Genomic DNA, 71,926 nt, shown 5'->3' with positions numbered 1-71,926 from the left:
ATTATGGTTATGTCTCACTAGTGTATGTTCCTCAGTTCTTTGTCTCGTCACAACAAAGATTTGGAGTGACAGACATTAAAGCCCTCAGGGCGTCGCAGCTCTTGAGTCTAGGACAAACCGTGCTACAGCTCTTAGGCAAATCAGTGTTCAGTTCAGTTCAGTTCAGTTGCTCAGTCATGTCCGACTCTTTGCGACCCCATGAATCGCAGCACGCCAGGCCTCCCTGTCCATCACCAACTCCTGGAGTTCACCCAGACTCACGTCCATCGAGTCAGTGATGCCATCCAGCCATCTCATCCTCTGTCTTCCTCTTCTCCTCCTGCCCCCAATCCCTCCCAGCATCAGAGTCTTTTCCAATGAATCAACTCTTCGCATGAGGTGGCCAAAGTACTGGAGTTTCAGCTTTGGCATCATTCCTTCCAAAGAAATCCCAGGGCTGATCTCCTTAAGAATGGACTGGTTGGATCTCCTTGCAGTCCAAGGGACTCTCAAGAGTCTTCTCCAACACCACAGTTCAAAAGCATCAATTCTTCACTGCTCAGCTTTCTTCACAGTCCAACGCTCGCATCCATACATGACTACTGGAAAAACCATAGCCTTGACTAGACGGACCTTTGTTGGCAAAGTAATGTCTCTGCTTTTGAATGTGCTATCTAGGTTGGACATAACTTTCCTTCCAAGGAGTAAGCATCTTTTAATTTCATGGCTGCAGTCACCATCTGCAGTGATTACAGCTCTATTTTATTTAGAAGATAGCAGGAGAATCCATCCTCGAAGCGTGAGGGCACGTCAACCCAAAGACTCGAAGAGAAGGAGAGAGAGAGCGCGTGCTTTGACTCCTCCTTTTGTATGTTTTTTCCTCCACCTGGGCCTGCCCTATGCAAATTGGGCTTAGCCAGGAGTGCTGTTTGTTCTGCCTGAAGTCTTCACTCTGGTCCTCGGACCTTCCTCTGACCTTCTTTGTCTTTTAGCCACCACCATTTTGGACTCCTTTTCCCTAGTCTACCTACCTAACAGTTATATAAATCATCAGACCAAAATTAGTGAGAACAGACCTATTTTGCAAACAAACTAGCCTTAATTTGGTTATATTTGATAAAAATGAGGGTAATTTTAGGGAGAAAAATATGTTTCAATAAATGTTAAATCCCAATTTTTTAATGGAGGTCTGCATGTAGTAAGACTCATTTCATCAGGAGAAAACTACACTACACCAGGATGAGAAGATGACATCCGAGGTAGACAGCTTGCCCAAGATGCTGGACCTGATTCGTATGATCATTTATAATGTTTTCTTGACTTCTTAGACCTTTGCATATAAATCAAATGCTTTTCTATCATAGGCCTGATCCTATGCTAGTTTTAGAAATCAATCCAATTGTTGGGTTTGTGGCCAATTACCTGTGTCTAGTTCTGGGTTACGTTGGTAAATTTCTCTACTACAAGACTCTAACTGGTTGGCCCTGAAAAAATTTACTTAAAAAACAAATTATAGTCATATTCAGATCACTGTGATATTACTAGATGAGATCCCCTCACCAGGCCAATTAATAATGCCTGCTCTGACTCTGGCCATAAATTTGAGCTTTTTTCTATTACTCAAGCTCAATCAGAGCAACAAGAAAAGTTTCAACAAAGGAAAAATAAAATCTCCCACAATTATGAGATGGATTTATATAGATAACACCAGGCTATGGTAATTTAGGTTAAAGTCTCCTCTGTGTTGGAAACAATTAAATCATACTGAAGGAGGAAACAGACAGAGCTGGACGCCAGCTTAGGCCAGGCTGCGAACATTAGGTTACACGCATGGTCACCCTCCCAATGGACTCCGAACTTTGTGCCCGGTGTCTATAGAAATGGCATACCAATGGAAAACCAGACCCCCAGATAAAAGAGCCTCAGGACTTGTTCTTGGATTCTCTGTTGCCTAAAAGAATACGCTAATTATTTCTGTAACAGAACAAAGTGGTAAATTCCATTATGGTTATCGGGATACAACCACAGGCCTATTGATAAATATCCACTGTTTATCTAGTCTTGCGACACATGAATCATGGGTTAACTTTGATCATATCTTTCTTTTACCTTGTCCAGACTAATTTCAAGGAATTTGGGGAGGTGGGTTTGAGCAAGTGCACTTAGGGTATGTAAGGTTTTCACAAAAACTGGTCGGGGTCCTTGGCTAAGAGGAGGCTCTGCCTTGGGCCCGCCGGTGTAATAAACTTCACTCCACTATCTGCACTGTCCTTCTGAATGAGTTTGTTTCCGGGAACGCGTGGCTACAACAATACTAAAGATATTCAGTTCAGTTCAGTTCAGTCGCTCAGTCGTGTCCGACTCTTTGCGACCCCATGAATCGCAGCACGCCAGGCCTCCCTGTCCATCACCAACTCCTGGAGTTCACCCAGACTCACGTCCATCGAGTCAGTGATGCCATCCAGTCATCTCATCCTCTGTCGTCCCCTTCTCCTCCTGCCCCCAATCCCTCCCAGCATCAGCGTCTTTTCCAATGAGTAAACTCTTCTCATGAGGTGGCCTAGTAACAATAAAAAACTGGGCTATGTGCCTTATAGACGGTGGTGCCAATATATAATTTCCTTGAAAGATAAGGATTCTACAGAGTAGACTAAGTCAGATGACCTGAGGTATACTGGGCTACATCTAATGAAAGCTCTTAAGTCTTTTTTTTTTTTTTCTGCCCGCAAGGACCCCGTTTATTCGTTAGAACACCTCCCGTGACATACGTGTTACTGACACACACGTGTGCAGACAGGAACAGGAGCACCGGAGTGTGCCCCACAGGCGCTCTGTCATCAGCTGTGCTGGGTACAGAGGGATCCCACCAAGGTGATGTAAGACAGAGGGGGCGGGAGGGGCAGACCCCAGCATCAACCGTCAGCCTCACTTAGTGACTCGTAACACTGGTTCATCCAAGACAAATAAGAGAGACTCCGGGTGGGGGAGACGAGCTAAGGACGCTCTGTACGTCTCCATCAGCTTTTCTGTGCGCCTGAAACGACCTAACGTCACAAAAGGAGTGGGGTGGGGGGTATTAACTAGAGCTCTGGGGATCTGTGAATAAAGAATGTGTAAAGGTACAGCCTCCAGCCTGACTCTCAGCCACTCAGAAACAAGAGCCCACTGAGTCGTGGGGGGAGGTACAGAGCAGGGAGGGTGGCGGGGCCAAGGTGTTTACACGTGCTTCCAGCGGTTCGCGGAGAAGAGAAGGTGCAACTTTATTGACTATGTCAAAGCCTTTGACTGTGTGGATCACAGTAAACTGTGGAAAATTATGAAAGAGATGGGAATACCAGACCACCTGATCTGCCTCTTGAGAAATCTGTATGCAGGTCAGGAAACAATAGTTAGAACTGGACATGGAACAACAGACTGGTTCCAAATAGGAAAAGGAGTTCGTCAAGGCTGTATATTGTCACCCTGTTTATTTAACTTATATGTAGAGTACATCATGAGAAACGCTGGACTGGAAGAAACACAAGCTGCAATCAAGATTGCCAGGAGAAATATCAATAACCTCAGATATGCAGATGACACCACCCTTATGGCAGAAAGTGAAGAGGAACTCAAAAGCCTCGATGAAAGTGAAAGAGGAGAGTGAAAAAGTTGGCTTAAAGCTCAACATTCAGAAAACGAAGATCATGGCATCCGGTCCCACCACTTCATGGGAAATAGATGGGGAAACAGTGGAAACAGTGTCAGACTTTATTTTTCTGGGCTCCAAAATCACTGCAGATGGTGACTGCAGCCATGAAATTAAAAGATGCTTACTCCTTGGAAGGAAAGTTATGTCCAACCTAGATAGCATATTCAAAAGCAGAGACATTACTTTGCCAACAAAGGTCCGTCTAGTCAAGGCTATGGTTTTTCCTGTGGTCATGTATGGATGTGGGAGTTGGACTGTGAAGAAGGCTGAGCACCGAAGAATTGATGCTTTTGAACTGTGGTGTTGGAGAAGACTCTTGAGAGTCCCTTGGACTGCAAGGAGATCCAACCAGTCCATTCTGAAGGAGATCAGCCCTGGGGTTTCTTTGGAAGGAATGATGCCAAAGCTGAAACTCTAGTACTTTGGCCACCTCATGCGAAGAGTTGACTCATTGGAAAAGACCCTGATGCTGGGAGGGATTGGGGGTAGGAGGAGAAGAGGAAGACAGAGGATGAGATGGCTGGATGGCATCACTGACTCAATGGACGTGAGTCTGAGTGAACTCTGGGATTTGGTGATGGACAGGGAGGGCTGGTGTGCTGCGATTCATGGGGTCGCAAAGAGTCGGACACGACTGAGCGACTGATCTGATCTGATCTGATATGAGATTGATGATGGTAATAGTGTAACTCTAGATATGAGAAGAAGCAACAAGAGAAAATATTTTCCTGGATCAAGAGGCTAGTAAGACAGGTGGTCCAGAAAATTTTGGATAGTGTTTTATGGCCTAGTCCAGTAACAACATATTGAGTGGCCTATCAACAAAATCTATGCCAAACGTGAGAATGGACATTCTCAGCACCATGGGATAAAATGGTCATGAAATGCCCCCCTCAAAATCATGGTCAATTTTATGAGCAAAAAGGGGCTCTGCTAACTGAAAACTGATACTTGCCATCTTCGTCTACAAAGATTAAATCATGGCCACTGCAACTGCTGACTTTCAACGCCCCTGAAAGGAGTTCAGGGTGAAAATCAGAAATGAGGCACTCTGTGCTCTGGGAAAAACTGGCAGAACAGGCCTTCTGATAGTTAGATCTTTTCAGGAGAAGATTTTATGAGTTCTAATTCTTACATCTTCTCATACCTAAAAAAACACTGACCTCATTACTGGTGACATCTGCTTTGACTATTAAGAAAAATTTTACAATTAAAAAGTCAAAATAGAGTGGCTATGGTTCAGAGATCCTGGGAAATGTCACTAGGTGACACTATGATGTAATTTCAGATTAGACCTTGTATTGCTAAACACTTGAATTTTCTGAGTCGTGTCAGGCTTAGATGCCACCATTCTCAAAACAATGTCTGCTGGAAGCTAGTAACTGTCACCTTACTTTTTATAAAACTAGGCAACTGGCTACCTGGCTACAAGTCTCCCGGAAGTGCCAGGTCCAGACTGGGATTCAGGACTATTCTTCTAAAGAGAAATGAGATTTATTTTGATTAAAATTCCAGTTATCCCTGTAAGGTATAGTTCGGGCGAGGCAGAAAGAGGAAAGACGACCACAACAGAAGTAGGTTACCTTTATTCAGGCAAGGAGGGGTGACAGTCTAAGGACCTAAGGACCAGGCTGAGCTGGAGAGGGATCAGGGAGGCTCCATATTTATAGAGAGGTTTGTATAAGCGATAAGGGAAACGTTAATCAGGCGGGATGTTTTGGGTATACTTTAGTTGAGATGGCCATTTGTAGTTGCAGGGAGTGATAAGTCTTCTGGGCAGGTGTAGGGGGTGGAAGGTTTCTGGACAGGGCATGATAAGTCCCAGATAGATGCAACCAGCCTGGAGCATCAGGGCGGGACCTAAAGTTCTGTTTTGTTTTCTCCGAAGTTAGATGATTCAGCAAGGGCCTTTGAGACTGTTGTTTTCTTTTCTAGGCCCTAAAGACTCTTTCAATCCCTTCCCTTCTCCAGCTACTTCTATTTGGGTCTGTTACAACAAAATGGCAGACCAAGAGACTGAGCTTTTTAATCATATAAGGCTCAGATCTAGGACTTGGAACTCAGGAATACTTCCAATTCAGTGTCTCTTCTCCAAGCTGAGACAGTCCTATGCCCCATTTTGACAGAAAGTTATCACAGTCATAATTGCCCAGTTCCCTAAATTAAAACTGAACAGGACTCTGTGGGGCTCTGGAGTAGAGATCAGTTCTGTGTTCTCCATTTCTTGTTCGTAGGATATAGGCTTCATTCAGCCTTCTTGACCTCCCCTGAGTTCCAAAGGGTGGATTCAAACAGTTGCTAATCAGGGAAGGGAGGGGATACAGAAACAGGAGAAACAATCAAATGGTGATAGCCTTGAGACAGGGTCCCAGTTCCTACTCAAAGAAATATGCATAACAATGTCTTTGAGTTCTTCTACAGAACTGGAGCCCCCACCCAGGTGGAGGATGGTAACTTCAGTCTAAACACAAGATTCCTGGAACACAGCTCTGTTGCCTCACCACCAACCAATCAAAAAAAAAAAAAAAAAAGTCACAACCCCTGCAGTCCTTACCCCAAATGTTGCTTCCTGTTTGGTCCCTGTCTATTTCATCTCTGAGAGGAGCCAACAGTTTCAAACTAAATTGCTGTTATTATAAGGGTGAATGCTGGTTTCAGGAAAAAAAATACCTTGACTTAGATCAGGTAGAGAGAGACTTCTGCTCTGCTAGGCAGGCCTACGCCCATGCACAGCAGGAAGAAGTTACAGAAGAAAGAGACCTTCGCCCTAATTCCCAAGAAGCATCTTGAGTATGAAGTCTCTCAGGGGGGAGTTGTTAGGGGAAGCACACTGATTGAAACCATCCACCCTGGCCAGGCACCATAGTAACTATTTGCATGAGTTGTTTTAGGACAGGAGGTCCTGCTAAGGAACACGGAACTAATAAGCCACCACCAACCGGAAGAATTCAGGAGAGGTCAAAAGGAGACACCACATGTCCGACCACCTCCCAGAATCCTTCTCTCTGACATCCATCTTGGCTGAACAAGGCGTGCACCACCAGGAAGGACTCTGAGTCAGAATGATTGGCTAAGGACAACCTGGAAGCTAATCCCATCACCATAAAACCTGAGACTGCAAGCCATGTGGCAGAGCAGTTCTCCTGGGTTCCCTTACCCTACTGCTCTCCACCCTTTCACAATAAATCTCTTGCTTTGACAGCACATGTGTCTCCTCGGACAATTCATTTCCAAGTGTTAGACAAGAGCCCATTTTTGGGCCCTGGAAGGGGTCCCCCTTCTTGCAACAGAACCACCAGGGAAGTCCCTCATATAATGGTATTTTAAAATAGAGTTTCTTGTCCCCATTTTAAATGAGTCCCCCCTAAATGCGAGTGTATGTTCCTCGGTTCTTTGTCTCGTCACAACAAAGATTTGGAGCGACGGACGTTAAAGCCTTCGCGCGTCACAGCTCTTGGGTCTTGGACAAACCGTGCTACAGCTCTTAGGCAAGTCAGTGTTACAGTTCTATTTTATTTGGAAGATAGCAGGAGAGTGTGTGTGTGTGTGTGTGTGTGTGTGTGTGAGAGAGAGAGAGAGAGAGAGAGAGAAGAGCGCACGCACGCGGGAGAGAGAGTCCGTGAGAAAGCGCTTTGGCTTCTCCTTTTATATGTTTTTTCCTCTACTTGGGCCTGCCCTATGCAAATTGGGCTTAGCCAGGAGTGCTGTTTGTTCTGCCTGAAGTCTTCATTCTGGTCCTCGGACCTTCCTTTGACCTTCCTTGTCTTTTAGCCACCGCCATTTTGGACTCCTTTTCCCTGTTCTACCTACCTAACATTACCAACTATCCCCAGTTCCAAAATGATGGATAAAATCGCCAAATCAAGAGTTGAAGAGGAGGAGGTTAAGCAAATTCCCCAACTTTTGCTAACTACACCCTATCACAAGGGGAAGGCTGGGAATTAGAAGAGAATGGTCACTGTCAGTATCCTGTGAGGTCTTACCGCTAAAGTGAGTCCCTCTCGTGTATTACATTTAGTGTCTCATGTATTACATGTATGTTTGTGTATGTGTGCACAGTCTATCAGTTGTGTCCAAGCCTTTACAACCCCCTGGACTGTATAGCCCGCCAGGCTCCTCTGTCCATGGAATTTTCTAGGCAACAATACTGGAGGGGGTTGCTATTTTCTCCTCCAGGGGATCTTCCTGACCCAGGGATTGAATCCACATCTCTTTTGTCTCCAGCACTGGCAGGCAGATTCTTTACCACTGCGCTGTCTGGGAAGCCCTCCTGTGTGTTTATTCTTCTTTAACCTGGCCAGTTCTTCAGCATTTTTTGTCTTTCATGACCTTTGACACTTTTAAGATTATATAGGTCATTTATTTTGCATAACATTCCCCAATTTGAGTTTATTGGATGTTTCTTCATGATTAAGTTGAAAATTCGCATTCTGAGCAGGACTGTTTCACAAACTGATGCTGTGCCCTTCTTCGTACATCACATCAGGAGGCACTTGGTGTCAGTTTGTCCCATTATTATTCGTGTTAACTTCGCTTGCTTGGATAAGGCAGTGTCTGGCAGGTCTCTCCATCATAAAGTGACCATTTTCCTGTTTGAAATGAATAATGATTTTGAAAAAGGTATTTTGAGACACTATAAATCTCCTCCTCCTCATCAAATTTTCACCAGGAATATTTAGCATCCACTGATGAGTCTTGTCTGAATCAATTAGTGTTATAATGATTGCAAAGTGAGAAGTTGGAAATCAACCTATTACGTAGGACTGGGCATTTTAATTACTGGACTAAGACTGTTTCAGAAACCTGAAAAGCAGACTTTTTGTTTTCTAAGAGTGACCACAAAAGTCATAGGACTTGCCTTAGATTTCATCCCTACAGAACTGGTTTGAATGGAAAGTGGAGAAACAATAGTAGTTTTCCCAATTATAACTTTCAAGTCCCACCTTATAAGTGTATCAGCCCTGCTGATATCTAACATGACAATAACAGTGCCTATTCCATAGGTTGCTGAGGAAAGTAAGCGAAGTAAAATGCTAAGCACTTGCTGGTATTCACACCGCTTTGAATTGCTCCTCCTAACGAGAAGTGAAGTCTGCTTATCTACCTCTTTAGTCTAAGCTGGCCTGTTCTTGTTTTGACAAAGAAAACATGGAAGAGCTGTCACTGTGTGAGTTCTGAGCCTGGGTTTTACAAGGGCTTGTAGTTTCTGTTCTCACTTTCTTGTAGTCGTGATGCTATTGGTAAAGTAGACCAGACCCCTTGGGGACAACAGACAACATGCAGAGACATGGTGCTGACAGCCAGGACAACCACTAGACATATGAGTGAGGCCATCCTAGACCACCAGCCCAGTCCAGCTGCCAGATGGTGACAGCTGTGTGATTCCATATAGGCCCAGCAGAAGAACTGCACAGCTGATCTCAGCTCTTATTGTTGACCCTCAGAATTGATGGACCTTGGAAGGGAGAAGATGTGGCTAAAAGAGGTGGGGAGGTGAGGTGAAGGATGTTGAGGGGAGAACTTGAGGTGGAATGAAGTGATTATGTTTGAGGGCATAGTTCTAAAGTAAAGGACTGGGGCCAAGAGGTGGATGGCATGGAAGTACGGATTTTGTTTTTTTAATATACAGAAGAACTATGAGCAGAATTTCCCTAAAATGAGATAAACTTCCTTGGAAAGTTAGTTTTTTGTTGTTGCTGTTTTTGTTACCTGATGAGGGATCGAACTTGTGTCCCTTGCATTGGGAGCACAGAGTCTTAACCACTAGATGGCCAGGGAAGTCCCCAAACTACCTTTGAAAGTTTTGAGTTTACTCTCACTGGATGAGTTTTCTAAAAAGGCTGGATGACCTTTATTTTACTTTTGACCATGCCATGCAGCTTGTAGGGTCTAAGTTCCCCTACAGGGGACAGAACCCAGGCCCCCTACAGTGGAAATGCGGAGTCCTAACTACTGGACCGCCAGGGAATTCCCTGGGTGACTTTTAGAGGTCAGAGTGATGTGGAAGGAATAGAGGGAAGTCTCACATGTTTCCCTTCCACTTTTACACTTCTTAGATTCTGAGGAAACTTTTCGCACATCAGTTTGGCCTGGCAGTCCTGAAAATACTTTCCTTTTAGTGTTCACTATAGTAACAATTTTAACAGTTTTCTACAAGTTTACAGCAACAAAGATGATTCATTGCAAACATCTGTCAAAGCTATTGCTTTTTGTCCTTTTGGTTTATAAAACTGCAAAATTTGAGCTCCTAAACAAACTCCTGGCTTTGAGTTCCTTAGAATTTTGTAAATCATAATACTTAAAAGAGTTCTAAGAATCCAACTTTTTTTCAAACGCATTAACGTCTCTGAAATCAGGATGTTTCTGCGTGCATCATCAGTCATGTGGACATAGATGTAATTATCAGTAATTATGGTCATAGATGTTGAAACTGTCATCACTTCAGCTGAGTTAAAGGCATTATTGGTACCACATATGTTGAATGTAACTGATGTTCAGAGAGGTTTATAAAAGGGATGCCAGTAGTGTGGTAGAGAATCCTGGGGACTAGTGGGAGCACTGTTTTTCTGTTTTTTTTTTTGGCCACACCTCATGATGCACGTGGAATCTTAGCTCCCTGACCAAGAATTGAACCCAAACCTCCTGCATTGAAGGGCTTCCCAGGTGGCACTAGTGGTAAAGAAACCACCTGCCAGTGCAGGAGACATAAGAGACTTGAGTTCGATCCCTGGTCTGGGCAGATCCCCTGAAGGAGGGCATGGCAACCCACTCCAGTATTCTTGCCTGGAGAATCCCATGGACAGAAGAGCTTGATGGGTTACAGTTCATGGGGTCACAAAGAGTCAGACATGACTGAAGCGACTTAGCGTGCACACAGGTTCCTGCATTGGAAGCACAGCGTGTTAACCAGGGAAGCCCTTGGGAGCACTCTTTTAAGCAATGCTGCATCACTGACATTCTTGGTGCGTGGAGAATGATATTGTATAGAAAACTCCTAAGTTATAGAAAAGCATTGTATCAGAGTTTAATTGAAAGTTATTTTCTTTCGTTATAATTTATAAAATAATGACTGATCTTACAAACGATTTCATCAATTTATACTGATGAAATACAGTAGCTATTATAATAGCTATTAAATACAGTTTAGCTAACCTGTGTTGGTGCTGTGTGTTGACCAGGCATAGGGTGAAGGGTTTTAAATGGATTATCTCAGTTTAATCTTCACTGGAACTCTACAAGGTAGATATGTTTATTATCCACATTTTAAAAGAAGATTTATCTAATTATTTATTTTCGTTTTTGGCTCTGGTGGGTCTTCGTTGCTGCACGTGGGCTTTCTGCAGTTGTGGTGAGGGGGGTTACTCTCTAGCTGTGGTGCAGGGCTTCTCATTGCAGTGACTTCTGTTGCAGAGACGGGCTCAGTAGTTGGCGGCTCTGGGATGCTAGAGCACAGCTCGTAGTTGCGGCGTTCTGGCTTAGTTGCCCCATGGCATGTGGGATCTTCCCAGACCAGGGATCAAACCCTGGTCTCCTGCACTGGCAGGCAGATTCTTTACCAGACCAGGTAAGCCCTATTATCCACATTTTTATAAATGAGAAAATTGAGGTGCAAAGAAACTAACATTCACAGAGTTTTGCCCTTAGTAAGGGATGGAGGCAGAACTCAAACTCAGGCAGTCTAGTTTTAGAGCAAGGGTTTTAACGCACTATATCCAACTGTTTCACATTAGCAGTAACACTTTTTTGGCCAATGAGATATGCTGTCTTATTTTGAAAAATTTTATATATGTTTTGTTTCCCCATCTAGACCTTTGATGTTATTGTTGTTCAGTAGCTAAGTCATGTCATACTGTTTGCTACCCCATGGATGGCAGCCCACCAGGCTCCTCTGTCCATGGGGATGCTCCAGGCAGGAATACTGGAGTGAGTTACCTTGCCCTCCTCCAGGGGAATCTTCCCAACCCAGGGATCAAACCCAGGTCTCCCACATTGCAGGCATTCTTTATCAGCTGAGCCACAGGGAAGCCCTCAGATATCATCTGCATATCTGAGGTTAAAAGATGATCTAGGCTTTAAGGATCATTAAGTCAAGAATCTATTTTCTTCCTCTACACATTTGGGTCTTTAACATCCTGGCACTGTGCCTAGTTAATGCTTATTAAGTGTCCCAGGACAGAATAGAATTTTGCACTCTGTTGATTACAGAGTTACAGGGCTACAGCCTTCCTCAGGGGGTTATATTATGACTACTTGAGTTGTAAGAAAGAGAAACTATGGTGATATTGTGTCTTTTTTGATTGTGCAGTATACAAGGCCTTCTACCAGGGGACTCTCTCATGAGATGGCAGCTTTTGGGGAGTCCATGCTGGGATCCTCTTCTTGGTTGCCCCCAGAGAGAGTTCCTTTCTCCTGCACACTGCAGGTGGAGTACTGGCAGGTGGCCTTAGACTTCACCTTGCAGCTTCACTCACCTTGTGCTTCCTCCTTTTTCTTTTTTTGGCGATGCCACGAGACTTGTGGGATCTTAGCTTCTGGACCAGGGATTGAACCCCAGGGACTTCAACAGTGGAAGCATGGAGTCCTGACCGCTGGACCTTCTGGGGATTCCTACCCGCTGCTTTAAATCTGGAGCAAACAATGCAAAGATCATTAAGATTCATTAAATGTACCTGCAGAGGCTACAAGTGTCGCATAGTAGTGGTAGAGGAGTTCTGGCCAGCCTATCTGTTAATAGATGGTTGTTGGGCCACTGGATACTCCAATGATGCCTCAGTCCCTATCTATTTTCTCAAATTTATTATGGGGGTACATAGGTATTGCTTTTGCTTTAAAAAAAAAATAATTTTATTTATTCATTTTTGCTATACTGGGTCTTTGTTGCTGTGTGGGCCTTTTCTCTAGTTGCGGCGAGCGGGGGCTACTGTTCATTGCAAGTGTGTCGGCTTCTTGTTGCCGTGGCTTCTCTCGTTGCAGAGCACAGGCTCTAGGGCATGAGGACTTCAGTAGTTGTGGCATATGGGCTCAATAGTTGCGATTCCAGGGCTCTAGAGCACAGGCTCAATAGTAGTTGCTTCTTGGCATATGGGATCTTCCGGACTGAACCCATGTCTTCTACATTGGCAGGCGGGTTCTTTATTATTGAGCCACCAGGGGAGGCCCAGAGGTATCTCCTGAAACTCATTTTGGATAGGCCTTCCCTGGCTAAAAAGTTTCATCCCTCTTGCCCCTCTCCGTCCTCTTATCTTGCTGTACTTTTCCTCATAGCATTTGTTGTCTCTGGACACAGCGACTTTGACGGCTAGCTGCTATTTCCCCAGCACCTGGCATGTTTCTAAATGAATACTTAAATAAATGAATCTAAAGGATGAAAGAGAACCTGGGCTCATAAGGGATTAGAATTGAAAACTGGAAAACCATTGGGACCTGGGGCAGTTTCTCTCCCAAGAGTGAGTTTATAGGGCCACATATTCATTCATCTTTACTTTTCTCTTCTCATCTGCTTTTTTGACTTCCCTCTAGAGACTAAGGTGGAGGGAGGGAGGAATAAAGAGAAGCAAGATACTTTAAAAACCAGAGGTTTCTAAATCCAAAGGCTCATTAGAATCATCACAGGATCATTTTAAAAACATTGATTCCTGGTCACTCAAGACCTGGTCACTCAAGGCAGTCACTCAAGACTGCCTGTGTTAAAATTTCCACGGATGCGGCTCTGAGATATGTAATTTTTAAATGCAGATTTAGGGACTTTCCTGGTGTCCAGCGGTTAAGAAACCACCTTGCAATGCATAAGACTATGGTTCCATCCCTTGTCAGGGAACTAAGATCCCACATGCCTTGAGGCAACTACTGAACCCGAGAGCCACAAAGAAAGATCTTCTGTGTGGCAACTAAGACCCAATGCAGCCAAAAATAAATATTTTTTTAAAAATAAAATGCATATTTAGCTAGCCAAGCACTAACCTATAGATGGGTTTCTGGGAACCTCTGCTTTAAACAAATCAAGCTTTCCCCAAAATGTTGTATAGAGTTGACATCTTCAACAAATGTTTCCTGAGGCCACCTAATAGGAGCCAGGCATTGGAGTAGATGCTAAGAGACTGTAGGAAAGAAAAGTAAAGATCTCTAACTTTCTTGTGGTTAATCCCATACACAGGAAAAGGGAGTGAGATACCTTATTTCTTTATTCATTCCATTTTACAAGTACCTGGAAAACAGACTCACACTATTATGGTAAGGGTAGAGTCTTAGTTGAGATGTCAAAAGACCTAATTTCTAATCTTTCCTCTGCCACCTACAGGGTATGTCTTCTTGGGCATTTCATGTCCCTACTCTGAGCCTTAATTTCCTCAACAAAAAACTGAGATAGTGTCTTCTCTGTGCACCTCTCAGAGAGTTATTACAATTAGAAGAAGTAATGCAAAAATGGACTCATTGTAAAAGACTCTGATGCTGGGAGGGATTAGGGGCAGGAGGAGAAGGGGATGACAGAGGATGAGATGGCTGGATGGCATCACCGATTCGAGGGACGTGAGTTTGGGTGAACTCCGGGAGTTGGTGATGGACAGGGAGGCCTGGCGTGCTGCAATTCATGGGGTCGCAAAGAGTTGGACATGACTGAGCGACTGAACTGAACTGAACTGAATGCAAAAATGCCTTGAAAATTACACAAATATCAGCTACTCTGTTTTTTCCACAGGTCTTATAGCTGAACACGACTGAGCGACTGAATTATAGCCTCTGTACATTTCTTAAGATCATACATTTTTATTTTTAAGATAAAGTATATCTTCAAGTGCACAGTTCAAGTTGAGAAAGATATACCCAAAGCTGTCAATTGTGAATACCTACAAAGATTGGAATAGCCAGCAGGGAGCAGAGGACTACAACTCAAAAAAGGGAAATTTTCTGTACATTGTTTAGAACATTCTGGTTATGTGTTTCCAACACTCACAGTAACAAAATAATATAATTTAAAAGTTAATTAAGTCCTTTTATGATTAAACTTTACACATCTATTACCTGGTTGAGTTAAACACATTATAGACTTTATATCACCCTAAATTTTTATAACACTTATTACTAGTATCATATCATTTAGTAATATGATATACTTTCCTTGTTAACTTGTTTGTCCAACGTCCTCATAAAATCATTAATCGCAGGCCTGCTTTGTGCTTGCCATGTATTCTCCAAGGCACTGGGTATAAAAGTGGGCAGTTAGTGCTCCGTAAATACCTGTTGATGGAATGATTGAATGAATAAGGTTATTTTTATGATAACAGAGTGCATGCCCTGTGTGTTATCATTAGCCATAGGAGTGGGGAGGCAGGAAAAGAGGAGAGACCATTGTTAATGCCTGCATTAAATAAAATCTTTTTCTTCTTTCCCTCCCTCTCACTTTAAAAAAAATTTTTTTATTGAAGGATAATTGCTTTACAGAATTTTGTTGTTTTCTGGCAAACCTCAACCTGAATCAGCCATAGGTATACATATATCCCCTCCCTTTTGTACCTCCCTCCCAACTCCCTCCCCATCCCACCCCTCCAGGTTGATACAGAGCCTCTGTTTAAGTTTCTTAGCCATACAGCAAACTCCTGTTGGCTATGTATTTTACATATGGTAATATAAGTTTCCATGTTACTCTTTCCATACATCTCACCCTCTCCTTCCCCTTTCCCATGTGCATAAAGTCTATTCTCTATGTCTGTTTCTCCATTGTTGCCCTGTAAGTAAATTCTTCAGTACTACTTTTCTAGATTCTGTATATATGCATTAGAATATGATATTTATCTTTCTCTTTCTGACTTACTTCACTCTGTATAACAGCTTCTAGGTTCATCCACCTCATCAGAACTGACTCAAAGGTGTTCCTTTTTATGGCTGAGTAATATCCCATTGTGTATATGTACCACAACTTCTTTATCCATTCATCTGTTGATGGACATCTAGGTTGAGTCCATGTTCTAGCTATTGTAAATAGTGCTTCAGTGAACAATAGGATACATGCGTCTTTTTCAATTTTGGTTCCCTCAGGGTACATGACTAGGAGTGGGATTGTTGGGTCATATGGTGGTTCTATTCCTAGTTTTTTAAGGAATCTGCATACTGTCTTCCATAGTGGCTATATCAATTTACATTCCCACCAACAGTGCAAGAGCATTCCCTTTTCTCCACACTCTCTCCAGCATTTATTGTTTGTAGACTTTTTGATGATGGCCATTCTGACCGGTGTGAGGTTAGGTGATATTGTAGTTTTGATTTGTTTTTCGCTAATAATGAGCGATGCTGAGCATCTTTTCATGTGTTTGTTAGCTATCTCTATGTCTTCTTTGGAGAAATGTGTGTTTAGGTCTTTTTCCCACTTTTTGATTGCGTTGTTTGTTCCTCTGGTTTGAGTTGTTTAAGCTGCTTGTGTATTTTGGAAACTAATGTCAGTTGCCATTATTTTCTTCCATTCTGAGGGTTGTCTTTTCACCTTGTTTATAGTTTCCTTTGCTAGGCAAAAGCTTTTAAGTTTAATCATGACCCACTTGTTTACTTGTGTTTTTATTTCCATTACTCTAGGAGGTGGGTTATAGAGGATCTTGCTTTGATTTATGTCATCGACTGTTCTGCCTATGTTTTCCTCTAAGAGTTTTATACTTTCTGGTCTTACATTTAGGACTTTAACCCATTTTGAGTTTGGTGTATGGGGTTAGGAAGTGTTCTAATTCATTCTTTTACATGTTGCTGTCCAGTTTTCCCAGCACCATTTATTGAGAGGCTGTCTTTGCCTCACTGTATATTCTTGCCTCGTTTGTCAAATATAAGGTTCCCAAAGGTGCATGGGTTTATTTCCGGCCTATCTTGTTCCATTGGTCTGTGTTTCTGTTTTTGTGCCAGTACTATACTATCTTGATGACTGTAGCTTTGTTATATAATCTGAAGTCAGGAAGATTGATTCCTCCAGCTCCATTCTTCTTTCTCAAGACTGCTTTGGCTGTTCTGGGTCTTTTGTGTTTCCATATGAATTGTGAAAGTTTTTGTTCTAGTTCTGTGAAAAATGTCACTGGTAATTTGATAGGGATTGCATTGAATCTGTAGATTGCATTTGGCAGTATAGTCATTTTCACAATATGGATTCTTCCTACCCAGGAACATGGACTGTTTATATCATCTTTGATTTCTTTCATTAATGTCTTATAATTTTCTGTGTACAGTTCTTTTGTCTCTTTAGTAAGTTTATTCCTAGATATTCAATTCTTTTTGTTGCAGTGGTGACTGAGATTGATTCCTTAATTTCTCTTTCTGATTTTTCATTGTTAGTATATAGAAATGCAAGTGATTTCTGTGTATTGATTTGGTATCCAGCAATTTTGCTAATTTCACTGACTAGCTCTCATAATTTTCTGTTACAAAAATTGCTCTTGTAATTTTTCAGTAACAGAAACAGATTTTCTATGTACAGTATCATGTCATCTGCAAACAGTGAGAGCTTTACTTCTTTTCTGACCTGGATTTCTTTTATTTCTTTTTCTTCTCTGATTCTGGAGCTAGGACTTCCAGAACTATGTTGAATAAAAGGGGAAAGGGGGGACCCTTGTCTTGTTCCTGATCTTAGGGGGAATGCTTTCAGTTTTTCACCATTGAGAATGTTTGTTGTAGGATTATCATATATGGCCTTTACTATGTTGAGGCAAGTTCCTTCTATGTCCATTTTTTTGAAGAGTTCTAATCATAAATGGGTGCTGAATTTTGTCAAAGGATTTTTCTGCATCTATTGAGATTACCATATGGTTTTTATCTTTCAGTTTGTCAATATGGTATGTCACACTGATTGATTTGTGTATATTGAAGAATCCTTGTATCCCTGGAATAAAGCCAACTTGATCATGGTGAATGAGCTTTTTGATGGGTTGGTGAATGAGCTTTTTGATATGTTGCTGAATTCTGTTTGGTAAAATTTTGTTGAGGATTTTGCATCTATGTTCATCAGTGATATTGGCCTGTAGTTTTCTTTTTTTGTGTTGTCTTTGGTTTTGGTATCAGGGTGATGATGGCCTTGTAGAATGAGTTTGGAAGTGTTCCTTCTCTGCAATTTTTTGAAAGAGTTTTAGAAGGATAGGCATTAGCTCTTCTCTAAATGTTTGATAGAATTCTGTGAAGCCATCTGGTCCTAGGCTTTTGGGAATTTTTTGATCACAGCTTCAATTTCAGTGCTTGTAATAGGGTTGTTCATAATTTCTATTTCTTCCTGGTTCAGTCTTGGAAGATTGAACTTTTCTAAGAATCCATCCATTTATTGCAGGTTATCCATTTTATCACCATATAGTTGTTCATAAGAGTCCCCTAGAATTCTTTGTATTTCTGCACTGTCTGTTGTAACCTCTCCTTTTTCATTTCTAATTTTGTTGATTTGATTATTCTTTTTTTCTTGATGAGTCTGGCCAAAAGTTTGTCAATTTTGTTTATCGTCTCAAAGAACCAGCTTTTAGTTTTATTAATCTTTACTATGGTTTTTTTCTTTTTATTTATTTCTGCTCGAATCTTTATGATTTCTTTCCTTCTACTAATTTTTGGGGTTTTTGTTCTTCTTTTTCCAGTTGTTTTAGGTGTAAATTTAGGTTTTCTATTCAATGTTTTCTTGTTTCTTGAGGTAGGATTGTATTGCTATAAATTTCCCTCTTAGAACTGCTTTTGCTGCATCCCATAGATTTGAGTTATAGTGTTTTCATTGTCATTTGTTTCTAGAAATTTTTTGATTTCCCTTTTGATTTCCTCAGTAACCTGTTAGTTATTTAGAAACCTATTGTTTAATCTCCATATGTTTGTGTTTCTTACAGTTTTTTTTTCATGTAATTGATATCTAAGCTCAGAGCGTCATGGTCGGAGAAGATGCTTGATATGATTCCAACTTTCTTAAATTTACTGAGGTTTGATTTGTGACCCAAGATGTAGAGACTGTTCCAGGTGCACTTGAGAAGAAGGTGTATTCTGTATTTGGATGGAATGTCCTGAAGATATCAATGAGATCCACCTCATCTAATGTATCATTAAGACTTGTGTTTCCTTATTAATTTTCCATTTTGAATATCTGCCCTTTGGTGTGAGTGGGGTGTTAAAGTCTCTTACTATTATTGTGTTACTGTCAATTTTCCTTTTATGGCTGTTAGTGTTTGTCTTACGTATTGAGGTGGTCCTATGCTGGGTGCGTATATATTTACAATTGTTATGTCTTCCTCTTTGGCTGACCCCTTGATCATTATGTGGTGGCCTTCCTTATCTCTTGTAATCTTCTTTAGTTTAACCTGTTTTGTCTGATATGAGGATTGCTACTCCAGCTTTATTTTTTTTGCTTCCCATTTGCATGGAGTATGTTTTTCCATCCTCTTACTTACAGTCTATATGTGTCTTGAGGTCTGAAGTGGGTTTTTCTTAGACAGCATATATATGGGTCTTGTTTTTGTATCCATTCAGCCAGTCTGTGTCTTTTGCTTGGAACATTTAGTCCGTTTATATGTAAAGTAATTATTGATATATATGTTCCTATTGCCATTTTCTTAATTGTTTGGGGTTGATTTTGTAGCTCTTTTTTCTTCCCTTGTATTTCTTGACTATATAAGTCCCTTTAACATTTGTTGTAAAACTGGTTTGGTGGTACTGAATTCTTTTAATGTTTGCTTGTCTGAAAAGCTTTTTATTTCTCCATCAACTTCGAATGAGATCCTTGCTGGGTACAGTAATCTTGGTTGTAGATTTTTCCCTTTCAGTACTTTAAATATATCCTGCCATTCCCTTCAGGCCTGTAGAGTTTTTTGTTGAAAGATCATCTGTTAATCGTATGGGTTTTCCCTTGTATGTTACTTATTGCTTTTCCTTTGCTGCTTTTAATATTCTTTCTTTGTGTTTAGTCTTTGTTAGTTTGATTAGTATGTGTCTTGGAGTGTTTCTCCTTGGGTTTATCCTGTATGGGACTCTTTATGCCTCTTGGACTTGATTGACTATTTCCTTTTTCATGTTGGGGAAAATTTCAACTATAGTTTCTTCAACAATTTTCTCATTCCCTTTCTTTTTCTCTTCTTCTTCTGGGACCTCTATAATTCAAATGATGGTGCGTTTGATATTATTCCAGAGGTCCCTGAGGCTATCCTCAGTTCTTTTCATTCTTTTTATTTTATTCTGCTCTTCAGAAGTTATTTCCACCATTTTATCTTGCAGCTCACTGATTCATTCTTCTGCTTCAGATATTCCACTATTGATTCCTTCCAGAGTATTTTTAATTTCAGTAATTATGTTGTTTGTCTCTGTCTTCTTTAATTCTTCTGCTGCTGCTGCTGCTAAGTCATGGCAGTCGTGTCCGACTCTGTGCGACCCCATAGACAGCAGCCCAACAGGCTCCTCTGTCCCTGGGATTCTCCAGGCAAGAACACTGGAGTGGGTTGCCATTTCCTTCTCCAATGCATGAAAGTGAAAAGTGAAAGTGAAGTTGCTCAGTTATGTCTAACTCTTAGTGACCCCATGGACTTCAGCCCTCCAGGCTCCTCCATCCATGGGATTCTCCAGGCAAGAGGTCTTTGTTAAATTGATTCTTGTATTTTCTCCATTTTGTTTTCAAGGTTTTTGATCATCTTTACTATCATTATTCTGAAATTTTTTCAGATAGTTTACCTATTTCTTCTTCATTTATTTGGACTTCTGTGTTTCTAATTTATTACTTCATTTGTGCAGTATTTCTCTGCCTTTTCATTATTTTTTTTAACTTATCATGTTTGAGGTCTCCTTTTCCCTCAAGGCTTCAAGGTTGAGTTCTCTCTTCTTTTTGGTTTCTGCCCTCCTAAGATTGGTCCAGTGGTTTGTGTATAAGGTGAGATTTGTGCTGTGTGTGTGTGTTTTTTTTTTTTTAATTTTGTTTATTTTTTTGTTTTTCCTCTGATGGGCAAGGCTGAGTGAGGTGGTAATCCTGTCCGCTGATGACTGGGTTTGTATTTTTGTTTTCTTTGGTGTTTAGATGAGGCATCCTGCACAAGGTGCTACTGGTGGTTGGGTGATGCAGGGTCCTGTGTTCCAGTGGTTTCTTTTGTGTGAACTCTCAGTATTTGATACTCCCTAGGGTTAGTTCCGGAGAAGGCAATGGCACCCGACTCCAGTACTCTTGCCTGGAAAATCCCATGGATGGAGGAGCCTGGTGGGCTGCAATCCATGGGGTTGCTAAGAGTTGGACACAACTGAGCTACTTCACTTTCACTTTTCACTTTCATGCATTGGAGAAGGAAATGGCAACCCACTCCAGTATTCTTGCCTGGAGAATCCCAGGGACAGGGGAGCCTGATGGACTGCCATCTATAGGGTCGCACAGAGTCAGACACGACTGAAGTGACTTAGCAGCAGCAGCAGCAGCAGGGTTAGTTCTCTGGTAGTCTAGGATCTTGGAGTCAGTGCTCCCACGCCAAAGGCTCAGGGCTTGATTTCTGTTTCGGCAGAATGAGAGGCAGGTGGAGCAGAATCATGTGGTGATGACTCACTCCAGTCACTGCAGCCTCCCCCAGGAACCACATCTGTTGTTGATTCAAAACTCCAAGAGCTCCACGTGAAATCCCAAACAGGATCCCCTGAACGGAGGGCAAGGAGAGACTGAAGATAGAGGCCAATCACTCCAGATTCATAGGTGGCAGTTTTAACAAGTGAACTGTCTTACTTGGGTGCCTGAAAACAGTGGCTCTCTGCATCCACTCCCCAGAATCTTAGGAGTTTATAAAGACGACTTAATGGGGCTCAGTCACATGCAGTACAGCCCAGATAATCTCAATAACACTTTATTTACTCTCTCAAGCCTGCAGTGTTGTCTTGAAATGGTTCCCAGTAGGGAAGCCTCCCTCTCACTTTTTATGGAATCTGAGAGAGATGGCTGACAGAATGTGGGTGGAAGTAGATGAATTCGACACGGACTAGTGTTTCAAGGCTGCATCTATCTGTTCTGCTAAAGGATTGATCTGAGTAGTCTACAGTGGGGAATGTATTGGAATGTGTGAATTTTACAGAACATGTTAAAATGTAACTTATGACAGACAAAGCTCTTGGGATTGTAAGAATTAAAATACAATAAAGTTGGATAATGCTTAGACCAAAATATTAATACAGCTCTGCACCATGTCACTTCTTTTCTTCAAATTTGCAATGTCATACATCTTGATTGACAAGATTGCATAATCTATTTGCATAAGTGTAAGTAGAGAGATACCTAAACATTTTTTTTAACAAATGGATAAACTAAGACATAGCCAAGGAAAGTGGCTTAATCCTTGGGATTTATCAAACACAATTATTAAAAATTCAATCCATTTAATCTAATTTAGAATATTTGGAGGCTTCAGTTTCTAAATCTAGCGCCTTATGTGGAAAAATATATACTAATGAGCTTTGAATGTAATAGCACTCATCAATTGATTTACTTTAATGGGGTCATTGTTTTGAATTTTATAATAATGGACAAAATATAGGTAATTTTGTGGTTAGGCAGGTTAGCCCACCCCCCTCCAAAAAAAGATACATATTTGTACATTTTGGTGTGAAAGGTTAAAATCCATCTTCCTGAGTGTGTATGAGCACCTGCTAGGAGATATAATTGTCATTATGATCTTGGTATTTTGAATGTTCATCTTTGCATTTTTGCAGTTTACATATGGGAGTTTAAAGAAATAAGATGTGCTTTCTATAAAGGAAGGCCTAAATTTGAATTGGGCAAGATATGATGAGTTTTTAGCTTCAGTTCAGTTCAGTCACTCAGTCGTGTCTGACTCTTTTTGACCCCATGGACTGCAGCATGCCAGGCCTCCCGGTCCGTTACCAACTCCCGGAGTTTACTCAAACTCATGTCCATTGAGTTGGTGATGCCATCCAACCATCTCATCCTCTGTCGTCCCCTTCTCCTCTCGCCTTCAATCTTTCCCAGCATCAGGGTCTTTTCCAATGAATCAGTTCTTTGCATTGAGACTGCTACTAAGTCGCTTCAGCCATGTCTGACTCTGTGTGACCCCATAGACGGCAGCCCACGGGCTCCCCCGTCCCTGGGATTCTCCAGGCAAGAACACTGGAGTGGGGTGCCATTTCCTTCTCCAATGCATGAAAGTGAAAAGTGAAAGTGAAGTCGCTCAGTCATGTCCGACTCTTCACGTCTCCATGGACTGCAGCCTACCAGGCTCCTCTGTCCATGGGATTTTCCAGGCAAGAGTACTGGAGTGGGGTGCCATTGCATTAGGTGGCCAAAGTATTGGAGTTTCAGCTTCAACAGCAGTCCTTCCAATGAATATTCAGGTCTGATTTCCTTTAGGATGGACTGGTTGGATCTCCTTGCAGTCCAAAGGACTCTCAAGAGTCTTCTCCAACACCACAGTTCAAAAGCATCAATTCTTCAGTGCTCAACTTTCTTTGTAGTCCAACTCTCAGATCCATACACGACTACTGGAAAAACGATAGACTTGACTAGATGGACCTTTGTTGGCAAAGTAATGTCTCTGCTTTTCAATATGCTGTCTAGGTGGCTCAGATGGTAAAGTGTCTGCGTACAATGTGGGAGACCTGGGTTCAATCCCTGGGTTGGTAAGATCTCCTGTAGAAGGAAATGGCAATCCACTCCAGTATTCTTGCCTGGAAAATCCCATGGATGGAGGAGCCTGGTAGTCTACAGTCCATGGGGTCGCAAAGAATCGGACATGACTGAGCAACTTCACTTTCACTTTCACTTTTCAAGTTGGTTATAACTTTTCTTCCAAGGAGTAAGCGTCTTTTAATTTCATGACTGCAGTCACCATCTGCAGTGATTTTGGAGCCCCCCAAAATAAAGTCTGTCACTGTTTCCACTGTTTCCCCATCTATTTGCCATGTAGCTCAGGGGTAGAGAATTAAAATACCTGTCTTACATGTTCACACTGATATCTTTAAAATAGATAACGATTGAGATCTACTGTATACAGGGAACTCTGCTCAATACTCTGTAATAATGTATATGGGAAAAGAATTTGAAAAAGTAGACACATGTATATGTATAACTGAATCACTATGCTGCACACCTGAAACTAACGCAACATTGTTAATTAACTGTACTCCCACATAAAATTTAAAAAGCCAAAACGTTGTTTTTATTTTGATATTTTTTACACAATGTTAAATGATATATACATATACAAAGACACATTCTTAAATAAAAAACATACCATATTGTATATTTTTTAAAAAGTCCCCTTTGTTGGCCCAAACTGTTTATTACATTTTTGATTAGGAGCTCTTCCTGTGGTTAGCAGGCTCCTCCTGCATTCCCAGACCCCAAAGAAGAGGGACAGCTTTGGGGGTCCCTTCCCTAGCCTGTCAGACTCCCCCAGACCAAACCCTTTGGACCACTGTATGGAAAAGTAGAATAGTCCACAAAGGGTTAGGTACGCCACAGAAACTTATCACGATGTAGAAGGAACAAAGATTCTGTTGACTTGAATGTACCCCCTCAAAGCCCAGTGGAAGGTGCTTCCAGGTTTGGGAGGGCCTTCCCAACAATGGTGTCCTTCAGGGAGGCTTCCTTCATTTCTGACCTGTCTCTCCCTCATCTTGCCGTCCGCATTTCAAACTCAGCAGAGAGCCACCGTTTTCCCACAGGTTTAGCCCAGAGTCCTTTTCATGGTTTCAGCAGAGCTGAGCAATACTTCAGGCCCAAGCTGTGTCATGCTCTGCCTCATATGAGAGGCAGAATTAAGTAGTCCAATTCCAATTCCTTCTCCTACTTTAGTTTCTCACTCTTTTCCTCAGAGACAACACAATTAACCTCGGAAAAGTCTACTTTTGTTGTTAATATGATATGACTAGCAATATATTTTAGGAATAAACTACCTTCTCACCTGTTACATGGGCTTCCCTGGTAGCAGCAGAGGTAAAGAACCTGCCTGCCAAAGCAGGAGATGTGGGTTTGATCCCGGGATTGGGAAGATCCCCTGGAGAAGGAAATGGCAGCGCACTCCAGTATTCTTGCCTGGGAAATCCCATGGACAGAGGAGCCTGGTGGGCTATGATCCATGGGGTTACGAGTCGACTTAGTTACTAAATACCACCACCTATTATATTGCTAATGAGGCACTTTTCAAACTGAGGTCTAGAACTAGTTGGCTATGGTTTTCCTTTTCTTTTGACTCTAACTCTCTCATTGTCAGAAGAGTGGGCAGAGTTTGGCAATACATTCCACTACCTCTAAGAAAATTATTTCTAAGTTGTAAAGGGTTATAAAATATAATAATAATTATTATTTTCAACCTTCCAAATTAATTTACTCTTTGTCTACCAAGATGTGGGACAGAATGGAGGTGATGAGAAATCTTGAAAATAATAGTAGATGAATCTTTTTGGCCAGGGAAACCTCTATCAAACAGCAGTTATTAAATATATATGTCCAGTGATTTGTGTATGAGGCATCCAGGTGTCCAGAGAGTTGTGTATGAGGCCAGTGGGAAGAGTTATTTATTTATTCATCATATATTTACTGAGTGCCTTCTACCAGTATTGGGAAACAGTGAATAGTAATGTGTTTACAACCTAATATAGGAAATGGGTCTAATGGCTATTGGACATTACTGGACAGCTCAGGTAATCTGTATCCAGGTAGTCTGTGTTTTGTATACATGACCTGTATTGCTCCTTCTCATTTGTACCTGGTTACTGGACAGACTTTTCCCACTCAGATGGAAGTGTTTTTTCCTCAAAAAAATATGTTTTTTTTTTTTCTCTACAGATAGCAATGCAGGATACCCCAGTTAGATTCCTGGGTGGGGAAGATCACCTGGAGAAGGAAATGGCAACACATTTTAGTACTCTTGCCTGGGAAATCTCATGGACAGAGGAGCCTGGTGGGCTACTGTCCACGGGGTTGCAAGAGTCAGACACGACTTAGTGGCTAAACCATCATAGCAGGTATCGTGTTCTGCTGTGGCTTTTTGTTTATTTATTTTCTCTCCCTTCCTCCTACCATAAGAGAATTCCCAGTCTTAACCCCTTCCCCACAAAGTACCTTCTGTCTTAGAGGTAGCCGTTAACCTCCTTTTCTTTTTTTCCAGACCCCCCTGCAGTGGAAGCACGCAGTCTTTAACCACTGGGCCACAAGAGAAGTGACCACCTTTTTTATGGTAACTATTTCCTTGTTCTTCTTTACTGTTTCAGCACCTAAGTATGCCTTCTTTCATTAAAAAAAATTTTTAGACAGTCTTTACTTTAAAATTTTATAATTTTGTTTATTTATTTTTGGCTGTGCTTTATTTTCGTTGCTTTGCTTGGGCTTTCTCCCAGTTGCAGTGAGCAGGGGTTACACTTTGGTATGGCGAGTGGCCTTCTCACTGCATTGGTTTCTCTTGTAGCAAAGCACGGGGTTCTAGGGTGCAAGGGGTTCTAGGGTGCACGGGCTTCAGTAGTTGTGTTTTACAGGTTCTAGAGTGAGAGCTCAGTAACTGTGGCATACAGGCTTAGTTGCTCCGAAGCATGTGGAATCTACCTGGCCAGGGATCGAATCCCAGTTCCCTGCATTGGCAGGCAGATTCTTATTCACTGTGCTACCAGAGGAGTCCCTATGCATTCTTTATTCGTGTTTTTGAACTTTATAAAAATGGAATAACATAGTATATATTATTTTGTGAGCAGTTTCTTAACATATTTTTAAGATCAGCTATATTATTGCATGTAGTTTGTTCATTTCTCTATCATATTCTATTATCATATGACAATCTGTCCATTTTTTTGTTGATAGAGGACACGGGGTTGCTGACAGTTTTTAGCTGTAACAACGGTACTGCTGTTAACATTCTGGCACATGTATCTTGGTGCAGATGACCCTTTCTCAGGGTATATACCAGGAAGTGACATGCTTGGTCACTTGTGGGCCTGTGTTCAACTTTACTTGATAAGGTCAAACAACTTTTCCAAACTGCTCTTTTAATCTCCCTGTAGTAAGTGAAAATTCCTGTTTCTCCACTCCTAGTCAACTTAAAATTGTCTCTTTCATTTTAGCCATTCTGTTGGGTGGTGTAGTATTATTTTGCTGTGGTTCCAATTTCCTTTGCCATTATGAGATTGACACTTTTCACATGTTTACTGGCTATTTGGATTTCTTCCTTAGTAATGTGCCTGTTCAAATCTTTCTCTTATGATTGTAGTTCTTTATATGTCCTGGGTATAAGATTTCTCTTTTCTCTACATGCTGTAAATGTCTTTTCAGCTTCATTGAGAAATTACTGTTGAGATGTACAATGCAATACTATAATTTCTTATTTGACTCTGAGATTTGCTTAAGCTTATTGAAATATAATTGACATATGGCTCTGTATAAATTTAAGCTGTACAGCATAATCCTGTAATTTATTTGACTCTGAGGCTTGCTTTTTAGTTCTTTTAATGGTGTCATTTGATGAAACCAAGTCTTAAATATTAATGTAGTTAATTTATTTATTTTTCAATTATATTTAGTGCTTTTGGATTAATTTTAAAAATCTGTCCCCTACACTTGTGATCCTGGATATATTTTCCTGCTTTATTTTCTAAAAGCTTTATTGTTTTGCCTTTCAAATTTATGTCTAATATCCACCTGAAACTCATTTTTGTGTGTAAAGAGGCCAATTTCATCTTTTCCCTTCCAAATGGAAATCTATTTGTCCCAACACCAATCATGGAAAACTATTCTTTAGGCATTGCTCTGCATCCCCTCATGACAACATAAATCAAATTCCCACGTATAGATGAGACTTTCTGCACTCTTTATTTTTTTAATAGCAGGGGCTGGCCAACAGCAACTGTCTCCTAGGGGAGGTGCTAGCAGACTCAGACTCATGTGGGGACAGTAGGGCATCCCTGGGCTCTTTATTCTGTCTTATTGGTCTATTGGTGCATTCCTGATCCAGGACCACACTGCCTTAATGACTATGGCTTCATAAGAAAGCTCGATATCTGATTGCACGTCTTCCTCCTCCTGGTCTTTCTTTTACTTCTTCCTCTTTCTCATATTTCATATATACTTGTCTTTGCTCTTCCATAAAATTTTAGATTAGTTCGTTAAGTTTCTCTCACAAACACACCCCTACCTACTGAAGTTTATCGGAAATTGCATTGGATCGATAGATAAATATGGGGAGATTTGATATCTTCCATTGAATCTTGCAGTCCGTGAACACTATTATCTCTTATTTGTTTAGGTCATCTTCAGTGTTTTTAAAATGTTTTCTTCATATAGGTCTTGCACTTCTTTGATTTATTTCTAGATATTTGATATTTGTTTAAAGGTACTGTGAGCTTCAAATACTCTAACTTAAATTTTCTTTTTCCCTCAGTTCAGTTCAATCGCTAAGTCGTGTCCGACTCTTTGCGACCCCATGAATTGCAGCACACCAGGCCTCCCTGTCCATCACCAACTCCTGGAGCTTGCTGAAACTCATGTCCATCAAGCCGGTGATGCCATCCAACCATCTCATCCTCTGTCCCCTTCTCCTCCTGCCTTCAATCTTTCCCAGCACCAGGGTCTTTTCAAATGAGTCAGTTCTTCGCATCAGGTGGCCAAAATATTGGAGTTTCAGCTTCAAAATCAGTCCTTCCAATGAATATTCAGGACTGATTTCCTTTAGGATTGACTGGTTTGATCTCCTTAGCCTTTTCCCCTAGACTATGCTATGCTAAGTCGCTTCAGTCGTGTCCGACTCTGTGCGACCCCATAGACGGCAGCCTACCAGGCTCCGCCGTCTCTGGGATTCTCCAGGCAAGAATACTGGAGTGGGTTGCCATTTCCTTCTCCAATGCATGAAAAGTGAAAGTGAAGTCGCTCAGTCGTGTCCGACTCTTAGCGACCCCATGGACTGCAGCCTACCAGGCTCCTCCGTTCATGGGATTTTCCAGGCAAGAGTACTGGAGTGGGGTGCCATTGCCTTCTCCAAGACTATAGAAAAAAGTATAATTTTTGAAAGATACTATTTTTCTTTCTATTAATCTTATTAAATTCATTCATTGTAACAATCTGTACCTGCAGATTCTTTTGGATTTTCCACATAAATATCTACGAAAAATAACGACTTTGTTTCTTCCTGTTCTTAGTTTTTTTTCCCCCCTTACTCCGTTGGCTAAGGACATTCAGGGGCAATAACGGGCATTCTTGCCAGTAGTACACTTTTAATCACTACTAAGCCCTCTGCCTCAAGCCAACGGCGTGTAATTGTTGGTTCCCAGCTGGAAAGTGTGAGACGCCCACGCTCTCCTTTCAGCGCTTGCAGCGAATTAAACCAGAGAGTAAGCCTCCCTGAAGCTCGCCTTCCAATTCTCAGGAAGGAGCTGGCAGCCCCCTCTGGTTGCCACGCAACGGCGTCTCCTGACCCGGAGTAGGTGCGAGCCAGATAGAAGCACGTGCCGCCTCTTCCGCATTCCTGGACTACATGCCCCACAATGCGTCGCGCTGCGGGCCGCAGGTCTCCAAGAAGGGGAAGGGCCGGGCAAGGAGGCGGAGCGGAAGCGGAGTGTGAGGGACAAGAGTAAAAGCCCCACAAGCCGGGAACCAACCTTGTTGCTAATTCCCAGCTCAGGCCTTTCTTCATCCCGACCTGGAGGTTGCTTCGCGAGCGCGGGACGCAGCTGACGCCCGCTAAACGGCTTTCTTTGCGCCGCCCCAGCTCGGAAGCCAGTTGGCGTCGGCAACAGAGACGAGAAGCCCACAAGGCAAGGTAATGAGGAGGGGGCGAGAGGGAAGCCGCGGTTGGAGGCGTCTCTGTCCATCAGGCTCGCGTCTCTGCCGGAGCCCCTCGGGCCGGGGGCCACCTCTCCTCCGCCGTGCCCCGCCCCCCGCCCCATCGGGGCCGCTGCCGCGGGGCGTCGGCGAAGACCCCGCTCCAGCGCTGACCCGCAGCTCCGGGCCACGGCCGTGGAGGGTCTTTGTCCCTGCTGCTCCAGGTCTGACAGCCGCGGCCCCTGGGCCCCGGGCAGAGAACCGAGCGTGGCTCGGGCTGCGTGATCCAGGTGGGGCGGGCTGGGTCCCGTGGCCGCTAGCGCGGGGGAGCGACGGACCTGAGCTGCGGGGTTGGAGCGCCCGCGCGGCAGCCGCACTCACTTCTTTTTCCGTTTCTGACAGCTCAGTTCTGTTCTACTTTGAGAGAGAAAGTCAGATGCCCTTTTTAAATTCCCTCTCCAAAACTCAGCTGCTGGGTAAGTGGTAAGGATGAATTTAAACGGCTGTGTCGACTGTGGCTTATAATCTCGCAAGCCCTATTAAAACAGCCTGGCTTCCAATCCTGATCGACTCTGCCTGGCTTTAGTGACCTTGGTTAATTAAGGCTCTAAGCCTACAGTTTCTCACCAATCAAATGGCCATAACAGTACACATCTCTTAAGTTGCTAGAATAAGAAATAATATGCTTACAACGTCACAAATTCTTCACTTGGAAAAATTCTTTGAGTGTAATACTTACATTAGCTATACTGAAGTGGCCCCTAGATTGGTGAGTTTTGTGTTTTCCTTGTTTAATCATTGGCACTCTAGGTTCTATATTCTTCACTTTATATATCTTGTTCACCTTAAACCTAAGTAAAGGATTCTTTAAAATGTGCTGTGTTTTCAATTTTCGCCGTCTTAAGATGGCTGAGAACATTCTTGGAAAATTGATGACTCTGCTTTTTGTGGGTCCGCTTTAGATATGAGGATTTACCCCACCCCCATCCCCAGCTGTGCTTGGTAGGGGATTCTTGGAGGAGCTTAAGTGTTTTGGCAGAATAAGCATCTAGGTGTTCTGCAGTCTTTAACCTGGGGCTTCACCATCTTTACCTTATGCCAGCTTTTTTTTCTTCCCCCTCTCTCTGTACTTTTCTACTGTTTAGTAATTTTCACGTTTGGGCTTTTTGTTTCCAAGTTGTAGTGTTTGTTCTCAGGATAAATCCAATGTTAGCAATACATTTTATAAGATGATTTGAAGGATTTCACATTAGTCCTTCTTTAGTTATGATTGTTCTTGCACTGTTTTCTCCTGAATTTTACTGACATAGGTGTTGAGTTTTTCCTCATGGAAATCTTTATGGTCCTTTGTTGAAATTGTTTTCATTTAAAATGTGTGTTCTGTACTACTTTTGGTTCAAATACTGTGCAGTCTGAAATAAGTTCTCTACATTAAGCTGTTTTTGAATGTATGGTTATGGTGGGGGAAAAGCCAGTGGAGCAAGGTGAATTTTGTGTAATGTCTTGAGTGACACATGCATGAAAAAAAATTACTTAAGGAGAAATCTACTGAATGTATTTCATCAGGATATCAGAGAACCAGAGAGTAAATATGTGAAAAACGTATTTAAACTGTGGGAGATGGCATAGTGCACATAAAGATTTCTTACTCATTAAGAAACGTGTGGCAGAAATACTCGTCTTTAGGAAAAAATGTTTCTCTGTTGGTGACGTCATTTAGTGCTGTGTATGGGACAGAATAATGACTGGAAATAGGAGACCTTGATTCTTGTCCTGGGTCTGTCACTCTGTATGACCTTAGTTTCCTTTGTGGTTCTCAACTTCCTCATCTTTCAAATAGAGAATTGGTCTGATTCCAGGGATTCTTCTAACTCAGACCTTTCAGTGACAAGTTCTTTTTTAATGTGGGAAAAAAATGATGTCAACCCTTTTAGTAATTTATTTGTGTCTTAGGGTATTTTTTCCCCCACCTTGGGGAACGGGTACACATGAAAGAATAGAAAGCTGCCATAAACAAGAATCTCTCTTCATCCCTCTTTCAGGAGCTGCACATGTTTTCTCTGCATTTTTGACATGCTTAGTTTTCTTCCTCTGTACTCTGTATCTCTTTTCTTTAGTCACAGTCTCTTTATCTGTTATCCCTGCTTTTATATAACTTGGGATCCCATGGACAGAGTAGCCTGGCAAGCTACAGTCCATGGAGGCCCAAAAGAGTGGGGACAGGATTTAGCAGCTAAATAACAGTATAACTTGGGTTTCTCAGTCCCCCTAATTCAACCTCATTGTTTCTTTTTGTGATATTTATTTATTACTTATATGTATTATTTATTTATTTATTATTTTTACTCCCAACAGCTTGTTTTTTTTTTTTTTTAGGGGCCTTTTTGTGCGAAGTCTCAGGCAAAGGTGCCCAGTCCTGGTCTGGTCAGCTGTGGAGGGGGAGGTGGGGTCGTGTGGCGCAAACCGTGATTGGCTGAGTCAGTGGGCAGGTCAGGCTTTGTGCCTGAAGTATCTAGTAGGGCGTGATGTATTTTGGATTACACTTTGACTGTGTGTAGTGCTTGAGTAGTTCCCCTTTTGCTCTAACATTCTCCTCGTCACCCTCACTTCTTTTATCCGTTGTCTTCGATCTGTCTTTGTCCTCTCCAGAGCTGTCGTCGTCTTTTGCCTCTCCCCAATATTCCATCTAAAAATGATCTTAGATCTTGAGATGTGATATTTCTGTGTCTTAGCTGGAATTATAGTGTAGCTTCTTCCAAGGCAGTTCACATTTTAAGTCTTAGACCTAATTAGTAGTGGATGGCTGTTTTCTATGTTAAATTTTTCCCCTAGTTGTTAGCCTCAGGCAATATTATGTGGAGAAACTAGAAAATATTTTAGGAATGAGCTTTTCTCCTGAAATTACATTCAAAGGCAAGTCTGTGGCGTACTTATTTCTTTTTTTGGAGAGAACTATCTGAACCTCTGAGCTCTAGTGAGAACATACTGTGTCTTTTTGTAATAAAGATCTGCTTTTCCAGCTGTAAATTCTGTAGATCAACAGGCAGTGATTCTTGGAGCACCTTTGGCTGAATGAGAGCTTCTGTGCTTGCTAGTTGCTGCTAATAGTTACTTTAGTTATATATTCATAACGGCACAAAAGTAGAGCCCTAAATGAATGCAAAAATGGGACTTGAAGTAGAGAGTTCCAAGGTAGGATTGGTCATCCATTGAAGTTTTTAGTCTTGCTATTGCAACGTTTGCATAAAAATACAAGGAAGTATTTCAAGATCGGCAGTGTGAAATGCAGTGTTTTTAACATTTTTGACTGCAGCCCATAGAAAGGGGCCTTTTAACCTACAGACTCCATGGATATATAACTCTGTGTGCGTGTGTATGAAAGAAGTATATAAGTGTATAGAAAGCTGAAAAAAGTTTTACAAAATAAAATCTATATTCTGTACAGTCTACTCTGATAATTTCTATTTCATTTATGTATTTTTGGCTATGTTAGATCTTGGTTGATGTGTCGGGCTTTCTCTAGTTGTGGGAGGGGCTACCCTCTAGCTGTGGTGTGCTGGCTTCTCTTGTGGAGAGCAGGCTCTAGGGGGCGCTGGGCTTCCGTAGTTGTGGTGGATGGTATTGCTCCTTGGCTTGTGGGATCTTTCTGGACTAGGGATCAAACTCATGTCCGCTGCGTTGATTGGCAGATTCTTAGCCACTGGACAACCAGGGAAGTGTTCTGTGTTTCATCTTGTTGTTTGAAAAGGGCTAGTTGAAAAGTAGATTCTTGTTCCTTGCTTTTGAAAAAACGCTGGAGTCCTGGGCTGAGAGTTTAGATGCTTAATTTCCCCATTTGTTTGACATTGGGTAGTCATTAATCCTCCTGATGCTTCCCTTTCCTTATCTTTACTTATTTATTAAAAGATATTTATTTCTTTATTTGAGTGCACCATCTCTTAGTTGTGGCACATGGGATCTTTAGTTGCAGCTTGTAGTCTCTTAATTGCAGCTTGTGGGATCTAGTTCCCTGACCAGGGATGGAACCCAGGTTCCCTGCATTGGGAGCATGGAGTGTTAGCCACGGGACCACCAGGGAAGTCCCTCCTTGTCTTTAAAGTGAGGATCTTCTAGTTTAAGTATTCACTGATCCTCTGTCTTTACTTTTCCCTAGTAATAATGTTGGAGTAACGTATTCGTCTTTAGGTCTTTGGCTAGGGAGAAACCACTGAAAAATAGCTTAGATATGTAGTTACTTAATGGCACCCCACTCCAGTACTCTTGCCTGGAAAATCCCATGGACGGAGGAGCCTGGTAGGCTTCAGTCCCTGGGGTTGCTAAGAGTCGACACGACTGAGCGACTTCACTTTCACTTTTCACTTTCATGCATTGGAGGAGGAAATGGCAACCCACTCCAGTGTTCTTGCCTGGACAATCCCAGGGACGGGGGTGGCTGGTGGGCTCCCATCTATGGGGTCGCACAGAGTCGGACACGACTGAAGCGACTTAGCAGCAGCAGCACGTTTGCTGTTTGGCAAGAGCTTTGAAAAATGTGTAAATCTTGTGAATTGGAGTGAATACATTAAGGTCTGTAATACAATAAATATATAAATTAAGAAAAAGTTTCCCCGTGTTTTTTGTTTTTCTACTTTAGTATTTTGTAACGAGCAATATTTTGGAGTTTGAAAAATTGTATTTAAAATGCTTAACAGCAATTACAAATTAACATGCCATCACATTGCCAGATAGATTTTATTTCTCTTCCTTCTAACCACTGCTCTTTTCATATTAGAAAAGGTCAAAAAAAATGTTTTCCTGTGTAAAGACCACCACGTCAGATCATTACTGCTCGTATGTTACCAAACAGCGAAACTGCCATTCTCATAAGAAAAGGGAATACAGAGCTTTCTTTGCTTGTGGGTTTCCTTTTGTTCATTTTGGACAATTTCTCCAAACCAGGCCATTCCATGTGGGGATTGGATTCCTTTCATTCTCATATGTTTGTACTGAGGAGAATAGAAATAAGGAATTTACTGTCTCCTCCCAAGATTCTGGTTAGAATTCTCAAGGTTTTGGTTAGAAGGAAATTGGAGCCAGACTTCATACTTCCATTTCTTTCCTCAGGTCAGACCTCCTTCCTTGACCTCATAGCTCATTTGGCTCCTCCAAATTCTCATTTTTTTCTCAATCTCTCTGTTTGTTTTCTTCGTAGCAATTTATTGCAAGCTGAAATTAGCTTGTTTCTGTGTTTGCTTGTTACTATCTGACTTCTACTAAAGCATAATCTTTAGAAGAGCAGGAATCCTGGCTTGTTTCCATTCACATTTCCTGTTCCCGGCACATAGTAGGTGCTTTAATAAATATTGTGAATGAATAAGTGAGCAAATGAATGAATAAACCAAGGTCTTTCAGGCTTAAATGAAACTGTATGTAGTAAAGGTTGTGTTCGAATACAGTTCTTTCTGCGTCATCCCTCCCCCACCCTCCCTTTATTTTTTCTGGAAATGTGTTCTTATCATTGTATTTGCTGATCATGGTGAAGATACCTACATCCAGAAAACCTTGTATATTTTTTCTAGTTCTTTTGCTTATGTTAAAAAAATAAAGATCTACAATTTCTTAAGTTCTTCCTGTAGCAACTTTGTAATACTTTGATTTCTGTGAATCAACATATTTGAAACTTTAATATGCCAACCTGATAGTTTAAAGAATAGTCCAAACTACATATCTTCAGAATTTTTAGTATCATTGACCTAAACTGCCATTACTGTTTTCTTGTTACATTCCTTTAAAACAAAAAAGACAAAGTCCACTTAATATTATAGTTCATTTAGTACTTATAGTCTTTTCTCCTGGAGGTAGGGGAGGTAGTGTGGTATAGAGAAAAACCTAAATAGTGAGTCAGGACCTGTGTTCAAGGCCAATACAGTTTCTGCTACTAACTCATTGCCTCCATTTTAGGCAAGACACTTAACATCTCTGAGCTTTAGTTCCTACATCTGAAATGTGAGAAAATTAAATCAGATTTCTGCTCAGGTAATTGAAAATACAGTCGTCCCTCTGTATCTGTGTCTGTATCTGCAGGGCATTGATTCCAGGTCCACCTCTACCTTTACTGCCCTGTGACCATGGATGCCAGAATCTTTGGGATGCTTAAATCCCTTATGTATTAATAAGATGGCATGTTATTTGCAAATAACCTACGCACATTGTCCTGTATACTTTAAACCGTCTCTCAATAGTTTATAATACCTAATACAATGCAAATGCTGTGTAAATTGTTGCCAGTGCATGGCAAATTCAAGCTTTGCTTTTGGGAACTTTCTGGAATTTCTTTTCATTAAATATTTTCTTTTTTTTTTCCTTTTCATTAAATATTTTCTATCTGCAGTTGGTTGGATCTGTGGATGTGGAACTCAACTGACTGTAATTTGATCTTGAAATTCTCTTCTCCTCTGCACCTTTGCCCCTCAGAAACACTGCAGGGAGGTCACATTGGTGCTCAGGGGAGTTGGTGGGGTTAGGCTGAGGGTGTGCTTAAAGTAAATTTCTGCTTATTGTTCTCCAGGCTCTGTGGAAGTTATGGCTGCAGTGTAGGGCATGTTACTCTTGCCCTTAAGGCACGTGGGACTTTAAGAGACAAGCCTCAGTTGGTATAAAGTAATGTGATGTGAGAGAAGGAGGTGAAAGTGGACTAGAATAAGGTTATAAGGTTTTAAGACCCTTCTCATACAGGTAGCATTTAAACAGATACTCTAGTCTCATTTTAGGCCATATGGAAGAGGAACTGTTCTCATCAATGACATGCTGTTAAGTCATCTTAATTGTTGTTTGGTTGCTCAGTTGTGTCCAGCTCTTTTGCGACCCCATGGACTGTAGCTCGCCGCACTCCTCTGTTCATAGGATTTTCCAGGCAAGAACACGAGTGGGTTGCCATTTCCTCCTCTAGCGGATATTCTTGACCCAGCGATCCAACCCACATCTGTTATGTGCCCTGCATTGGCAGGCAGTTTCTTTACCACTAGCGCCACCTGGGAAGTCGTCTAGTAAAACATGCCCTGTATTAACTCAAGTTACTCAAACTGCTAACTGATATTGCTGTGTAAGTACCTGATACTACTAATAAATGTTAATATTTATTGACATTAGTAGTATAAGATGTCATTTATCCTCACCAGTGTTAGGTAGGTACTGTTATCTCCATGATGTAAGTGAGACTTTAGGGTTTAGGAAGATAAAATAACTTAAGGTTTTAAAGATAGAATATAGTTAGCCCTTTGTATCTGCGGATTCTGCATCTGTGGAATCAGTTGTGGATTGAAAATACTGAAAAAAAAATTCCAGAAACTTCCAAAAACTACAACTTAAATTTGCTCCTATTCATATCACATTTACTTGCTGGTGGGTCAGACTGTAAAGAACCTGCCTGCAATGGAAGGGTCCCAGTTTTGATCCCTGGGTTGGGAAGATCCTCTGGAGGAGGGCATGGCAGCCCACTCCAGTATTCTTGCCTGGAGAATCCCAGGGACAGAGGAGCCTGGCAGGCTGCAGTCCATGGGGTCACAAAGAATCAGATGTGACTAACATATAGCATTTCGGAGAAGGCAGTGGCACCCCACTCCAGTACTCTTGCCTGGAAAATCCCATGGGCAGAGGAGCCTGGTAAGCTGCAGTCCATGGGGTTGTGACTAGTCGGGCATGACTGAGAGACTTCACTTTCACTTTTCACTTTCCCGCATTGGAGAAGGAAATGGCCACCCACTCCAGTGTTCTTGCCTGGAGAATCCCAGGGACCGGGGAGCCTGGTGGGCTGCCGTCTGTGGGGTCACACAGAGTCGGACACGACTGAAGCAACTTAGCAGCAGTAGCAGCAGCAACATATAGCATTTACATTTATTATTAGTAATCTCGAAATGATTTAAAGTATACAGGAGGATGTGCATAGGTAATATGTAAATAATATACCACTTTATAAGAAGGACTTGAGCATCTGTGGATTTTGGTATCCATTGGGGGCCCTGGAACCAACCCCTGCAGATACTGAGGCAGGATCTTACTGTATGTAATTTCATATGCAGATTGATAGAGAGTACCTTGAGGCTGGAGGTGGGGTAGGAGTGGGAGTGCTACTTTTTGAAGAGGTGACATTTGAGTAAAGGAGGAATACTAAAAGAGGAAAAGGAATAAGCCATGGGGAGAGCATTTCAAGCAAGGGAATAGCAGTTGTACTGCTGCTGAGTTCAGAAAGAATTTGGTGTGTTTTGCCTAGCTTGACTGTAGTACAGTGAGCAAGGGGAAAGTGGTGTGAGATTAGGACAGAGATAATGGTGAAATCAGCTCTGCAGAACCTTCTCGACTGTGGCCATGTTGCCAAACATAAGTTTGTGTGCCTCATGCACAGTGAGGCCAAAGAGGCCAAAATGGGAGTTTGGAGCAAGGAAAGGTTTATTGCAACAAGCGTGAAAGGAGAATGGGCAGCTCCTGCTCAGAAACCTGGAACTCCAGGAGTCGTGTGCTCATCACTGTTGTATCTTGACGGCTTCTCCTTTGTTTCTGCGTTCTCTCCCTTCTGTGATCAGTATCTGTGTGAACCTGCTGAAGCCTTCTCTTTACAAACAAGAAATAGGGGGCACAGAAAGGCGTTTGTACCTAGGAGTGCTCCACTGGGTCCTACTTGGTTTCAGTAAATAGTTTTAATTTTATTCCAAGTGCAGTGGGAAACCATTGAAGAGTTTTCTTTGGTAACTGTAAGTTTGTTTCCTACATCTGTGACTCTTTCTTGTGTTGTAAATAAGTTAATTTGTACCATTTTTTAAGATTACACATACAAGTGATATCACATGATGTTTGTCTTTCTTTGTCTGACTTCACTCAGTATGACAATCTCTGGGTCCATCCATGTCGCTGCAAATGACATTATTTCATTCTTTTTTTGTGGCTGAGTAATATATGGCCCCCCACTCCAGTACTCTCACCTGGAAAATCCCATGGACGGAGGAGCCTGGTGGGCTGCAGTCCCTGGGGTCTCGAAGAGTCAGGCAGGACTGAGCGACTTCACTTTCACTTTTCACTTTCATGCATTGGAGAAGGAAATGGCAACCCACTCCAGTGTTCTTGCCTGGAGAATCCCAGGGACCGGGGAGCCTGGTGGGCTGCCGTCTGTGGGGTCACACAGAGTCGGACACGACTGAAGCAACTTAGCAGCAGCAGCAGCAGCAGCGATATTCTGTTCTATGTATATATCACATCTTCTTTATCCATTCATCCATCAGTGGACATTTAGGTTGCTTCCATGTCCTGGCTGTTGTAAATACTGCGGCAGTGTACATTTGGGTGCATGTATCTTTTTGAATTATGGTTTTCTCTGGATGTATGCCCCAGAGTGGGATTGCAGGGTCATATGTTAGCTCTGTGTTAGCCCAGGAGTCAATCTACCTCCTTCCTTCCTATCACTGCCTTACATCTCCAGAAGTTTTTCTTCATCCCAGAGTATTTATAAAACTCTGTACTCTAGACCATAACTCTCCATTCTCTCCTCCCACTAGCCTCTGGTAACTACCATTCTACCTTCTATCTCTGACTAACTTCTAGGTGCCTATACAAGTGGCATCATATAATATTTGTCTTTTTGTGTTAGCTTCTTTAACTTAGCACAGTGCCTCTAAGGTTTTAATTCTGATCCATATTGTAGCATGTATCAGAATTTTATTCTCCTTTATCTTGAATATTTCATTGTGTGTATATACCACGTTGAACAAAACCTTCAGCTGTGCACCTGTTGTTTCCACCTCACAGTGCTGCAATGAACATGGCTGTACAAGTTCCTCTTTGAGTCCCTGCTTCTGAAACCAAGCAGGACCCAGGGGGGACCACCTGGGTACAGAAGCCCTTCCGAGCCCCCCATTTCTTTCTTGCAGGATGAAGGCTTCAGCCTCCTAGACCTCCCTGAATTTCAAAGGGCAGATTCAAATAGTTGCTAATCAGGCAAGTAAGGGTATGCAGAAACAAAGGAGAAACATCGAGAAGCTATATTGCAGCAATTAAAGTAGTATTCTGGTTCCTCCTCAAGGAATATATATATAATATCTTTGAGTTTTTCTGAAGGAACTAAGATTCCCACACAGATAAGGATGGTTAACTTCAGCTGAGCACAAGATGCCTGGAATACCGCCCTGTTAGCCTCATCAGCAACCAATCAGAAGGGAGTCACATACCATACAGCCCTCATTCCAGATTTTGCCGATGAAAATTTCTCCCTGAAAACCATCAAGGACTTCAAGGTTTTTGAGCATGAGCCACCTGTTCTCCTTCGTTGGCCTTGTAATAAACCTTTCTCTGCTCCAAACTCCCACATTTTGGTTTGGCCTTACTATGCATCACTCACGTGAACTTGTGTTCCGTAACACTTTCAGTTCTTTTGTAATTACACCCAGAAGTGGAATAGCTGGGTCAAATTGTTTAATTTTTTTTAGGAACTGCCAATACTGCTTTCCACGGCACCTGCACCATTTTGTATTGGCTTTCAATTTCTCTGCAACTGTACCAATAGTTTTGGTTTTGTTTTTAATAATTGCTGTAGAAGAAAAAACGTTTTCATCTACTTTCTTAGGTTCAGTGCCCAGGACTCAGCAAACTAAACTGACGAAAGATCAATTAACAGGAGAGAAAGGTTGTTTCATATACAAATGGTTCACATCACAGAAATGAACTTAAAAATAAAAGAAGCAGTTAGTGCTGAGAGTGTGTATACCATTTAAACAAAGAGCCATAAATTATGGAAGTGTGTTAAGACAAAGGAAAAGGAGTTTGAGCTTCTGGAGTCAGTAAATTGTGGGAAGGTAAATACATAGGGGTAACTAATGAAAGATAAGATTTGTTTTAGTAAGGTGTGTTTGTACAGATTTGTCTCAGCATCAGTGCCCTGTCTCCTGTGATAAAGAGTGTTCTCATCTTTCTCGTAAGTAATTCATGTTTTGCTTTCAGGTAGAAAGGGGGAGATCAGGGAGGCCTTACTGCATCTGCTGTTTTTCAGTTATCTTCGGCTGAAAATAATCCTTATACCGAAGTGGATATTTTGGGGTGACACATTCTGATGCCCTTCATAGCCATCCTGATGGTGTCAAGTGGTATTTCATTGTGGTTTGAATTTGCTTTTCCCTGAAGATTAGTAGTTTGAGTACCTTTTCATGTGCTTATTGACAATTTGCATATTTCCTTTGGAGGAAGAAATTAAAATTGTGACTATTCAGATCATGGCTTGTTTTGCTCTGAGGACAATGGCTTGAAGTGGGGTTGGAGAAGAATCTAGGAAGTCACTTGAAGTAGCGGCAGTACTTTAGTTGGAGATGATGGTACTTGGAGCATATTCTGTTGCCCTTCTTCAGGTCTAGTACTTTATAGATACTTCATTTTAAGTGTGTCTCCTTTCCTTAATTTTTCTACTTTTGGGCCACATGGAGTGTAATTCCTTTTGTAATTTCTGCAGTTGGGTGAGAACTTTCCCCTGGGAATCCTAAAAATATTCAGAAGTCTGTCTCTCTTAGGTCAAAATAATGATGATGAAGCTAATATGTTACTGAACCAAAACTGATCTGCCCACATGCAGTAAAGCCAAGCTAATCTGCTGACCCTGTGTTGCTGGGAAGGAAAGTACAGTGTTTATTGTAAGGTGCCGTACAAGTTGTGATGCTGATAGCTCAGCTTCTTTGTACACTGGTGCCAAATCAAATCTCAGAGACAGAATTTTCGGTGAAGTAGAAAAGGATAGCTTTAGTGCTTTGCCAGGCAAAGGCGGGAGACTGTGGGCTCCTGCCCTCGAAACAATGTATTCTCACTTGGGGAAGATAATACGTTTTATAGTAAATGTTTAAGGAGGGTATGGTCATTCTGTGGGTATTCTTCTGAAGGGCTGGTGGTGAGGTAGGTAGGAGTCACCATCATCAAACTTGAGGTCCAGCTGGTCTGGAGTCTGCTTGCTTGTGGGAAGCATACCATAGCTTAAAGACATTGTGTGTATCCTTAGGTGGGGAAACAGGACCTTGCCCCAAAGCTGCTCCTGACTATTTCTCCCTGGTTTCATGTGCTCTCCCTTCCCTAATTAACATCTGCTTGTATCTGCCCCATTGGAACTCAGGGAAGGGCATGGAGGCTGAATGAAGGTGGTTTCTTATAATCAAAGAAATGGGGGACACAGAGGCCTGTGGGGTCCTGAACGGAATCAGTTGTCTGGGACAGATAATGCTCAAAAAGTCCATTTTTTGGAGGAAGTTTTTATAGACAAAATTTGGGATGAGGGCTGTATGGTGTGTGACTTTCTTCTGACTGGTTGGTGGTGAGGTAACAGGGTCATCTTGTGCTCAGCCTGAAGTTACCATCTCCTACCTGTGTGGGGACTTTTCCTGCAGAAGAACTCAGAGGTGTGTTGTGGATATTCTTTGGGGAGGAACCAGGACCGTGCCTCAACACTGCACTATTTTGTTTTTTTTGGCCGCACCATGTGGCATGTGGGATCTCAGTTCCCTGACCAGGGACTGAACCCATGCCGCCTGCAGAAGCGAGGCATCTTAACCACTTGGGCCACTGGGGAAGTGTCCCTATCACTGCCCTGTTGTTTCTTGACTCTTTCTTTTTTGTTTCTGCATTCCCTTACTTTGCTGATTAGCAATTTGACTCTATCCTTTGGAACTCAGGAAAGGTCTAGGAGGCTGAATGAAGTCTGTTCCCTAAAAACAAGAAACAGGGGACAGAGAAAGGACTTGTATCCAGGAGGTCCCCACTGGGGCCTGCTCAGTTTCCATAATGATTTTATTTTTGCCTTTAAAAACTCCAATTGTTACTTGGGACATATTTGAAGTTTTACTTTTTAAAGTAATTAGTAAGAAATTAATATAGGGGGCCTAGAAGTTAAGATTGAAAAGTTTTTGTGTTTTACACTGTGTGGGTGGAGGACGAATACTATGCTGGATTGTAGCCATAAGTCCCCAGTGACAGTGCAGGCCTTTAGGTTTCTAACTATTGTCTCTGTCCTGATCTAGGTGGCCTTTCAGGAGCTGAACTGGTACTTGAAGGACAAAGGAAAATTGGGGAGTTCAGTGTTCAAGTTCTCTGCCATTTGCAACTTTGAACATTGCACAGAAATGAGTCAGGAGATAGAAGGGCTCCAGGTTAGACGTTTACAACTGTCCTCCTGTTTGCATTTCATGGGGCAAGAAAAAGTGGGTTTCAGGCTTGATACTTAGAACTGCTAGCATTTCCTGAGACAAGAGTTAGATGGGCTGCAGTTGAGGAATTTACAGTCAGCTTCCTGTTTGCTCTCCAGAATGGAAGTAACAGCAGAAACAAGGTAAATAGCCAGTCTTTGTCTCTTGTAAACACCTTAAGGTAATAGTCATGACAAGGACAAAGAGGGGCAAAACCCATTTGAGTAAAGGATTAAGGAATCTCTACTCCCCGCTCTTTTGGGACAAGGGAAATGCTACACATTCGCAGAAAGGCTCCTTGTGGGTGGGTCAAAAGTCGGGATAAAGAGGATTGCTTCTCCCAGAAGCCTTCACTTTGAGATCCATATTGGCTGGGGGTTGTGTGGGCACCAAGGGCAGGGTCCCAGGGTAGGTCAAGTGTGGAGAAAAAAACCAAATAATTGGCCTGAAGGAAGACAAAGATGGGGAAGAACTGAGGTATATAAATGACTTAACCGCCTCCTTATGGGGCTCCTCCTCACTAGGGGGTGCCTGTACCCTTTTCGCTCCGGGTGTACGTCTCTGCCTTGCTTCTCTGTGTGCTTTCCCACTTGTGCTATGTCTCTAGTACCTGCATTTATAGTTTCTGCCTCTGTGATAAGTGTATTTTTTACTGGGAGCAAAGTTCCAGGGAGAAGTAGCTTCTGGCCTCTAGCCATTGCTGGTCTGGTGGTAGGATTCTGGTTTTCCTCCAGGCTTCTCTGCACTGGGATTAAAAAAAAAAAGAAAATTTTCCAGGTGGTTTTAATGTGAAGTATTCCCTCAGAAGAGACCAAAAGCAGAAGTGTATTCTTTTTGGTATTTTAGTCACCTCTGCTGGGCTTGCTTGGAGTAGCTTGTGGAAACGAACTCTCAGGTAACAGTTTTCAGGTCTTCTTGGGTCACTGTGGAGAATCCTCATGGGCTGTTGAGTTGTTCAGCTCTTTGTCATGCAGAAGCTGGCTCTGGGGCATCATTTCAGCTTAGAGAAGGCTCTAGGGTGTCTTCCACACTTGTTTATTCCTTGGTGTCCTTTTGTAGTTCTCTCATGTCTTGAGGGATTAACTGCTCCCAACTTCTGATCTCTTTGCTATTCCCAGAGACAAAACCTTTTCATAGTAAAACTTCTTATCTCTATAGAAAACCATGTAACAAACACAAGCAAGTTACACAGTGTATAAATTTCACACTTCCTTCTGAGATGGTCTGCTCTAATTTTGTTGTAGGCAATGGTGAGTAGACACATTCCATGTAGAATTAAGGCTACGGAGACGTTTCATGACAGCCTCTTTTCTGAATCTGTGGTACAGTTGGGTCATACACAGTATAGAACCAAAAGGGGGGTTCTTTATTTAATGTTTGCAGCTTCTTTGGGTCCCTCAAACTGAGAAACTTGGCTTCCTTGTTCCCCGGGATTTATTACTCCGGGGACATACCCTCCTCAGCCCTGCTTCTGCCTTGTCTCCTCCCAGGATTTTCTCGCTGTGTCTGGTGTTGGTACTGCCTCTAAGCAGAGTTTGTGTTCATGATGCTGAGCAGTCTGTCATTCCTTTTTTTTTTTTTTTTAAATTAATTTATTTGGCTGCACTGCGCATCTTGTGGGATCTCAGTTCCCTGACCAGGGATTGAACCTGGGCCATGGCAATGAAAACCCAAGAATCCTAACCACTAGGCCAGCAGAGAACTCCCCAGCCTCTCATCCTTAAGCTTGTACCTCCTTGGAGGGATTTTACCTCTTATGGGTTAGGCTCCCTGGGTTTAACTTTTCTCCTTCACTAGTCATTCCGGCTTCCTTACCCATGAACCTCCTGTTCTCTTCCTAATGCCATTTACAGTTTTGGGATTTGTCACTTTTGTGGAGTTTCATAAAACCTAGGAGTTCTAATATGGCTGGGTTTAAGGACCCTTTTGGAGAAGGAAATGGCAACCCACACCAGTGTTCTTGCCTGGAGAATCCCAGGGACGGGGGAGCCTGGTGGGCTGTCTTTTCTGGGGTCGCACAGAGTCAGACACGACTAAAGCGACTTAGCAGCAGCAGCAGCAGCAGCGGCAAGGACCCTTTTAAGGGAAAGAAGAGACCCTGAATGGAGATACAGATTCTGAATTTGTGGACTTGGTGATCCTTGTCAAAGTTCAGGCAAGTGAAGTGAGTGGTCCTGGGTATTAAAAAATCTTAAGCAGGCTAACCTCGTAAAGCCTTACTTTAGTCATCTTTGGAGTGGGAACAACAACATTTATTTTTTGAGGTTATATAAATATTAAATGAAATAACCTTTGTGAAGTGTTTGTTTCAGTCTGGACCAGTGATAAGGATTCAGTACTTTCACCACAGTGGTTGCTGCTGCTACTCTTTTAATGCCATTGCTGTAAAAGAGGGCAGTGGTTAAGAGCCTGAGCTTTGAATCCTCTCTCCCCCACTATCTAGTTGTTTGATCTTGGGTAACTTTTTTTTTTTAATGTAGGATATATATCTCTCTCTTTAAAAAATTTATTTATTTTTAATTGAAGGATAATTGCTTTATAATATTGTGTTGGTTTCTGCCATACATCAACATGAATCAGCCATAAGTATACATATGTCCCCACCCTCTTGAACTGGGCAACTTATTTAATGTCTGTTTGCTTCAGTTTTTTCAACTGTTTAAGTCAGAATATTATTAGTATGGGATATTGTAAAGATTAAATAAGCTAATTTAGGTAGGGAGATTAGAGTAGAATCTGGTATGAAGTAAGTAAGTGTAGTAATGATTGTTGCTGTTATTTAACTGAAGTATCCTCTTGCTTCTGGTTTTGAGTCTCTTCCTTTGTGGCCTTGGACAGGTATAGTAGCCTAGAGCTTTCTAGGCTCTCATTTTAACCTTCATCTGCCAAAATACCTTCAGGTCTGTGTTCTCTATTCTCTGGTGATGTCACTTTTCTGGCTTTGTGGGCACGCCACCTTTAGAACCCTGCTGTGACTGCTTCAGGACAGATTCCCAGTTGATTTTTCCACTGGGTACTGGGTTGGATAATCTAGCACTCAGGTCAAGCTTGAAAAGACATAGCACCTGTAAAGATGTGTGAAGGAAGGTTTATATATGTGAAAGAATGTTTTTAAATTTTGCTTGGGAACCCAGAATTTCTACTTTTTCTGAACTTAAGTGTAAAAATCTCTGTAGAAAAAAATATTAGGTGATGTTTACTTTGTTAAAATTTAGTAATCCAATATTGATATTAATGATATTGTTTCAGTGAACTCTGAAGGAGTTTGTTGTGTGCATGGTAACTAAAGAAAAAAGCAGAAGTAGAAGAAAATTAGAAAATGAGTTAATTCCTTAATTTTTAATTGCTTTACATAGTTATAAACATACCTAGTTGGTAGTGTAGTCTTGGTTGTAGTGAGGTTTGGAAAGATAAATGTACTTCAGTTAGAGTAGATGGGTGTCCTTCAAACCTTGAAGCTCCAGAATTTATTGGATGTGTGTCAGGGACTGGGTGGCAGGGTGGAGTAAAGTAAGAACGGGAATTTTCTGAACCAAAATTGGCAGGGCAGTAGATCTCCCCCTTAAGCATACCTCAACACACATGCATTTGCTAAAAAAACTTTGATTATATGTGTTTTGTATTTTGATATTTTGTATAAGATCATTGAGTAAATACTTTCTTAATTTATTTTCAAAAAGGTTTGAAAGCACCTATGCTAGAAATCAAATTCCTAGGGCAAAACAGGATTTTCCTGCTGCTTATCATATATGCTGGCTCATAAATGTGTGTTGAGAGTGATTGAATGCTTTATCTTCATTGATGCTATATTCATTTCTAGTCTTACTATGCTCAAACTAGATTTTATTACTTCAGTTAAGTAGGTTGGAATTAGTGTGTTTTATTTGCCCATACTACTTTAGGAAGTTAAAACGTTCTTAATGATTGTTTTCATTAAGCTGTGCAATGAAATTTTTTGGACTCTAGGTATATTTTTCCCTGAAGAATTTTATCCCGTTAGACATAATTGAAGAGTTTTCTTCACTGGACCCTTTGGTGATTTGGGCACATTATTACTGTTACGCTGTTTATGATTCCTTGATTGTTGTTACTTTATCTCTTTTGAAAAACTGAAATATAACTTTTCAGTTTTTCCTCAAATTATAAAAATACATTCCTGTTTAGAATTGTAAATTTTGGAAGGGTAAAAAAAAGGAAGTTAGTGCTTGTCACGTCTGGCATATACTTAAAAGTATAAACTTAGAAATTATGACTTATTTGGCATCTTAGGTTGGTTGTTTTTTCAGATTACCCGTTGTCAGTAGTAGTATTTTCTAGTGACGTTGGCATGCTTACTGTGGGTTCTGTTTTGTTTTTCAGTCAGCTGTTTTGATCTTCCAGTCTGTTTCACCTTTCCTATTTCTGACTTTTTTTTTTTTAAAGGAGAAGGAGGAATTGCTTTCACACATTTAGGTTGGTGACTTGTATTTGAAGAGACTGATATCTCTATAAATCTTATATATTCATTGTTTTATTTACAGACAATGAGAAGTTATTCAGAGTTTCATGATCATGGTGGCGTTTCTTTCAGGTAGTTCTAATGAATTGACATTTATTTCTAGTTTAAATTTTTAAAGAGCTGTGAAAACAGAGCTGATAAAAGACTCGGAAGCTTATTTAGTGATAGAGAAAATTATCAAAAAGAAGACAATACAATTCTAAATGAAAACTATTTGTACAATCTCTTCTTTAATCTACCATTGTTTGTTCTATTACTGATATAGTTAAGACTAATTGCCTTTTTTCTTCTCAATTTTGCAGAGTTAATTGTGAGTTGGTGGCAACCTTGCTGAAGATGAAGAATATACACTAGAGGAGGAGATTTTTTTCTTTCACGTCTTGATTGCTTGGTGACTTGCCTCTGGGTACCATTTTTCAGTTGAGTCTGTGTGGTTCCTCAGAAATGGTTTTTACAATCTCAAGAAAATCTATGTCCCAGAAATTGAGTTTACTCTTGCTTGTATTTGGACTCCTTTGGGGATTGATGTTACTGCACTATATTTTTCAACGACCAAGACATCAAAGCAGTGTCAAGTTACGTGAGCAGATACTAGATTTAAGCAAAAAATACGTTAAAGCCCTAGCAGAGGAAAATAAGAACACAATGGATGTCGAGAATGGCGCTTCTATGGCGGGATATGGTAAGATAACCATAGAATATTCCTGGTTTTCTCCTCTTCATCCTGTCCCCATTTAATGATAATCATGGAGATCCAACTCACTGCTTCATGCACAGGTGTTCACAAAGTAATTTTGTCTTGACTTTTTATTATGAAAAATTTCAAATGTACTGAAAAATAGAAACCTGATAAATACCCAGATAATCCATCACTTAGGTCTTAACAATTCTAACATCTTGCAATATTTGCTTTGTCCAATTTTTGGAAAATATTTAAATTATTAAAAATGTGGCATTTTACTGCTAGATATTTCTGTATGTGTCCCTAATACAATGACTTTTCCTGCATAATCAGTGCTGTGGTCATCCCTAGTTCATATTTGCATTTTTCCTGATTGTCACTTTACTGCGGCTGCTTTGTCACTTCAGTTGTGTCCAACTCTGTGCAAACCCCATGGACTGTAGCCCGCCGGGCTCCTCTGTCCATGGGATTCTCCAGGCAGGAACATGGAGTGGGCTGCCATTTCCTACTCCAGGGGTTTCACATCACTGTAGATCGTCAATTGCAGAACATCTGTGAATTCCTAAGAAGCAGCATATATATAAAAGAACACACACATATATATACATATACATATATATATATATACGTGTTCTTTTTCATTTTTTTGCCATTATGATTTATCACGGGATGTTGAATATAGTTCCCTGTGCTATGAAGTAGAACCTTGTTGTCTTGAGATTTCTTGATGATGTGCCTTGGTATAGATTCATGTGCTGGAAGCTCAGCGGGCACTTTAAATCCTGAAACTTACGTCCTTTATTCTGGAATATTTTTCCAAAATTATTTATTTCATTTTTTCCTGCACATTGTTTTCATTCTTTCTTTTTGGAATTGTTATTCAACATTTGGGCCCTCTGAACTGGTCCTCTTAGTTCAGTTCAGTCGCTCAGTCGTGTCTGACTTCTTTGCGACCCCATGAACTACAGCACGCCAGGCCTCCCTGTCTATCACCAACTACCGGAGTCTACCCAAATCCATGTCCATTGAGTCGGTGATGCCATCTAATCATCTCATCCTCTGTCATCCCCTTCTCCTCCTGCCCTCAATCTTTCCCAACATCAGGGTCTTTTAAATCAGTCAGCTCTTCCCATCAGGTGGCCAAAATATTGGAGTTTCAGCTTCAACATCAGTCCTTCCAATGAACACCCAGGACTGATCTCCTTTAGGATGGACTGGTTGGATCTCCTTGCAGTCCAAGGGACTCTCAAAAGTCTTTTCCAACACCACACTTGAAAAGCATCAATTCTTTGGTGCTTAACTTTCTTAATAGTCCAACTCTCACATCCGTACATGACCACTGGAAAAACCGTAGCCTTGACTAGACGGACCTTTGTTGGCAAAGTAATGTCTCTGGTTTTTAATATGCTGTTTAGGTTGGTCATAACTTTCCTTCCAAGGAGTAAGTGTCTTTTAATTTCATGGCTGCGGTCACCATCTGCAGTGATTTTGGAGCCCCCCAGAAATAAAGTCAGCCACTCTTTCCCCATCTGTTTGCCATGAAGTGATGGGACCGGATGCCATGATCTTCGTTTTCTGAATGTTCAGCCTTAAGCCAACTTTTTCACTCTCCTTTTTCACTTTCATCAAGAGGCTCTTTAGTTCTTTTTCACTTTCTGCCATAAGGGTGGTATCATCTGCATATCTGCAGTTATTGATATTTCTCCTGGCAATCTTGATTCCAGCTTGTGCTTCATCCAGCCCAGTGTTTCTCATGATGTACTCTGCATATAAGTTAAATAAGCAGGGTGACAATATACAGCCTTGACATACTCCTTTTCCTATTTGGAACCAGTCTATTGTTCTATCCAATTCTAACTGTTGCTTCCTGTCCTGCATACAGGTTTCTCACGAGAAAGGTCAGGTGGTCTGGTATTCCCATCTCTTTCAGAATTTTCCACTAATTCCCCTTTATTTGCTTTCCTAGTTTCCACCTTTTTGTCTTTTTGCTTTATTTGTTGAAGTTTTTCCTCAGCTGTATTTTCAGTTCTGTATGGAATTTTTCATTTTGTCTCTTTCATTTTTAACTGCTAAGAGCTCCGTTTTTTTTTATTTCCCTAAGGTTAATTAGTGATACCTTTTCTGAAGTGTTCTTAAAGAGTGAGACACTAAAACCTTGATGGGAAATGCTGAGTTGCTGAGTGGTGTTCACTCAGAAGATCTGACTGGGTCATTTGTTTGGGAGTATCCTTAATATTTACAATGACTTCTGATTATTGCTACTGCTGCTGCTGCTAAGTCGCTTTAGTCGTGTCCTACTCTTTGTGACCCCATAGACGGCAGCCCACCAGGCTCCCCGGTCCCTGGGATTCTCCAGGCAAGAACACTGGAGTGGGTTGCCATTTCCTTCTCCAATGCATGAAAGTGAAAAGTGAAAGTGAAGTCGCTCAGTCGTGTCCGACTCTTAGCCAAATTTCACAGTTTAAGGGCATAATCCTTCACAATACTGCCCTTATTTCAGACACCAGCCGTAAGTTTGGGTGTCCTCATATCATCTCCACTTTTTTTCCAGCTCTCTACAAGTTCCAGGGTTCCTACTATCCTCTCAGGTTTATGATGCATGAGATCAGCTCATGGAACTCACTGAAAGTACTATACTACAGTTTTATTACAGCAGAATGGAAATCAGAATCAGCCAAAGGGAGAGACAAGGCAGGTCTGTGAGGATTCCAGGTGCGAAGTTTCTGTTGTTTTCTCCCTATGAAATCAGAACACATTGCCCTCCTGGCATGTCAGCGTGTGTCAGTATTAAGAGCATTGCCAGTGAGGTGAGCCCACCGAAACTTCCATGTCCAGAGTTTTTATTGATGTTTCATTGTGGAGGTATGATCGATTGAGTCATTAGCCACGTGGTTGAGCTCAATTTCCCAGTCTCCCTCACTGCTCGCCTACTGGAAAGCCCTTACCCTCTACTCACAAGATGGGTCTTGTATGGCTTGCCCCCATTCTGAGTCACCTCGGTACACACTATCTAGGGTGCACCAAGAGTCCCAGTTTAACACATTATTGACCCGGGGTGGTTTTTGCAGAAACTAATGCCTCTCCTGCGAATCCGTCTCTGGTCAATAATATGTTAATATCAAGTGCAATTCCTTGGGCCCACCATGAATAACAAAGACAATCAGCCAGGAACTTCCTGGCATTCAGAGTCTGCCTCCCAGGACCCTGGGACAAAGGCCAGCTAAATTTTTCTTTCCCTTTTTAAAAAATAACTAACGAATTGATTTTTGGCTGTGCCGGGGCTTTTGTTGCTGTGCGTGGGCTTCAGGAGTTGCGTCACGTGGGCTCAGTGGTTGTGGTGCACGGGCTTAACTGCCTTGCTGCTGCGTGTGGAGTCCTCCTGGACCAGGAATAGAACCCGTATCCCCGGTTCTGGAAGATGGGTTCCTAACTACTGGACCACCTGGGAAGTGCCCCAGTTTTTAAATTATAGTATCAGTGTCTGTTCATGGCAAATAGATGGGGGAACAGTGGAAACAGTGAGAGACTTTATTTTTCTGGGCTCAAAATCACTGCAGATGGTGACTGAAATGAAATTAAAAGGCGCTTGCTCCTTGGAAGAAAAGCTATGACCAACCTAGAGAACATATGGAAAAGAGACATTACTTTGCCAACAAAGGTCCATCTAGTCAAAGCTATGGTTTTTCTTGGAGAAGGAAATGGCAACCCACTCCAGTATTCTTGCTTGGAGAATCCCAGGGACAGAGGAGCCTGGTGGGCTGCTGTCTATGGGGTTGCACAGAGTCGGACACGACTGAGCGACTTAGCAGCAGCAGCAGCATAGTTTTTCTAGTAGTCATGTATGAATGTGAGAGTTGGACTATAAAGAAAGCTGAGTGCCGAAGAATTGATGCTTTTGAACTGTGGTGTTGGAGAAGACTCTTGAGAGTACTTTGGACAGCAAGGAAATCAAACTAGTCCATCCTAAAGGAAATCAGTCCTGAATATTCATTGGAAGGACTGATGCTGAAGCTGAAACTCCAATACTTTGGCCACCTGATGTGAAGAACTGATTGATTTGAAAAGACCCTGATGCTGGGAAAGATTGAAGGTGGGAGGAAAAGGGGATGACAGAATGAAATGGTTGGATGGCACCACCGACTCTATGGACATGAGTTTGACCAAGTTCCAGGAGTTGGTGATGGACAGGGAAGCCTGGTGTGCTACAGTCCATGGGGTTGCAAAGAGTTGGACACGACTGAGCGACTGAACTGAACTGAATTGAATATCAGTATGTTTAGGTCTTTTCTCTTGAGCTGGTCAGACTCCTTAGAGAAGGGCTTCCAATCTCTTCCAACGCTTGTAGGACATCTATGCATCCAAGTGTTATGGGATCGAACACTTGTTCTCTGAGCCAGGGGAAAAGGGTGCGGCGGGAGGAGTGGCCTCAGTACTCACTATGAGAACTCTCACTTCCTCCTCCAGTTTTCAGTGTGCTGCCCAGGCCTTCAGCTGTTTCAGTGGCTTCAAAAAATGCCTCTCAAGATTTTCTGCAGTGGTGGAGGGACCATTGCCCAGTTTGGAGTGGTAGAGAAAATTTAGCAATCAGATTTCTTTATAAATCAGTTTTTATCCAGTCCTTCGGTTTTTGGTTCCTTTTTTACTCCTATTTTCATTAGTACCTGATACAGCAATTTCTGGGCCATTTGGGCTGCGTTTCTATGGAGAAAAATGAATTGCTCTTTGTTTTCTCTTATTTTTTCAATTGTTTTTTGGTTTCTGTTTCAAGATCCAAGTTTTTCAGGTATGCTAAGTCAGTTATCTAGGACACAAGGTAGCCATTTCTCCCCTGTGGGTGCGTGCTCCGTTGTGTCCAACTTTTTCTGACTCCATGGACTGTAGCCCACCAGGCTCCTCTGTCCATGAAATTCTCCAGGCAAGAATACTGGAGTGGTTTGCCATGCCCTTCTCCAGGGGATCTTCATGACCCAGGGATCGAACCTGCATCTCTTGGTCTCCTGCATTGGCAGGCAGATTCTTTACCACTGACGCCACCTGGGAAGCCCCAGGTCTCATCCATTTGCTTTCCAGCTTCTGGAATTTTGTTGCTGTTGTCTCCTTTCTTGTTATCTTTGGCCTCATTCATGTATGCATAAAAAAGAGCGTGAAAAAGAATCACCTTTACTGTTTTGATGGACTATTTAGAATCAGCAAAGGTTTAAGTGCCTTTATTGAGTTTAACTATTTTTATCTGGGAATACCCTGGACACTTTTTTATTCTCTTTATGATGATTTTTATGAAGTGATGAGGGTTAGTCTGCATTGGCTCTTGAGAATCAAATATCGTTGACTAGAGATGGAGTTCGGAGAAGGCAGTGGCACCCCACTCCAGTACTCTTGCCTGGAAAATCCCGTGGATGGAGGAGCCTGGTAGGCTGCAGTCCATGGGGTCACGAAGAGTCAGACACGACTGAGTGACTTCACTTTCACTTTTCACTTTCATGCACTGGAGAAGGAAATGGCAACCCACTCCAGTGTTCTTGCCTGGAGAATCCCAGGAATGGGGGAACCTGGTGGGCTGCCGTCTGTGGGGTCGCACAGAGTCAGACACGACTGAAGCGACTTAGCAGCAGCAGCAGCAGCAGCAGAGATGGAGTTGGTATAAACTGAGATGGCAGTACTAGTGGCAGGTGCAGATTAAATGTTACATTGTTTTGCATTCTGTTTAGTCCAAGGACACTGATAGAAACGTGAAGAAGCAATTCTTTTGGAACGAGAAAAAAATTTCTCTGCTTGAGCAGAATAACTGATATTTTTAAAGGTAGCTGTTCTGTGCTATGCTCAGTTCAGGCACTCAGTTGTGTCTGACTCTTTGCAACCCCATGAATCTCAGCACGCCAGGCCTCCCTGTCCATCACCAACTCCTGGAGTTCACTCAGACACATGTCCATCGAGTCAGTGATGCCATCCAGCCATCTCATCCTCTGTCGTCCCCTTCTCCTCCTGTCCCCAATCCCTCCCAGCATCAGAATCTTTTCCAGTGAGTCAACTCTTCGCATGAGGTGGCCAAAGTACTGGAGTTTCAGCTTCCTCATCATTCCCTCCAAAGAAATCCCAGGGCTGATCTCCTTCAGAATGGACTGGTTGGATCTCCTTGCAGTCCAAGGGACTCTCAAGAGTCTTCTCCAACACCACAGTTCAAAGGCATCAATTCTTCGGCCCTCAGCTTTCTTCACAGTCCAACTCTCACATCCATACATGACCACAGGAAAAACCATAGCCTTGACTAGACAGATCTTTGTTGGCAAAGTAATGTCTCTGCTTTTGAATATGCTATCTAGGTTGGTCATAACTTTTCTTCCAAGGAGTAAGCGTCTTTTAATTTCAATGTTCTATGCTGGGTAGCTGTATGTAACAACTCAGTTACAAGAGCAAAATGAGACTCATACACATGGTATCTTTTAAACTATATTTTAAAATATATGGTGGAGCTAGTTCAATGTCAGTTAATATATATCTGCATCATTTAATGGCCACATGGTATTTAACCAGTGATCTGAAATGTTTTTTTTACTTATTTCTGGTTATCAAAAATAAAAGCATTCAAATATTACAGAAATATGCGCCATAGATAAGTAAAAGAGCAGAGAGAGAGAATGTCAATTAATTTGGTATATATTGGGACTAGCAGACTTTTTCTTATAGGACTAAATGTTAAGTATTTTCAGCTTTGTGGGTCATTTGGTCTTCTTTTCAGTAAATAAGCATGGCTTGCTTGCTTTCTTGTGAAGTCGCTCAGTCGCGTCTGACTCTTTGTGACCCCATGGACTGTAGCCTATCAGGCCCCTCCCCCCATGGGATTTTCCAGGCAAAAGTGCTGGAGTGGATTGCCATTTCCTTCTCCAGGGGATCTTCCCGACCCAGGAATCGAACCTGGCTCTCCCGAGTTGCAGGCAGATGATTTACCGTCTGAGCCACCAGGGATCCACCAGGGAGCATGGCTGCTGCTGCTGCTGCTAAGTCGCTTCAGTCGTGTCCAACTCTGTGTGACCCCAGAGACAGCAGCCCACCAGGCTTCCCCGTCCCTGGGATTCTCCAGGCAAGAACACTGGTGGGTTGCCATTTTCCTTCTCCAATGCATGAAAAGTGAAAAGTGAAAGTGAAGTCGCTCAGTCGTGTCCGACTCCTAGCGACCCCATGGACTGCAGCCTACCAGGCTCCTCCATCCATGAGATTTTCCAGGCAAGAGTACTAGAGTGGGGTGCCATTGCCTTCTCTGGGGAGCATGGCTGTGTTCCAGTAAAACTTTTTTACAAAGACAGATAACCAACCAGCTCTAGTTTGCAGACATATCATCCAGCACATTTTGAACAAAAATGGGATTGTACTGTATATATACTAGTTTGCAACTTTCTTGTTTTCACTTGATTATAGATATCTTTCCATGTTATTACAGATAGTCTGTTTCATCCTTTTTAGTGACTTAATATTGTTTCATTTTAAAAGGTTCCTTTTTTCTCTGCTTATTCTGTAGTAATGGATAATTTGTTGCTAACCTTGTATGTTGGATTTAGTGCTGTGATAAGTGTGTGTATATGAACCCCACTCTAGTACTCTTGCCTGGAAAATCCCATGGACGGAGGAGCCTGGAAGGCTACAGTCCATGGGGTCACTGAGGGTCAGACACGACTGAGTGACTTCACTTTCACTTTTCACTTTCACGCATCGGAGAAGGAAATGGCAACCCACTCCAGTGTTCTTGCCTGGAGAATCCCAGGGACGGGGGAGCCTGGTGGACTGCCGTCTATGGGGTGGCACAGAATCGGACACGATTGAAGTGACTTAGCAGCATGAAATATATGTGTGAATAATACATTTGTGGGTATTTTATGTTTGTGTGACTGTTTCAGCAGGATGAATTTCCTCAAAATGAAACTTTCTGGCTAAGGGTATGCATGTTAAATTTAATAGACACGTGTCAAGTTGCCCTCCAGGGTTGTGCTGCCAGTGTGCACTCCTGTTTCCACTCTCCCACCACTGTGGAAGTGCCAGTTTCTACACCCTGCACCAGTTCAGTTTACTTTTAAATGGTATCTAATTGTTTGCTTTTGCATTTCTGTGTTTACCGGAGAGGTTGAAAGATTTTCTAGTTTGTTGGCTATTTGTATTTCTTATACATACAAGAGGGAATATTTTGTATCCTTTGTCAGTTTTTCTGCAGGGAAATTACTTTTTGACTGATTTTTTATTAAAGACATTCACGCTGTCAGTATATGTAGCATATGGTTTTGCTCTGTTCATCAGTTGTCTAATAACTTGGTATATTGTTTTTAAAAATTTGTATGGTAAAACATGTCTATCATCTTTTATGCTTTAGTTATATGCTTAAATTTTTTTTTTCTAAAACGCATTGTAATATAGTGCAGTTTTTTTTGTTTTTTTTTAAACATTTTTGTCCGTAACAGGGTCTTCCCAGGTTATGCTAGTGGTGGAGAATCTGCCTGCCAGTGTGGGAGATGTAGGAGACTCAGGTTCAGTCCCTGGGTCAAGAAGATCCCCTGGAGGAGGAAATGGCAACCCACTCCAGTATTTTTGCCTGGAAAATTCATGGACAGAAGAGCCTGGCAGGCTACAGTCTACGAGGTCACAAAGAGTCAGACAAAACTGAGCAACCAAGCACACACACAAGTCTGTAATACAGTTGAGATTTCTGGTGCAAACAGTAAGAGATGCTGGTTCTTTTTTGCAGACTAGGTAGCCAGTTATTTCCGTTTCATTATTTGAATTCTATCCTTGTGCCAGTAATCTGGAATGGCAATATAAATTACAGTAAGGTGAGAATTTCGTGAGTTCCGGTGAACTTGAACTTTAAGCCATTGATAGAAACCATTAGCCTCTAGTTGCTACCATATAAAAAGGCTAGTCAGTCAAAATAATATTTATTGAATGGTTTTCCCTTGAGCTATATAATGTGATTTTCCCAGTTGGCAAACAAAACACAAGGTAATATATTTTTTTAAATGTTGGTCTACAATGAATTGTTACTATTGCAAGAGCCATGGACAGATCAGTTCAGCTTTAAGATTACTGTCTGTAAATTTTGAGGAGTAACTTGTACTTTCTTTTTAAGATATCATCATTTCTTTTTAAGATATCTTAAAAGATATCTAAGAATATTGCTTAACATTCTTAGTTTTCTCTAAGAAAAAAAAAACTTACGTTTCTTCCCATGTAACATTTTTTGGATTCTGTGATTTGTGCAGAGCAGTGAATTTGGGGTTATTGTTCTGATGCCCAGTGACTATTAGAGAACATTTGCAGTTGACCTGTGGTTTTCTACACCTGAATGTACAGCAACACATCTTTTTTCACCTCAGGCTTTTCCACCCAAAGTCTGACCTTACTTTCTTTTAAGAGTTTTGGTTTTACCTCTGTTGTTGCTGAAAAATGGACTCCACCAAATATTTTCAGAGAATTGGAGAACAGTTTAGTGTTAATATTTAAATGCTATTCTGAGAATTAAGAACTGTCAACCAGGCATAGACAGAGACAAAACAAGCAAAACCCCAACAGAAGCCTGTTCTCTGTAGCCAAAGAGGGGCAGCCTAGCAAGATAAAAACTTTTAGACAGTAAACCATTCTCCTCTAACCAGACACCACAAAAGAAAGTTACCACTATACCACCCACGTTATCAAAGGCCAAGTGAGGAGCACAGACTCCCACCCTTGTGAGGCTATAACAGAGCATCCAGACTCCCCCTACACCACGTGGAGACCACATAGGGAGCCAGAACTTCTACCCTTACGCAGTAATGAGGTGCTCACCTCCCTTCCTCAGGGGTGACGTGTGGAGAGTGAGGACTTACCATTGCCCAGTGGTAAGGAGCAGTCTGCATCACAGTGTCAGTGAAGAGTATGGGGAGGGCGCCTGGAACTCCTCCCTCTGTCCAGCAGTGACAAAGAGCTCACCACCTTCAGGTGGCAGTGGAGGCTAAGCGGGAACCTAGATTTTTGCCTCCACCTGGCAGTAACAAGGTGACACCCCTCTGCCCTGCCACAGTGGTATCAGAGAATACTACTTAACATAGGAGGTTTAAATAAGATCCTGACTTTCATAATAAAATATGTAAATGTCCTGGTTACAAATATAAATCAGTTGTCATACCAAGAACTAGGGAAATCTTAAACTGAATGAAGAAAGATAACCAATGACTAATGTTAGAATTATCTGAAAAAGATTTTAAAGCAGTCAGGATTAAATGCTTCAGTGAGGAATTAATGAGCACAAAGAACAGAATGAAAGAACAGAAAGGCTCAACAGGGAAACAGTAAGTCTTAGGAGATAAATAGAGCATATAAAGAAAAACTAAATGGAAATTTTTGGGCTGAAAAATACAATGACTGAAATGAAAAGTATGAGTTAGCAGATTGACTCAAAAATAGAAAGGAGAGAACAGAGGATAGTATCAGTGAACTGAAATATAGAACGATGTAATTACCCAACCTGAACAACAGAGAGAAAATAGACTTAAAAAAAATTCCAGCACGTTAGCGACCTGTAGGATTATAACAACAGATGTAACTTTTGTGGAAGAAGAGAATGAGGGCAGAGCTGGAAAAATAATTCAAAAAAATTATGACCAAAAACTTTTCCAAATTTTTCAAGAGACACAGACCTCAGATTCAAGAAACTGAGTGAACCCCAAAAATGATTAGTCAAAAAAGTCCATGCCCTGATACATCATAAGTAAGCGTCTGAAAACTTAAAAGAGCAACTTAGGAAAAAAAACACTTGGACTTACCTGGTGACCTTAGGATTCTGGGCTGTCACTGTGGTGGCCTGGCTTCAATCCCTGGTCAAGGACGATCCCACAAACTGTGTGATATGGCCAAAAAAAAAAAAAACTTTTCAAAAGCACCTAGAGAAAAGCAACACTTAATGGTGAGAAGACAAGTCAAATGATAGTGGATTTCTCATCACAAACCATCAAGTCTGGAAATAAGTGGCATATGTATGTATATATATATATTTAATTGGAGGATAATTGCTTTACAATGTTGTGTTGGTTTCTGGCATATTGTGTTTTAAATGCTTAAAGAAAAGAACTCTTAATCTAGAATTCTATACCCAGTGAAAATATCCTTTAGGAATTAAGGGAAATCAAAGGTATTTCTTAGATGAAGGAAAAGAGTTTGTTACCAGCAGACCCACACTAAGAAATAGCTAAAGAAGTTCTTTCATTGGAAAAGAAATGTTAAAAATAGAGGAAACTTGGAACAATCAGGAAGGAAAGAAAAACAGTGCATAAAAATAAAGGTAGGTCACTAGATTCTTTTTCTTCTTGATTTTTCTAAACTGAAGCAAAAATTGTTGAAGGAAAAATTATAACACTGCTTGATGTGATTCTAAATTTATGTAGAGGAAATATTTAAGGCAGTATCTTATAAATGAAGTAATTGGTAAAAGGATGGCGTATTCAGATTTTTAAATCTGAATAAAACAAATCAAGGAGAGGGAGAGAGAGACTTTAAGAAATTCGCTGCTTATGCAGTTGTGGAGCCTGGAAAGTCCAAAATCTTCAGGGCAGGCTGAAAATTCTGGCAAAAACTGATGTTTAGGTCCTAAGTCTGAAGGCAGTCAATCTGGGGACAAAATTCCTCCTGTTCCAGAAACCGTAGTCTTTTCATAAGATCTTCAGCTTACTAGATGAAGTACACTCACATTATGGTGAGTGATTACATTACTGAAAATCTACTGGCTTAAATGCTGTGCTAAGTTGCTTCAGTCATGTCTGACTCTTTTTTGACGCTATGGACTGTAGCTTGCCAGCCTCCTTTGTCCATGGGATTCTCAGGAAAGAATACTAGAGTGGGTTGCCATGCCATCCTCCAGGGGATCTTCCTGACCCAGGAATCAAACCTGAGTATCCTATGGCTTCTGCGTTGCAGGTGGATTCTTTACCACTGGGCCTTGCTAATCCCATCAAAAAAGTACTTTCGCAGCAGTATCCAGACTGGTAGATTTGTCTACATACCATAGCCTAGCCAAATTGACACAAAATGAACCGTCGCAGATGATGGTTGTTCAGTCACTCAGTTGTGTCCTACTCTTTGCAACCCCATGGACTGCAGCACGCCAGGCTTCCCTGTTCTTCACCATCTCCTGGAGCTTGCTCAAACTCATGTCCATTGAGTTGGTGATGCCATCCAACTATCTCATCCTCTGTTGCTTCCTTCTCCTGCCTTCAGTTTTTCCCAGCATCAGGATCTTTTCCAGTGAGTCAGCTCTTTACATTAGGTGGCCAAAGTATTGGAGTTCCAGCTTCAGCATCAGTCCTTCCAGTGAATATTCAGGATTGATTTCCTTTAGGATTGACTGGTTTGATCTTCTTGCAATCCAAAGAACTCTCAAGAGTCTTCTCTAATACCATAGTTTGAAAGCATCAATTCTTCAGTGCTCAGCCTTCTTTGTGGTCCAGCTCTCACATCCATACATGACTACTGGAAAAATGGTATCTTGGACTCTATGGACTTTTGTTAGCAAAGTAGTGTCTCTGCTTTTTAATATGCTGTCTAGGTTGGTCATAGCTTTCCTTCCAAGGAGCAATCGTCTTTTAATTTCATGGCTGCAGTCACTGTTTGCAGTGATTTTGTAGCCCAAGAAAATAAAATTTGTCACTGTTTCCATTGTTTCCATATCTGTTTGTCATGAAGTGATGGGACCAGATGTCATGATCTTAGTTTTTTGAATGTTGACTTTTAAGCCAACTTTTTTTCTCTCCTCTTTCACCTTAATCAAGGGACTTTTTAGTTCCTCTTCACTTTCTGCTGTAAAGGTGGTGTCATCTACATATCTGAGGTTCTTGATATTTCTCCCTGCAATCTTGATTCCAGCTTGTGCTTCATCCAGCCAGGCATTCGCATGATGTACTCTGCATATAAGTTAAATAAGCAGGATGACAGTATACAGCCTTGATGTACTCCTTTCCCAATTTTGGATCAGTCTGTTATTCTATGTCTGGTTCTAACTGTTGTTGCTTCTTGACTGGCATACAGGTTTCTTAGGAGGCAGGTAAGGTGGTCTGGTATTGCCATCTCTTGAAGAATTTTCCACAGTTTGTTGTGATCCACACAGTCAAAGGCTTTAGTATAGTCAGTGAAGCAGAAGTAGATGTTTTTCTGGAATTCTCTTGTTTTTTTCTATGATCCAGTGGATGTTGGCAATTTGATCTCTGGTTCCTCTGCCTTTTCTGAATCCGGCTTAAACATCTGTAAGTTCTTGGTTCATGTACTGTTAAAGCCTCACTTGGAGAATTTTGAGCATTACTTTGTTAGCATGTTAAATGAGTGCAATTGTATGGTAGTTTGAGCATTCTTTGGCATTGCCTTTCTTTGGGGTTGGAATGAAAACTGACCTTTTCCAGTCCTGTGGCCACTGCTGAGTTTTCCACATTTGGTGGCATATTGCGTGCACCACTTTCACAGCATCATCTTAGATTCAGGATTTGAAATAGCTCAACTGGAATTCTATCACCTCCACTAGCTTTGTTGGTAGTGATGCTTCCTAAGGCCCACTTAACTTTGCACTCTAAGATATCTGGTTCTAGGTGAATGATCACACCATCATGGTTATCTGGGTCATTAAGGTCTTTTTTTGTATATTTCTTCTGTGTATTCTTGCCACCGGTTTGTAATCTTTTCTGCTTCTGTTAGGTCCATACTGTTTCTCTCCTTTACTGTGCCCATCTTTGCATGGAATGCCTCCTTGGCATCACTGATTTTCTTGAAGAGACCTCTAGGCTTTCCTATTCTGTTGTTTTCCTCTATTTCTTTGCTTTATTCATTTAGGACAGCTCTCTTATCTCTCCTTGCTATTCTTTGGAACTCTGCATTCAGATGGATATATCTTTCCTTTTCTTTGCCTTTCGCTTCTCTTCTTTTCTCAGCTATTTGTAAGGCCTCCTTGGATAACCATTTTGTCTTTTTGCATTTCTTTTTCTTGGGGATGGTTTTTTTTTTTAATCTTTAAAAAAATTCTTATTGGAGTTTAGTTGATTTATAATATTGTATTTCAGGTGCATAGGAAAGTGAATCAGTGATACATATATCCACTCTTTTTTATATTCTTTTCCCATGTGGGTCATTAGAGATTACTGAATAGAGTTCCCTGTGCTATTCAGTAGGTCCTTATTTTCTATTTTCTATTTAGTAGTGTGTATATGTATATTGGGTTGTTGGAAAAGGCTGTTTGCTATGATCAGTGCATTCTCTTGGCAAAAGTCTGTTAGCTTTTGCTTTGCTTTATTTTGTACTCCAATGGCACACTTGCCCGTTACTCCAGGTATCTCTTGACTTCCTCCTTTTGCATTCCAGTCCCCTATAATGAAAAGGACATCTGTTTTGGGTGTTAGTTATAGAAGGTCTTGTAGGTCTTCATAGAACCGTTCAACTTCAGCTTCTTTTGCGTTCGTGGTTGGAGCATAGACTTGGATTACTGTGATACTGAATGATTTGCCTTGGAAACTAACCAAGATCATTCTGTCATTTTTGAGATTACACCCAGGTACTGCATTTTGGATTATTTTGTTGACTGTGAGGACTTCTTCATCTTTCACTGCAAAGGATATAATTAGTCTGTTTTCACACCATCTGGTGATGTCCATGTGTAGAGTCGTCTCTTGTGTTGTTAGAAGACAGTGTTTGTTATGACTAGTGCATTCTCTTGGCTTAACTCTGTTAGCCTTTGCCCTGCTTCATTTTATACTCCAAGGCCAAATTTGCCTGTTACTCCAGGTATCTCTTGACTTCTACTTTTGCATTCCAGTCCCATGTGATGAAAAGGACATTTTTTTTTTTTTGGTGTTAGTTGTAGAACGTCTTGTAGGTCTTCATAGAACCGTTCAGCTTCTTCAATGTTAGTGATTGGGGCATAGACTTGGATTACTGTGATATTGAATGGCTTGCATCGGAAACAAACAGAGATCATTCTGTCGTTTTTAAGATTGCACCCAAGTACTGCATTTTGGACTCTTGCTGATTATGGGGGCTACTCCATTTCTTCTAAGGGATTTTTGCCCACAGTAATAGATATAATGGTCATCTGAATTAAATTCACCCATTCCAGTCCATTTAGTTCACTGATTCCTAAAATGTTGACATTCACTCTTGCCATCTCCTGTTTGACCACTTTCAGTTTAGCTTGATTCATGGACCTAACATTCCATGTTCCTATACAGTATTGTTCTTTACAGCATCAGACTTTACTTCCACCACCAGACATACCTACAGCTGGGGGTTCTTTAAGCTTTGGCTCTGGCTCTTCATTCCTTTTGAAGCTATATCTCCGCTCTACTCCGGTAGCATTTTGAGCACCAACCAACCTGGGGAGTTCATCTTTCAGTGTCATATCATTTTGCATTTTTCATACTGTTCATTGGGTTCTCAAGGCAAGAGTACTGACGTGGTTTACCATTCCCTTCTGCAGTGGACCACGTTTTGTCAGAACTCTCCACCATGACCCACCATCTTGGGTGGCCCTACACAGCATGGCTTATAGTATCATTGAGTTAGACAAGGCTGTGGTCCATGTGATAAGTTTGGTTTGTTTTCTGTGATTGTGGTTTTCATTCTGTCTTCCTTCTGATGGGTAAGAGTAAGAGGCTTGTGGAAGCTTCCTGATGGGAGGGACTGGCTGTGGGGAAACTGGGCCTTACTCTGTTTGGGGAGGCCATGCTCAGTAAATCTTTAATCCAATTTTCTGCTGATGGGTGGGGCTGTGTTCCCTCCCTGTATCTTGGCCTTAGGCCAAACTATGTTAGGGGTAATGGTGACCTCTTGCAAAAGGATTTATGCCAGGATGCTGTGGCTCCCATGACTGTTGTAGTCAGTGCCCGTGATTACGCAGTAGGCCACTGTCAACCCACACCTGTGCTGGAGGCTCCAGGACACTCAGCAGCAAATCTGGCTCAGTCTCTTGTGGGGTCACTGTTCCTTTCTCCTGCTTCCTGGTGCATACAAGGTTTTTGTTGTGCCCTCCAAGAGTCTGTTTCCCCAGTCTTGTGGAAGTTCTGTAATCAAATCCCACTGACCTTCAAAGTCAAATTCCCTGGGGATTCTCAGTCCCTTTGCTGGATCTGCTGGATCACAGATGGTTAAGAGAGGTAAAGCTTCTGTATATCACTATGATTGGTAAAATGACTATCGTACATTATGTATAAGGTGTAATATCCAGAACAGCTAAAACTTGCAGAGAGATACATTTAAAAACCCTTCAGAAAAATAAAAAAAGAATTCTAAAAAGTACTCAAGTACCCCATAGGAAGGCAGGAAAAGGAAAACAGGGAAGTGAAAAAACAGAACAAACAAAAGATGAAATTTCAGACTTAAGTCCTAATATACCAGAATTACATTAATTATTAGTGGTATAAATACACTAGTTTGAGGACATTGGCAGATTGGGTTAAAAAACATGACAAAGTATGTGCTGTCTACAAGAAACTCACTTCAAACTTAATGATACTGGCTGGCTGTAAGTAGAAGGATTGGAAAAGATATTTCATGCAAATATTTGTCAAAGGAATGCAGGGATGTCTACATTAATAACAGATCAAGTAGACTTCAGAGGAAAGAAAACTACCAGTGTTAGAGAAGGACATTATATAATCATAAAGGGATCAATCTACCCAGAAGAAATAACAGTCCTAAATGTATCTACAAAAATGGTAGAACTGAAAACAAAAATGCATAAATCCACAATTAGAGTTGAGAATTTAAACACTGCTCTCTCAGAAACTGATAGAACTAGGCAGAAAATCTACAAAGATATAAAAGACCTGAAGAACACAGTCTAAGCAATGGACTCCTACATATTTGGAAGCTCCATTAATAACAGCAAGATAACATTTTTTTTTCAAATTCTGTAAGCACTTTATTTATCATTGAAGAAGAAACACAGGAGCATTGTGTTGGCTTCAATGAGACCAAATAGTTAATCTTTAACATAGCTACCACACTCCAAAATAGAAGCCAACACAGGGGATATACATGGGTTTTAACAGTCCATAGAACATTTACAAAAATAGTTATCCTAAGACATAAAACAGACCTCAACAAATTTATAAGAATTGGGATCGTAAAGTGTATTCTGTGACTGCAGTGAACTCAAAATAGAAATAAAAGAGTGGTAATAGGACAATCCCCAAATGAAAGTGAAACATAAAAAATTGTGGGACACAGCTACAGCCATGCTGAGAGAGAAGTTTACTTTAGAAAAGTACATACTTTAGAAAAGAGAAGTCTTAAATGTATAATCTGAGCTCCCACCTCAAGAACCTAGAAAAAGAAGAGCTAAAGAAACCCAGAGCAGAGCAGAAAGAAGGAAATGATTAAAATAAGAACAGAAATAAATGAAATTGAAAGAAAATCAGTAGAGAAAATCAATGCAACAAAGAGCTTTTCCTTTGAAAGAGTGGGGAATAAACTGGCAAACTTCTAATAAGACTGACAGAAAAATTGCAGTGTCACTACAGACACTGCAAATATCAAAATAATAAGAGACTAAGAACAGCTCTACCCATAAACATAGGAACTTATATGAAAAGGGTTGGTACCTCTAAAGCTGTGAACTAGCACAGTCACCCAGTATGGAATAAGTAATTCGAATAGCTCTGTATAGGCATAGCTCAGAGATACTTGGTTCTAGACCACTGAGATAAAGCAAGTCATTCCAAGTTTTTGGTTTCACAGTGCATGTAAAAGTTACATTTACACTGTAGTTTATTAGGTGTACAATAGGAATAGCATTATCCAAGAAACCAAATAAATGTACACACTGTAATTAAAAATACTTTATTGCTAAAAAATGCTAACCATTATCTGAGCCTTCAGCAAGTCATACTTTTTTTTTTTAAACTGGTCTTGCCTTGATGTCAATGGCTGATGACTGGTCAGGGTGGTGTTGCTGAGGTTGGCAGGCTGTGACAATTTCTTAACATAAAACAGCAGTGACGTTTGCCGCATCAGTTGACTGATTCACAAATGATTTCTTTCTAGTACGCCATGCTGTTTGATAGTGTTTTACCCACAGTAGAACTTCTAGAAATAAGTCCTCAAACTCGGCTGCTGCCTTGTCAACTAAGTTTATGTAATATTCTTAATTTTTTTTTTCTCTTTTTGTCATTGCAAGTCTTCATAGCAACTTCACTAGGAGTAGAGTCCATGTCAGTAAACCAGTTACTTTACTCATTCCTTAAAGAAGCAACTCCTCATTTGTTAAAGGGTTTTTTTTTGTTTGCTAATTTTTTTTTCTGTCATGAGATTGCATCAACTCAGTGACAATCACCAGACTCCACTTCGAATTCCAGTCCCCATACTGTTTTCACATACCTGCACATCTGATCACAGATCACCATAACAAATACCATAATGAAAAAGTTTGAAATATTGCGACAATTACCAAAATGTGACACAGAGACATGAAGAGAGCAAGTGCTGTTGGAAAAATGGCACCGATACACTTCCCTGGCACAGGGTTGCCACAACCTGTCAATTTGTATAAAAAAAAAATCACAGTATTTACAAAGTGAGATAATGTTTGTAACTGTTAGGGAAATTGACTATAAGAACTTCCAAAAAGAAATCTTCAGGCCCAGGTGGTTGCACTGGAGAATTCTATCAAAAATTTTAATAGCAATTAGTATCAATCTTACACAGTCATTTCCAGAAAATAGAAGAGGAGAGAACACTTCCCAGTCCATTTATAAGGCTAGTATTAACTTTACACCAAAACCAAAGACTGCATTGGTAATAAAAACTAAAGACCAGTATCCCTCATGAGTATAGATGTGCAGGTCCTTAGGAAAAACTTAGCAAGTGGAATTCAACAACATATACAGAGAATTAATTACTGTTACCAAGTGGCATTTATTCCAGGGATGCAAGTCTGTTTTAATTTTCAAAAAGCAGTCAGCTTAATCCATCATAGTAGAAGGTTAATGAAAAGAAAAAGGGTTACTGTAAGAGAGCAACCCAGGAATCCTTGTGGTGAAGGAAATACCCTGCATCTTGACTGTACCAGTATAGACTCTAGTAGTGATGTGTTATGTGATTTTGCAAGATGTCACTATTAGGGGAAACTGGGTAAAGGGTACTGGAATCTTGTGTTTGTTACTTCTTGCACTTAGTCAGATCATTATATAGCTTTTCTTTTCTCGCTTAAAAACTAGGCTTTTTTAATGTACCTAGGCATTTAATTTGTATGTGAAGTTTGATGAGAACATCTCTTGATCTACTCACGAGATCTAAACAGTGTGCCTTGCACTCTTAAGTAGGGAAGTAATAAAATATTTGTTGAATGATATAATTTATTCAGCACTCAGTGGGAGAGGGTAGCTGTATTAAAAATATAAAAGACTGAACAATTAATGTACACTTAATTACAGAGTTTATGAGGCTTTTGAAATGATTTTTACCTAGCTATTTGCTCTGATATTTAAATTAGCTTTTAGTTCTTAGGAAGCATTCTTGTTTTGTTGCTGGCTTCATAATAAAACTTTACAGTGAGTAATTTGCTTTGATCAAGAAGTGACTTCTAACTTTTCTCCCTTGTACAATTAAGCAGATTTTAGTGGCAGTAAAATATTCATTTGAATTTGAAAAATATTAATAAGGAAAAGTTTTTGACTTACATTTTAAACACTTAATGTGTTTTATTTTCATTAGTCATTTTTGCATTTTACTATAATTGTGTTTCTTTTTTGTGTACACATGATTAATTTTATTTGTATCTGCCTCTCCTCACATTTATACAAATAGTAAAACCTATTGGGATATAAAAAAGAGATAAATCAAGATAGAGACATATAGGTATGGAAGTTTATTTTACTTTGTATAATATCTTTAAGGTTCATCCATTTTGTATCGTGTATTAGAGATCATTGTTCCTTTTTATGGCTAAATAATATTCTCTTGTGTGTGAATACCACATTTTGTTCATCTTGTCGCCTACTGATGGACACTTAGGTTATTTCCACCTTTTTGCTATTGTGAATAATTCTGAAATAAACACTGGTGTACAGGTACCTCTTGGAGTCTCTTTCACTTTTTAAAGGTATGTACCTGGGAGTGGAATTTCTGGGTCGTATGGTTTGATCCCTGGGTTGGGAAGATCTCCTGGAGAAGGGAAAGGCTACCCACTCCAGTATTCTGGCCAGAGAATTCCATGGACTATATAGTCCGTGAGGTTGCAAAGAGTCAGGCACGACTGAGCGGCTTTCACTTTTACTTTTTTCATGGTATGTTTAGGTTTTTTAGAAACTGCCTGGCTGTTTTGCATGATGGCTATGCCATTTTATAGTCCCACTAGCCGTATATGTGGATTCTAACTTCCTCATGTTCTTGCCGGTGTTTGTTATTTTCCCGTTCTCTGATTATAGCCATCCTAGCAGGTGTAAAGTGATGTATCATGTGATGTTTGGTATTGTTTCACATGCTTACTGATCAGTTGCATATCTTTGAAGAAATGTTTTTTTCAAGTTCTTTGCTGATTTTAAAAATTGAGTTGTTTATCTTTTTATTGTTGGGTTTAGGAGTTCTTTATATGCTCTTGATATTAAGCCCTTATCAGATACATGATTTGCAAATATTTTCTTCCATTTTGTAGATTGTCATCTCCCTTTCTGGATAGTATCTTTTGATTTCCAAAAGTTTTAAATTTTGATGAAGTCCAATTTACCTATTTTATTTTTCTTCTACCTATTTTTTTTTTCTGATGACTTACTAACAGAACCATTAGCAATTTCATGAGCTGTTGTTGAAATGATTTTTTCTCTGATCACAGATAGGGGTTGAGGTGCCATTTTTGGTCCAGGGTCAACAAAAAGTAACAATATTAGATGTCACTGACTGAATACCTAATATGTGCTAGGTGCCATTGGGAATCCTGAGTAAAAAGACTTAAAATGAAGCAGAGGGTCATAATTTCATTCTCTTTTTTTTCTTTTTATTTTAATTGGAGGCTAATTACAATATTGTGGTGGTTTTGCCATACATTCACATGAATCAGCCATGGGTGTACATGTGTTCCCCATCCTGACCCTCCCTCCCACCTCCCTCCCCAGCCCATCCCTCAGGGTCATCCCAGTGCACCAGCCCTGAGCACCCTGTCTCATGCATCAAACCTGGACTGATGATCTATTTCACATATGTTAATATACATGTTTCAATGCTATTCTGTCAAATCATCCCACCCTCGCCTTCTCCCACAGAATCCAAAAGACTGTTCTTTACATCTGTATCTCTTTTGTTGTCTCGCATATAGGGTCATCGTTACCATCTTTCTAAATTCCATATATATGCGTTAATATACTGTATTGGTGTTTTTCTTTCTGACTTACTTCGCATAATTTCATTCTTGCCAGGTAAATTCTGCTGACATCATTGTAACCTCCCGGAGAGATTAGAAGATAGTTCCCCTATCATTTGCTAGTCAGAACTACTATCTGTTCTGCACTAACCAGGTTCCTGGCTCTGCTCTGGTTCCTGGGTTCCCCCCACATTTCAGCCTGTGGAGGTTCTAGGTTTTTTTGTTTCTACATTTCATTGAGTTTCTTGCTTAGCTAGCTTTCTACCTTAGCTGCCTAGCCCACATCATCTTTACAGACTGCTTAAGAATCTCAAAGTAAATGGATTTCTTACAGAGGGACTAACATTTTAAACTAGCCCTTAAATCTGTTTTATTGCATTAGAAAAGTGAATTTCCCCACATTTATAACTGAAATTATTCCTATAAGAAGCTCTGTATGTGATACTATTGATTAAAATACTGAGGCTTTTCCTGTTTGTGGTTTGAGTACTTTCTTTCTAGTATATTTCAGATGATTCAATAATTGTTCATGTTTCCCGTCAAACTATGAAAGCACAAATATTAAGTGCTCTATCACTGTTTATTATGATTTATTCTCATTTTTTCCCCCTAGCGGATCTAAGAAGAACAATTGCTGTCCTTTTGGATGACATTTTACAACGTTTGGTAAAGCTGGAGAACAAAGTCGACTATATTGTTGTGAACGGCTCAGCAGCTAGCACTACGAGTGGTACTAGTGGGAACCCAGTGCCACTGACCACAAATAAAAGGGTAAAAGCCTCAGGCAGCATTAGATAGCAGTGGAGGATGACCTCGTGCTGCTACACTCACCATGGATTATGTCCTATGGCAGAAAATCACTGGTAGCATAGAGTGATACTTTACAGTAAAAGCTCTGCGCATTTTCAAGGAGTATGCTGCATTCATGGAACTTTAATTCTGTATATAATTTAAAAGTTATTAGTTTGCTTTCAGGCACATCTCTTCAATGCTGTACTATAGCCTTAAAGGGAATTTGGTAACATGGTTGATGTAGTAAGCAGGTAGGTGATCTTTGTATAAATCTTTGTGTTTGAGACCAAGTTGAAACAAAAACACTGAAAGACGGATTCATTTCTACAAAATATTTATTTAAATATATAACATTTTTTAGACAAATGAGGAATATTGTTATTGAATCGTTTTGTCATTTGTTATGGATAGATGTGAATGTTGGACTGATACTATTAGAAAATGTGCTTACTTCCAGTACTTACTATATTTTGTTATTCAGATTATGAGCAGAGAGAAAGGAAGTGTAATATTGAAAATAGTGTTTTGAAATGATGACCCAAAGAATGTCTTCATTTGCACTATCCCTTCAGAATAACTGAAGGTTAATTATTGTATATTAAAAAAAATTACATTTGTAAGAGTATAATCTTGAAATGGGTAGTAGCCACTGTTCGTAAACTATTCTAAACATTGGGGCAATTAAATAACATTAAAATAGTAATCTCCAATCTCGTATGTAACATTTTCTTATATACTTGTATTCTGAAGAATAAAAGATATTTTTATGATGAGATTAAATATTAATTCATGATTTTTCATATAGATGAATGTTAATTTAAAAATATAACACTTTGATTATGCTGTCAAGAAAGCACATTATTTCCATATTTGGGTAATTTTTGCTTTTATTATATTGACAAGGAAGCGGGAAACTGAGATATTTGTGAGACTGGAACTCTTAAGGACTTTAGCCAGATGTGTATAATAAAAGTATTTGTGTTGCATTAAATTGTTTGGAAAATGTTAACATTATAGTATATAGAATATATACTCTTTATGAAATGTTGGATTTGTATGATATACAGTAGATATTCATTTTATGTAGTGACCATTTAAAAATAAGAGCATTTAAAATGTAATTTAAATTATGAAGATGGACTATCTTTTCAGGAAAACAGCTATTCTATATATAGCACAAGAGAGCTCAATCTTGGGTAATTCTGGTATAGAGCAAAGTACACCTTTATTTAAATTTTCCTTGTTGCAAATTTAATTGCCATATGGTGCCCTATGTTTCATAGTATTTATTCTCTAAGTGCAGCTAGCTTCTAGATTTAGACTGTATTGTATTTAGTTTTGGAAATTGTATTGTTCATTATTACAATGTGCTACCAGACGTGGTAGCAATAATTATACTGGTTTATTAAAGTAAGTATGAGAAAATACTTCTTGAAGGTATCTTTGCAAACTCTTCCCTGTACCCTGCCATTATGTGAAGAAATTATTTACATACCGTTTCCAGGTGAAGTTTGGAATAGTTGTTCAGTCTCTCATTAGATGTGTACATTTTTTGTTTTTGTTTTCAGGGATGAAATAAAATGTATTATTTGTACTTTAAAGTGTTATAAGTTTTCTTCTTTAATGATGATTGTTCTTTTAATAAATGGTAGTGATTAAAAGGAATTTTAGATAATTTTGGGTTTTATTCCATCAATTTCCAATAGCTGTTTCAAAAGAGAAAAATGAAAGATTGCCTCATTCAGATTAGAAGAGTCTGAACTTGGGGATTGATGGGAACGAATTCTGAGGTTTGTGATTGGAAGTGGTTCCTAGATTTGTTCCCTCAAGTTGAGGTTTACTGTTGAGTCTTTTTTTAAATTTTAATTTTACATTGGAGCATAGTTGATTACCAGTGTTGTGTTAGTTTCAGGTATCCAGCAAAGGGATTCAGTTATACACGTGTCTGTTCTTTTTCAAATTCTTTCTTCATTAGGTTATTACAGAGTACCGAGCAGAGTTCCCTGTGTTGTACAGTAGGTCCTTGTTGATTATCTGTTTTAAACATAGCCCTGTGTACATGTCAATCCC

General features: G+C 40.8%; 1 protein-coding gene and 1 long non-coding RNA gene across 6 annotated transcripts in view; both read left to right on the top strand.

The window, feature by feature from the left end:
• Window positions 1-6,871, top strand: part of LOC147374485 (uncharacterized) — a 10,296-nt gene extending 3,425 nt beyond the window's left edge. Inside the window, exon 3 of the long non-coding RNA XR_015162812.1 lies at window positions 6,559-6,871. This is a non-coding gene — a long non-coding RNA (uncharacterized LOC147374485). The remainder of the gene's footprint in view (window positions 1-6,558) is intronic.
• A 22,293-nt stretch (window positions 6,872-29,164) lies between these two features.
• CCDC126 (coiled-coil domain containing 126) lies at window positions 29,165-71,457 on the top strand. 5 transcript variants are annotated; one of them, XM_086397337.1, is made up of 5 exons: window positions 29,302-29,364; window positions 29,769-29,842; window positions 42,380-42,508; window positions 47,345-47,724; window positions 69,678-71,457. In XM_086397337.1, the coding sequence occupies exons 4-5, from the start codon at window positions 47,487-47,489 to the stop codon at window positions 69,860-69,862; spliced, it is 423 nt and encodes a 140-aa protein (XP_086253463.1). In that variant the 5' UTR covers window positions 29,302-29,364; window positions 29,769-29,842; window positions 42,380-42,508; window positions 47,345-47,486; the 3' UTR covers window positions 69,863-71,457. The 5 variants fall into 5 exon arrangements, with proteins under 5 accessions (XP_086253462.1, XP_086253461.1, XP_086253463.1 ...); XM_086397335.1 differs by lacking the exon at window positions 29,769-29,842 and having other exon boundaries at window positions 29,227-29,364; XM_086397338.1 differs by lacking the exon at window positions 42,380-42,508 and having other exon boundaries at window positions 29,311-29,364.
• The last annotated feature ends 469 nt before the right edge of the window (window positions 71,458-71,926 follow it).

The sequence above is a fragment of the Bos grunniens genome, chromosome 4 (genome assembly GCF_055505025.1).
Source record: "Bos grunniens cultivar Pamir isolate PY7600 chromosome 4, Bosgru_T2T1.0, whole genome shotgun sequence".
Lineage (NCBI taxonomy): Eukaryota > Metazoa > Chordata > Mammalia > Artiodactyla > Bovidae > Bos > Bos grunniens.
The sequence above is the reverse complement of the archived record's forward strand: the minus strand, read 5'-3'. Positions and strand labels throughout refer to the sequence as shown.

Excerpts from the sequence above, each read along its gene's own strand:
- CCDC126 (XM_086397336.1), top strand. The coding sequence starts at position 47,487 with ATGGTTTTTACAATCTCAAGAAAATCTATGTCCCAGAAATTGAGTTTA. Across the intron at positions 47,725-69,677 it reads CGCTTCTATGGCGGGATATG|CGGATCTAAGAAGAACAATT; the intron begins GTAAGATAACCA and ends TTTTCCCCCTAG.